Genomic DNA, 68877 nt, shown 5'->3' with positions numbered 1-68877 from the left:
CCATTCGCCTGCATCCACAGCTCTGCCGGTGTGTATATATATATATATATATATATATATATATATATGTATATATGTTTAGAGTGAATGTACTAGTCTCTGTTTGTGAGAGGGAAAAGGAGAGATGAGCCAGTATGGAAGTGAGCCAAGATTGATGGATGAAAAAAGCAGAGAGAGGGAGACAGATCAAGACCAGCAGGAGGTTTCCCTTAAAAATTCAGACATTTAATATGTTTTTTTAATATAGTGGAAGCAGCTGAAAGACCATTCCAACTATAAGACAGATGTCAGTATCAAAATACACAGTTACTACCACACTGAAATGTGAGCACAGAAACACTCCCTCTAATCACCACTAGAGGCTGGTTTCAATGAGATGAAGTGAGTGAGAAAAACCCTGACACATTCAAAAGTAGTACAGATCAACTGCAACACAGTACACTTCAGTCTTTTTGAAAGAAATTAGTGAAATATCTCTCTATTCATCTGCCTCTTTTCTTATTTAAGGATGCTGTAACCAGGGTAAGAGTCCATAATGATGTTTTCGAAACATTTTATGACTCTTGATGATTGTGTTGTTTAAAAAATTTATAATGATTCGTCTAATTTAGCAAATTATTGTTATTAATTGTGTGTGTGTGTGATTTACTTTAACTCTTATTTTTGGTATTTTTTCCCCATTTAAAGTACTATGGACTCCATGCCCGTCTAATAGATATGCAATTAAAATTAGGTTTAGTTTAGCCAGGTCAAACGGGGACTCTGTGAATAAAAAAGGCAAATTCAAAATCCTCTAGAATGGTTCTTGAACTAAATGTGTAGTGGGAACATTCCTAAAGAAGGTTCCTGGTTTGAATCCTAAATGGCCAGAGTCTTTCTGCGGCGTTTCCATATTCTCCCTGCATATGCATGGATTCTCTCCAAGTATTCAGTCTTCCTGCCACAGACAAAGACATACTCATTAGGCATGCTGTTTACTGTCTCTGAATCTGAGTGTACCCCACCTCTCACCCAGAGAGATTGAGATCAGCACCAGCATTGCTGGGACCCCAAATGGTCAGGTCAGGTGTTGGAGCATAAGCCGGTTCAGCACGTCGCTGCGTCAGCCTTGGTACTGTACTTCTCTGACCTCCTGATGGGCATCTTCCAGGCCTGCACCAAGCCCATGCCCCATCTCTCCAGGTATTCTCTCAGCCGCCCCTCTCCATGAATATCTGGACCAACCCACTGGGTCCTGGGCACCCAGGATGTGCTGGGCAGGATCAGGCCCAGGAAAGTGCACCAGGCGCCTGTAAAAATGCAGCTGCCGTTCCTGTATTGAGCAGCTGACCCTTCCAATTCCTGCTTTCCTGAGCATGTCAGCATTAGGCACACTGTCTTTCCAACAATACCCAAAGATGTGCCAAAAAGAAGTTGTCAGAAAGCGATCCTATGGACACTTCTCGCCATCAGTCAATATCCAGGCCTCACTAGAGTAGACTCTGACTTTCGGCTGCATGCTGAGATGCCAGGAAAGCCACACTGTCTTGTTCAGCGAACCCATAAACCTTGCAGGGATGGGCCTCACAGTCAGCAAATTGATAGATTACACTGCCAAGGTAGGTGATGGGCTCCACAACTTCCATGCTCTCACCATTCATAGACACAGATTCAATTGGCAGCATCCAAGGCATCCCCCAAGTGCCTGGATCTTTGTTTTGGTCCAGCATTCTAAATGCTTAAGCCTCCTAACTCAGAAAGTTAAGAGCCTCCACAAGGACATCTACAGTCTCTGCAAAGATCACAGCATCATCAGCAAAGTCCAGCCAAATGACACTCCACAATTAGCTTTCCCTATTACCCATTATTGCCCATTATTCAGTCTGTACAGATACTGGGGAGCGTAGAGGCTAGGACGCACCCCTGCATCACCCAAGAATCTGACTGCTAGAAGAAGTCAGAGGTGAGGCCACTGAACTTCTCAGCACTCTCTGTACCAGAATATGGGGCAGACGTCAACTGGTGGAGTAAATGCAGGATCCTGTAGAGCTCCAGAATCCTCCAGAGGGCATCTTTACTTACCGGATATCAACATTGCAATTGAATTTCCAAAAGTGAAATCTGAAATGGGATTAATGATATGGATTTATTCATCTCAAGGCACACTTGAAGGAAAAAAGTACATTTTAAAGAGTTAAATGTGTTTTGACAGATGCCAGGCTAATCAATAGTTGCTATGCTATTAACTGTCTGGGGGTAACAAATGAATTTAAAACAAACAAACATAACGTGCCGTCTTTACATAATGCTGACACAACTAAGCTTGATTTCTATAGCAGCTTTCAAAGTGCTTCACAAAGAAAAGACAGGTTAAGAGGACAGAAATTTGTGGAAACAGATCAAATTAGAAAAGCGAATAACAGAAAAGGGGGTCATTTAAAATAATAATAAATAAATGAAAAAAATCATAAAGTAGAAATAAGAAATCAAGATATTTCTAAAATAATAAAGGTGTGAAGAGATATCTCGCCACACAATCTTGTGAGATTTAAATGTCTTGAAATTTTTCACCAAGGTGCACACAGTCTTGATATCTGTGTATAGACCCAGAGCAGTATCCATCATGACAAAGACTGATATTTAACCAGAGATTACTGTAGAAAAGTGGTTTTCAACTGGTGGGTTGGGACCCGAAAGTGGGTCATAGGGCCCTTTCGAGTGGGTTTGCAAAAATTCGCAAGAAACACAAATTGCACCAGAAAGAACAAAACAAGTGTTCTTTACAACATGCTTGTTTTGTACTTTCCGTTTGATCCGTCACATGGTTTGAACTGTTTGAGGTCCAAAATGCTATTTTAAATTAGTAAGAATGACTGGTTGAAAAATATCTGTAATTTGGGTGGCAATTGTTATTGAGAAGTTGATAGTGGGTTGTGAGGCTATCCCAGTTGAGAAACACTGCTGCTGAAGATGCAATTGCCTCGCTTAAAAGTGTATATGCTGCAGTTAAAGATAGCTCACAACAGATCTGTGGTCCATCTGAGTCCAACCCACCCGCCCACACTGATCCGTGGATCAATAATACATGTATCTTCATAGTGTAAAATAAATCTACTGCTGTGTCCCTGTGTAGAGTCTAAGTGAATATAGTAGAGTATAATTAGTGCATGTAGGTGTCATGGAGACGTGCTGCACATAAACAACAGGTAGACAATTCAGTCTATTTAAAATACATTTCACCAGTTTCTTGTGGACTTTCTCACACGGGAGGCTTACAAAGTGTTGATTTCTGTTGCTTCCATCAGTTACAATGGTGAGGTCAGTAACATAACAGCCTGCTGTTCACAACAGCTGAATACATAGCATAACAAATAACATAACATTACAGAGTGCTGTATTTGCTCCCCAACCCAGGTGATACCCCCCCCCCGATCCTCTTTTAGTCTGACTCTGCACTCCAAGTGCAACCAATGCAACATGTTCATTACTGTCAAAGCAGGAAAAAGTTCACAGAAAATATGTTTGTAGATCACAGCAAATGTGTTATTTACACATTTTTACTCTAGTAAAAAATATAAAGCGGTGTCAGTAGTGTGTTTCTGAAGACACCAAGAGGGTTTGTCATTTTAATGTTGAGAGGCAGGGACTCCCAAAGTTTAGTGACATGAAACAACTAAACTTTTAGATTAATTCTTAAAGAAATGGGGAGCCAGTGCAGCAATTTTAAAAGGTGTGTTCTGATCATACTTTTTTTTTTTTTTTTTGTCTGTGATTGGATTATGGCCCCAGCTAGCTGTCATTTTGGGAGCTCTTTTGAGTAGTCCAGGTTAAAGAAAATTACACTAATCAATATGACTGGTGATAAAAGCATGAATACATTTTTGGCCTCTTGCTGTGATAAAAAGGTCCAATTTTAGCAGTGTTCCTCATATACTCATAGCCTTGTTAAAATGAGGATTAGAATATAAATCAGAGTATAAAGTCAAACCCAAGTGTTTGATGTGTTTAAATTGGCTTGTAAAACTTCCAAACTTAATTAGCAGTTTTTCTCTTGTACTGCTTTGACTCCAACCAAAATAATTTGGATTTTTATTATCATTTAGTTTAAAGAAAAATACTTCTAATCCAAATATGGGTGACAGAGTAGAAGATTGCAATGGGGTTATCAGGAATGACAGAAATGCATAATTTGTTATCATCTGCATAAAATGTTGGTGTCGAAAGTGGAAGCATAAACAGTAAAGTGGAAACAAAAAAGGTACAACAAATCACTTTTGAGCAATTCCATAAATAAAACCATAATACTCTGACACGTAAGCACAAAGGGTGATGTAAAACTGTCAAAATAATAAAAGCTTATCCAGGCCAAAACACAGACAGAGAAACCAATATGCAGTCAGAGGTGGGATGTAAGGGAGTACACGGCAGATTTGGTACTCTTCTGATTTGTTTTTCAAAGTAAAAGCCTGTTTGTTTCTGCGGTGAGACTAACCCCATTTTCACATGATGCTTTTAGTGATGCTTTTGTTCTGAAATTTCCGGGATAGTTCTTGCTTTAACTTGAAAAGTTGCTTTGGTTTTCCTCTGCATCCATGTTTAACATTTATTTCTACTCTATGGAAATAATTTAAAAACATCAGATTATGAGAGATATCAACTCTTTTATGTCTATGTCCATTTCTATTCACGCAACGCAGGTTCTCCTCTTGTTCTTGTCAGTTTTAGTGTAAAATAGATCATTTCTTATTTACAGTATAAAAGCTGAATGCCTAAAACTCATATAACTGAAACCTCCTCTCTATAAAGGTAAGACAAACAGCCTGTAATGTTAAACTTGAGGATTTTTTGGTATGGAGAGTGCCAAAACTGTTAAAAATATTTTTCATATAATTTTCAGAGTTATCAAAAGAGCTATAGTGTATCTTTGATGATAAAAATTCATTTTTACTTTTTAATTTAAGTATATTTCAGAGCCTGTACTTTGTTTTCTAATCTTTACCAGAAGTAAAGGAGTTGGATCAGTACTTCTACTCTTACCAGAGTATTTTCTCACACAAATATCTGTAATTCTACTTAAGTACAGAATGTGAGTGCTTTTGCCACCTCTGTATACAGCAAATAGTTTTTACTCCTAACAAATTTCGTCAGGCACATAAGGCACACCAGACAGTGGACCAGTTGTAGTTTTCTGTGCTGCACCATTTACATGTAATGTGCATCCAATAGCAAATCATATGCTCACATTTGTAGTGTATTGGCAAGGGAGCTAATCAAGTGAATTAAGGCTTAAGTCCCACTGAGATGATCTGTAACTTCATTATAGGACACTGTGGTAAAATTAACCAGCCATGGTGCAAAGCTATTGAGTTACACAACATGAAGAGGGTATGTGTCAAGATTTAACCTTGTAGAAAAAGTATGAACAATGTCACTGAAGATGGGAAGCTTCTGAATGGCATCAAAACGTTAAAGCTGAAAAACACAGATGTTGCTGTTTGTCTCAAAGTCTATGATAGTCTGTGATGGTTTCAAAGAGATGTGCTTTATATTTTTCCAAAAGGATTGCTTTTGTTCGTACATAACTGAGAGGAAAGGGAGATCCTTTGCAAGTTGTGGTTGGATATAAATAGTGGAGAGAAAAAATACATTAGAAAAGGTGCGACCTTGTGAGAATACTGTTAAGTGAAAGTCTCATTTGAAGTGAAGAGCATTTACACACATTTTTATATAGTGTATTGTATACATATATGCATGCACAGACCCACACGGTTCACACACATTCAAGGATAACAAAGTAGTCCATTGGGTTTCAATCAATGGTACGTACTTGTAGGTACAAAGATGTAGCAGCGTCCTCTGAGTCCTTTATCTGAGGTTAGCTCATTGATGTCATCTAAAAGTGAAGCTAAGCAGTGTGTTTCTTGTCCAAAGCACTCATTTGGTGTTTACAAATTATGGCAAATATCGGCAATCATGAATTCAGGGTGAAAGATCAACTGGTTGTGTATTGCAGTTTCCCCCAGAGATTTACAGGCAACCTCAAGCTTTAGATTTGAATTATCTCCTTGTAATGCACTGAATTTTGTTGTGCGCATGCATTTTTTTCTAAGTCTACCTGTGCATTTCTGCCAGTTTGTGCATAGACACAGGAATGGCATGTATACTGTAGCAAAGACAATGTATATTTGTTTACTCTTTTTAAGCAATACTATAGATAATGTGCAAATTAGATATTGGTTTACTTTAGAAATCTAGGTTTTTTTCATGCATGTATGCTGTGTGATTAAACCCTGCAATTTACACTGATATATTTTCAATTTGTAGAAGAAGTTTTTAAAGAGATGCAGAATTACTCCCATTTCTTTTCATTTTAATTTGCAGCATACTTCTCTTGGTTCCACAGTGCAGCAGTGAACCAGAGAGTTTGAAACCTTATACTTCTAAGGCTAATATTTAAATGTTGTTTGTGATATATTGAAACCCAGAGAAGCTACGGAAGGGATTATTTTATCTTTTCTTGGAGATTTTCCACTGGGCAGCAGCAGATTGTACTGTAAACAGAAAAATTCGATTTCCCAAAAGCAGTATAGCCAGAGGGCAGAGTATATCTGTGGTAAATATATCATAGATACCCCACGAAATTACATAATGCTCTCGACACAAAAACAGATAAAGCAACATAACACAAAAGGGGACAGGTTATTAAAAATAGACTTACAGTGCTGAATGTCAGTGACGTCTGTAAATGTCAGATCTCAAAACACAAACATGTTTTTCAGGTGCGGTGCTCTACTGCAATGATGAAGCTGAAGTGACTTTTCTTAAAGGGTGATAAAAAGGGCATCCTGCAGACACTCATGATCAACCTTTTACAAACATGCACTTGGAATCTGTTGTGCACTTTAAGTGATAAACAAGTCTTTTATTAGAAAAGTCAACAAAACCAAGAAGGGTCTGGCTGCAAACTTTCTGATGGCCACTCTCACAGACTGATTTGCCGGCAAGACATATTTCCAGTTTCAGATATTTTTTCTTAAATTCATCTTTATTCATAAACAAAGTCTGAAAGTTACATCACTAAATAACCAAGCATGACAGACTAAGAAACATTTCAGAGATAAAACAGAGAAAAAGATAAGAACTCTAATATGGGATTTATTTATGTATGCACCCATTTAAGAAGCAGCTACACTTACGGTGGCTGGCTTTAGTTTTGTTGTTTCTGACTAAAATCAACATAGCTTTATCATTAACTTAACTACGCAAATGTAGCTAAGTTAGCTTTAGCAATGTGAGCTTTAACAAACTAAGCTAAAGCTTACCTGGCTATGTAGACAACATACCTATGAAGGTGCTTTGTGGAGCTTAACTTTAGCTATGTTACCTTGTAGCTAAGTTATCTATGGTTAAGTTAGCTTTAGAAGCATGAGCTTTAGCAAATGTGGCTAAAGCCAACTTAACTACACATAATGTAAACTCAAAACAAAAAGTAAGGCAATTTGTGTCTGGTACATTATTTCTTTGTTGAAACAACGCTTCTTAGCAAAAGATTTTATACCGTTGGAAAGCCTGTTTATTACCCTTTAAAATTATGCCACATTTGTAAGGATCATGCATTTGTGGGATGAGCAGCAGAGCTGAGTATGTGGGTTGCGCCCATGAAAAATGTGCTAAATCTTCTCTGCCAATGCCAAACAGCTGATTCTGCCATTGACTCTTGTTTGGTGTTTGGGGGATTGGATGATTGAAGTTTGAAGAAACAAGACATATTGACAATTTAACAATTTATTCATTTAACAAACAGGAGCCTCAGTAGCATGTGGAAGAACCATACACAGCCACAACAGCCTGGCTCCTCCTCTTCATGCTGGTCACCAGCCTGGTCACACACTGCTGTGGGATGGCATCCCATTCTTCAACCAGCATTTGTCGCAAGTCAGCCAACGTGGTTGTGTTGGTCACTCTGGCATGAACAGCACATCCAAGCTGATCCCACAAGTGTTCAATGGGGTTAAGGTCAGGACTGCTGGCAGGCCATTCCATCCTCTCCACTCCCAAATTCTGGAGGTAGTCTCTGATAAACCCAGCTCTATGGGGTCGAGTGTTGTCATCTTGGAGGATAGAGTTCTTGCTGACAGGGTGAGAAAACAGTATTCTTGGGGTGTTGTCTTCTTGGGATGCAGCCTGTCTCTGACATTCCCCGTTATATGGAACTTGGCCTTCAGTTTGGAGATGGTACTAGGGTTCACTCCAAACAATGCTGCAACTTGGTTTTGCGGAACACCAGCTGGAAGTTGCCCAACTGACGGGCCCTATCCAGATCAGTCAAACGTGGCATGCCGATTCTTGAAGCAGACATCTACTGACAACTGTAGCAGGGCCCATGCTCACAGGTGCTGCCAATCAGGCACCTGATTGGCAGCACCTGTGGGTACCAGAAGCTCAAAACAAGAGTCAGTAGCAACAGCAAAATAAGCTGTTTGGCATTGGCAGAGAAGATTTGGCACATTTTTCATGGGCCCAACCCACATACTCAGCTTTGCTGTTCATCCCACAAATGCATGATCCTTACAAATGTGGCACCATTTAAAAGGGTAATAAACAGGCTTTCCAACATTATAAAATTTATTGCCAAGAAGCATTGAAGAAATAATGTACCAAACACAAATTGCCTTACTTTTTGTTTTAAGTTTAGATACTGAGCTGCTTTGTGAGCTTACCTTTGGCTATGTTAATTATGTAAGCTATGTAAGCTATGCCAGCTACATTAGCTCCATTAGCTCCATTGTCCATTACCCACATAGCTTATGCAGCTAACAGAGCTATATTAGTGTGGCTGGCTGCGTTAGAACACTTTCATGGAGGACAAGCTTTTTCTCTTTCCTTAACCCTTACTAACCCTGAATGGAAGTTTAATCTGATTTTAGTCCCAAAGTTTTAGCATGTATTTCCTTTCTGAGATATATGGCATCTAGATGATTGGTCTGTGAGAGTGGACGTCAGAGATGAATGGTCTGCAGCCAGACTGTCTTGACAAAACTCCAATCAAAGGTACTATGATTTTACAATAGATTTGATAAAACATGGCCAGAGTCCTAGTGATGTCACCCATCAGTTTCTGAAGAGGTGAAAGAGCAGAACAATAGGAGTCGCAGGATTGGAAATGCTGACTCAAGCTAACTTACAGATAACACCCTGTTCTAACTACACAAGACACTGGTGAGTGTCAGCTACAACATCAGCTTTATTACACTGATACCTAATGTAGTGTCCTGACAGTATATGAGCAATACAGCATCCTGTTCGTATTTACCTCTCATGTTGAGATGAACAAAGAATGAAAGTGATAACGAGGCATCAGGATCAAGTGGCAGAAAATTCTTTGGTCTGGTGAGACCAAAATGGTGCTTTTTGGCCACCAGACAACACAGTGTGTTTGGCCAACACACTGCACATCACCACAAATATACCATCCTCACTGTGAAGCAGGTGGTGGTAGCGTAATGCTGTGGGGATGTTTTTTGGCAGATGGATCTGGAAGTCTTGTAAAGGTAGAGGGTAAAATGATTGAGGCAAAATATAGGAAAATCATGGAGGACAATCTTATTCAGCCTGCAAGAAACTACAGCTTTGGGGAAGATTCATTTTCCAGCAAGACAATGACCTAAAGCAAACAGCGAAAGCTACACAGAAATGGTTTAATGACAACAAGGTGAATGTTCTAGAGTGGCTGAGTCAAAGCCCAGACCTCAATCCAATAGAGGTTTTGTGGTTGGATGAATGGAGTATAAGTGCATCTGCTAAATACTGACTTGAAGGGGGTGAATATTTTAACAGTCACTTATTTTACATTACATGTTTTATTTATTTAATATTAATTTGTAAAAATCAGTTTTCACTTTGACATAAGAGAGGTTTATTTTATCATAGACACCAAATTATATTGACCATGTTTGATTTATAAAATCAATTAACATCCATATTTTATAGGCTCTATAGAAAATTAAAAGCATTAGATGTCATATTATTTACAAGAAAAGAATGAAATTTTCCTGTGCAGAGAATTTTAACATTTTAAACAGATGCTGTGTGGACAGCTGTGTGATGCTTGCATGCTGTTAGGACACAGTGTAATCAGGATGAGGACTTCATGCAGGTCTTGTTTGTTAATTACCTAGAACATTTAGAAAGACAAAACAACACAAAAAATCTGAAGTTTAAGGTCAGTAACAGGATTTAGCCAGGGAAAGTGAAGCCTGGCTCCTGTGCTAACAGACGCAGTTCGACCATCTGACAGTTAGATCAGCCACACTTATTTTTCTTAATTATGCAAAACTCTAAGCCTTAATATAGTCTTAACTGATTTATTACAAAAAGAATCATTGCCCCCTTGTAGAAATAAAGCAAAAAGTACTGTGCAACAGACATCAGAACTTTTTAAATTATTATTCCTGCTATAAAAGTTGTCATTCTGATCCAGGCTCTCATGGGGTTTCCTTTGCATTTGCAGCCACCATCAAGTGGACATGCCGAGGAATCATTGATTTTAAAATAGATGTTTCTTTCCATCAGTGACTGGTTTCCAAAGGATGCTGGAAACATTTTGCATCATATAGCACTTAGTCAATGATCAGAATCAAATCCAATATAAGATATTGTCAATCTCAGATAAAGCTGAAATAAAATGCCCTTAATTCCCTTGAAGCTGTTTTGTGGGAGATGCTTTTCCGATTCTTATCCTTTTGGAGAAGAGGACAAGCCTTTCACGCTTCCTTCATGCAACACTATGCTTCAGTGGATGTTACACTTGGATCTTAATCAAGTCATGATTTCTGGTTATGCATAAAGTGTTTGGTTTGTCTTTTTGTCCTTGCTTGTGTTTTCTGATTGTCCTTCACCTATGTGATTTGCATATGAATACCTCCATCTTGCCACCTTGAAAGAATGCCTGGCTTTAGTGTGTCCGATTTTGTCAAAAGAAAATGTTTATCTACATTCAAATAAACCATCATGGTTTTTCATGCCACTGATTAAACTTCAATGTAGACCTTTTTGACAAAACTGTTAAAAATGGGAACTATTCAACAGATATATTATTGTTGCACATGTCTGTAAGGATGTCTACTGTGTAATTTACTGCCATAGACAATTATTAAGATGTTTACATGTGTAGAATATCACTGTGCATGTCTGAATATGTTAGCAAGTGTATGAATCGGAATAGGCATGAATGTGTATTATGTGTGCACAGGTCTGTGTGTGTGTGTGTGTGTCACACAGGACTTGGCCTGAAAAAGCAAGTCAGAGGCAATGCCAGTTTATGGCTGATTGCAGAGCTGCTCACAGAGGGGAAGCTCTCTTTTGTCTTCAGCAACAGTCTGATGCATTCCCAGTGATTGAGGCGAGTCACCCTTCATGTCATGCTCTGCAGAAAGAGGTCTTAGCAGGCCACAGACACAGTGAGTGTAAAACCACTAGAAAGTCCAGTATTCAGCAGTTTGGAAGCATTAAATTCTCAGAGTGCACTCGAGTCCAACCTGTGTTCCTTCTTGTTTGCTTGAGGAGCTCTACCTCTGATTTGAGTGTTTTTCAGTGTGGATAGCACCACACTGATTCACAAGCACCTGTGGAAACTCTGTCAATTAGTCTGCTCCATCCAGATGAGATGGATGGGGGATCAAAAATGAGAGCAGGATGTGGGCAGGAGAAAAATGAGACACTGTTGGGCACCAGACACTAAGCCCGGGTTCAAGAGCCAGAGCAGCGGCAGAGTTTGAACCCGCTGGCACTTTGGAAAGCGCAAGCCCGAGGGGTGGAACAGGCCGAGCACAAATCAAGCTTCACTGCAGTAATTGAACTGAAGTACTGCACTTGGGTTTATCCCTCCCTCTCTCTCTCCCTCTCTTTTCCTGCTTCAGCCTCAGTCAGAAACATCCAGATGTGAGCCCTGCCTGCTGTCGCCTACTGGACAGAGCGTAGTCTTGAGCGACCTTTTCATTGAGGAGCAGCCCTGACCGAACCAGGGATACAACTTGCTGTGGGCTAGAAGAGTCCCTGACTCACAGAGAGCTTCAGGAATCTCCAACTTAGTGACATCACACGCCAAATTAAGACATCCCTGCCTGCCTCTGTGAAGAGTGCTCCGGTCCCCTCCATAGAGAGGAAAAAAAAAAAGCTGTAAAGGCCCTCTCCACCTGTCCTCGTTTCATCCCATTTTAAAAGCTCTTCTCTGCCTACAAACAAACTGAAACAGAGACTTCATCTGATGCTGTCTGTCTGTGTTAGTGGACTGAAAAAAGAATCTGGAGGTGGGAGGATTGTGCATGTCAGAGTTATTAAAATGCAGGTGTTCACTTGCTAAAATGAGGTCAGCAAAACCCTTCAGGCTGCTCAAAGGGGGGCACCTTTACCCTGAGAGGCTTGCATCCTGCTGTTTTAAGAGAGGAATAGCCCAAAGAGAACACAAACATGGAAAACCAATTTGAAAAGATCACATTGACTAATCTAAAACGCACACATGTGAAAGGAATGTGAAACCAAAAAGGTGTTAATGTGTCAGGAATACAAGATTACCTCTGTTTGCGTGAAAGGAAACAAATGATCAGCACGTAGCGTGCACTGATGGATGTACAAACAGAGAGGGGAGGGGGGCGTAGTTCGTCAATATCCCTTCTTTTTAAATTCAAAAGCACTGTTCACAGCGAGTGATTATTCCCCCATAACCTGCACATCTCTCAGCCAAATTACCGTCATCCATCTCTCTCCGTTTAGTCCCCCTGTACACACATGCAGCCCCACACCTTCACTTCACTATCCGTTTCCATCACCTGCCCAGAGATGGAGCTGTGAGGAGGAATGCACGAGTCGCCTTCGCTCTGCTGCATTATTTGTTTGAGCGGCGTCTCTGGAAATTCGTCTTAATTGATCACGCGCGAGTCTTTTTCTTTTTTTTTTTTTTAATATTCTTCGTGGAAGCTGTCTGTTCGCCTGTGAATAAATTCTCCCCTTTTGGGAGAACGGACGGTTAGTCAAACGTGAGGAGGGGAAGAAAGAGAGAGAATGAGACAAAAAGAGAGAGACGCGACTTGTACTAACCCCCCTCTCCACCTCCCTCCTCCCATCTCCACTCCGTCTCGGCTCGGGCGTGCGCGCCAACTCGACACGCACGCGGGCACGTGTTGGTTATGCATGCTCGCACGTGCACGCGCGCGCAGAGGCAAATCGAGTCACATGCAGCGGTGGCGTCTGGCTTTGAGGGAAGGGAAGCAGCTTGAAATGATACTCCACTTGCATTACAATGGCATTAATTCCACGGAAGGAGCTCGGTGGGGTTGAGCAGGGTGTTTTTTTTCTTTTCTTCTGTTTATTATTATTATTAAAAGATGCGCGTGCACCTACAGCATCAGGTTAGGAGGACGGATTGTGAGCAGAGCGCGAGGCAGAGAAGGGAGAAGAAGTATATGTCAAATATTTTTGTTTCATTTTTGTGTTAAAAATGTCAGAAAATTGTTTCTAGACAGACAGATTTCTTGCAGAGGGAGGAACATATAAGCCCATGACGTCCTTTATAACTAATCACGCACATGTACTACTTTAACCACGCGCGAGGAGGCAACACACATACACTCACAGACGAAACGTTGCACTGCAGACCAGACTGACGTGACTACACTGCCAGCTCACTCTGCCTGCTCTGATGAAAATAAACCTCCAGTCAAAACTGAGGGCGAAAAAAAAAAAAAAACACACGAGTTGTCAAAAGCATTCCAAAATCAACAGCTGGGATAAATATGAGTCTTATGCAACCTTAAATTACAGTGATGTGGTGGGATAAAGGCTGCACATAAAATAGTCCTGCTGTATGTAGTCCTTGGTGGTGATGAAAATGTCCTCTGATTTGTAGTTTAACTTGAAATACGCAGATGACTACAAAAATATACGCTGGGTATCATCAGCCCAATTTTTTTTTTTCCTCCCCTTGCAGATGCACGCAGCTCAGCGCTCCTCGCCGTTCTCAGCTCAGTCTTGAGTGGCGCGGCTGTAGCAGCAGAATATTTGGCTGTAAACAGAGACACAGTGCTGTTGCCTCGATGCGAAACGCAGGCTTTTAGGAGACGGTGAGTGCTTCGAGGGGGATTTTATTGCAGAGAGGCTCGTGTCATCAGTGCAAGCTGGTGAGGGAACACCGTTTTCTTAACATTTTTTGGGAAGGTGTCTTTTTTTTTTTCTCTTGCTTGTGTGCGCGCGTAACCGAGACGTGTAATCCATTCGTGTTTTATTGTTTTTAATGCTTCATCGTAAGTACTCACTGTTCGTTTTTACGAGTCCTTGTCCTAAGCTGTCTTGGCTGCGAGGCTGTCTTTTGGTAAATGTCAATTTTTTTTTTATCCCCTTGGATATCATCACGTAGGAGTCAGGGAGCGAGACGGCGAGAGAAAGCGCGATTGGGGCAGAAAAAACAAGGGATCCCAGCTGAAAATGTAAGAGGATTTTTATTTTGCAGCCACTGAAAGAGATTAGGGCGACAGCAGAGGAAGTTAAATTGTGCTGCATATAAAATGGGCGGGCTGCTCTTTATATATTTGGTTGGTAGAGTCTATTCTAAAAATTGACGGTCTGCGCTTGGATAAAGTGTCCATGCGCTTTATTAACACGCACGATTATTGAACTTAAACCGTAAATCTGAGAGGTGCTTTGCCGCATTAAGCCGTATATGTTAGTTTAGGACATTGTTGGTGTTGTTGCTGACAGACTGAGAGAGTTGAACTCACTACAGCACCACCAATGAACAGTGAGAGAGACCTGCGCATATCGTCAGCAGCCGCTTCTCCAGCCTCAAGCTAAAATTCGTCAGATCTGAGATCACAGAGGATTTTTTCTCATTCAGTTCGGCTCGAAAAGATATTCTGAAAAGTTTGAGGATATAGCCAGCGGACACCGAATATAAACCCGATTCATCTGCTGTAAGTGATTTTGCTCCATGTTCTCGCCTTTTTTTTTTTTTTTTTTTCAGAAGACAGGGGGAAGAGGGGAGTAACACTCGGATTTAGAGAGCGACGGTTTGTGCTGCTGGACGCCGCTAGAATCGAAGACGAGTTTTATTGGGGAGAAAGGGGGGAGTCTGTCGTCGAAATTGGGACCGTTTAAGGTGGGTTTTTTATAGCCAAGCACGAGCCGTTTGACGCTTTTAACAGACTGCTTTCAGCACCACGGACAGCGCTCCGAATAAAACAGCATCAACGCACATTTGCTTAATTACTCCGCCACGCACGGATTGGATCGCCATGCATGTATTTAAAGCAGCCTTGCAGGGGGATGCCAGTTGCATGCTAAAATCCTCGCCAGCTGATTATATGTCCATATATCGTCGTATAGGGGAGAGAGAGGGGGTGACATTTCCTCTGAATAACTTAGAAAGTGTGCTTATGTGCGGGATTTTCTCCTCCATTCGTTAATCTGCATCATCCCCCTGCTTTGTCAAATCCTTGTCAACCAACGGATTTATTTTTATTTTTACTTCATTTCAAGAGGGCATTGTGCGTCCCCTCGACTCCCATCCGCTCACAGTGAACCTTCAAGCAAGTGTAACAGAGGTATTGTCTTCTATATGGGATGTGTTTAGCGAATTACTGCTTTAGCGCTTTTCTATGAGTGGAAAACTGGGCACATCGATTGTGCCTTCATAAAAATGGACCGTGAGTCCGAGCATTGTGTTTTGCATGCGCAATAGCGCAGGCTAATTGCTCACATACTTTATGACCTGGCTGACATCATAGCTTAATGATTGAGGAGGAAGCGAACGCTCTGATTTTTAGGGGGGATTTGGGGTTGATATTGCGGTATTGCGCGCTGCACATTGCAGGGTATTAGAGGAGGCTGTGTACAGGTGCTACAAGCTCACACGGGCTGTTATGTGGTCGATGATGTGTTGCCTTGTTATGTCTTCTTAATCACTATGCGCTAAATATGCAGCCATGCTTGTGCCTTATTGAGCGGTAGCTATGAAATAGATATTTACACTGGATCCCTTTTCTCATCATCGACACGCTGGGGAGATATTTCAATCTGGTCTCCCACATAGTTAGGGTATAGAATACGTCTCTGTCAGGGTGACAGATAATTCACAATGATGATGTAAATCTTGGAGGGGCGAGTATGTCAAGTGGCATGTGATGGCCCAGCGCATGTGGCAGGGCCATTTGGTTTGATTCATGCACTGTCAGTGAATCTGTGAGCGATGTTAAGGAGCAAAAACCTCCCATAAAGCATCTCCAGAGGGACAGGATCCCTACTTCTAACAGCTTCCACCTCCTCTACTTCTGCTGTTGTTGCTTTGGCACATCTACATGTTTGTTGACACTTGATGTGGTGACATATTGGTGGGGGTTAATGGTGCATCTCTGGCTCACATGATTTGGTGATGTTGCTCAATTCTCTCTCTCTCTCTCTCTCTTTCTTTGACCTCCAGCAGTGAAAGGTCCTCATATTGCAACTATGTATGGACGGAGCAGGACGGCCTTTCTGTGTCTGTGGGCTTGCTTGCTCGCTGCCAACAGCGTGATGGGTGGGAAAAGGTAAGAAAAAACTTTAACTGTTAATGTGAATTTTACCTGTGCTGTGGATACTTGAATATAAGGACATCTATGACAGCCACCAATTATCTGGTCATACTGTGCACACTGTTGCACATGACAAATTGAAAGAAATCCAGAGTTTGCATCGTGATTGACTTGCTCTTCCAAGATAGTCTCATTTCCTCTGTGCATTCTATTTGTTCCCCTGGTTTTGTATTCTGGAGCTGTCTGCAGAGCTTTCATTCAACCACCAGCGGAAAAATTGTCACATCTACCTTAATTCTGACCAAAATGCCGCAAGTAGGAAAGAGAAATTTGCTGAAGACTTGATCGCACTGTTAAATTATTTCCCACGATTTCATTCCAAAGAAAAATATCCTTCCATGCAAAGGGTCCACTGGGAAGTAAATAAACCAAAAGTCAGTCCATAATGGTGTGCTGCAGCGAGAATTGCCCTAGTGGGTTGATATTGTGTCTCCCTCACCTTTCCTCTGTTTTTTACTTGGTTTTTACACCATTATATAGCTCTCTCACTGTGGGTGCAACTAGGGCATCCCCACAGGACACTGCATGATTATAATTGCATCGAGGTAATAAGAAGTGCAACACAGAGCAAGGAGAGTGGGAGCAGAAAAAGCCACTATCAACTGATTTTGGACCTGCAAGCAGCTGTGCATGTATCACTCTGTGATATTTGGCACACATTTGCACACATGTGTTTGTGACAGTGACTGCAGGGACAGTAGGGTCCATGTTCAGACACTCTTCTCAATGTCAACTTGGATGTGTCGGATGTCACCTAACCAGAAGCACAGAGCAAGAGAGAGAGAGTGTGATTGGATGAGAGATGACAGCAATAAGATCCACTGTCATGTGACTTGCAACTGCATTAATTCCCACATGATTCAAATGCCGGGGCAGGCTGGCATGTGTGGCAGAGCTCAAAACATCATAATCGGGCTGCAATCATTGGATTTATGTGGGTAACTTTGGCATGGAAAAATACAAAGCAGAGTCCAATCAATCTGCTTGAGATCATTTGATTTATATGGAGGATCTTGGAGAAACTGACACTCATCTGCGTGGCTGAATTATTCAGCAGAACTGTCAACGCTGATGTCTTGAGATGGTCCATATTTCCTCTCTCTCAGTGACAAACATCCACGCACAGCACAGAGTCCAAGCTGCAGCCCGTACGCCCTGAGCGCGTGCAGAACACAGATGGGATGTGTCCTATTTTAAATCTACAATGCATCTGTGATACATCATTATTGCAGGATGATTTGACCCAGGTTTTCAGATGAACTCACTGCAGCACGAGACTGATTCACCAGGTTTGAGAGAAGGTAAAATGTACTTCACTGAGAAACTGTCACTGCAAAACAGCAAGGCAATTATCACCCCAAGATTTACTGTATAATCCAGTTCCCCCCACCCTTTTTGAAGTCGGAATCACACACTTAAACAGTCAAACACACACCTTGGGGGATTTCAACGAGACACCGTAATCAGGAAGACCTAGGACTCTTCTACAGTATGTTGCCATCGAGAGAAATTGCCTTATAATTAGATACCCAAGTGACAGGAGAGGAGGTGAAAGAGAGAGAGAGAGGGGAGAAGATAGAGAGAGACATTAGCAGAGTGAGTGTGAACAGCACTGTTGCTGTTCAGATGACCTGTAGATGGGGATGGTGTACAATGTTTTATGAGGAAGTGGCCCCCTGGCTGATAAACATGTGTATTCTTCCACAGCACCTTTTCCTCTCTATTATTCCTTCTTTTCCTTGACATATAACCCCAAACCCCCTTGTGAATGGTTCCCTTAGCACTGTAGAGAATGCCTATCCAAAATGAGCATATGTGCTGAATTAATCCGTCCATTCTTATGGAGAGAAAGGTTGATTTTCCACTGGGTTTAGGCAACCACTTTGGCTTGGAGTGAAGGGAAAATAGGAGAATAATCAAGACAGCCAAGGTGGAATAGGGTTTCCTTTATTTTCAGTGTGTATTTAAGCATTAAGTCATATGATTTTCAGGGATCTTTAAGGATGGATTTTTCTGTATTTAGAGTATTTTAATTGATGCTAAACCTTAAAAAGTCAAGGCACACCAGCTGAAACAAGTGGACTTTAACCCTCAGGGCAGACTGAAATTTGTTGTCAGTGCCATGTTGCAATTTGGCAAATTAGAAATGTGTGAAAAAATGCAGAAAGTATGAAGGTAGCGAAAAGGAGGCTGTTGTAATTATTCCTCTCCTGATTTTCTTCTTCTGTTTATTCATAACTGCTTTCCCAGACCTGAAAAGGACAGATTAATTATTGTTTTGAATCCGAGTATTTCAAAGCTGTTGACTCTGAAAATTACGCTGACCAAAATTGCTTATCACAGTTTGTACTGTTTTAAAACTGACTCTGGTTTTCACACAGTGATTTTTTTTTTGGCTAGCAGGAAGGCTGCGTGTGATTTAAGTGAAATTGGTAGCAGCAAGAGGCGCATTAACCCTTTTATACAAATCCATGTGTGACGTTGTTGGCGCTTTCCTATTTTTGAAAGCAAACTGTTTTGCTGCTCCAACTCAAAGCTGCACAATCTGCTTCAATCCCACAGCTTTGACTGGGAGGCGCGTCTCTTTCCAAAACACCACTCCCCAGTTTCACTTAACAGAATCCTCACCTTATCCCATCCTCAGCTTTTATCTCTCCCTCTACAATCTACAATCTTTTTTTCTTTTCTTTCTTCTTCTAGCTTTCCCTCACATACGCCACTCACCCTACTACTTTGCCTTCCCTCTCGTCGCAGGTCCCCGCTAACTAATCTCGATGACCTCTCCCTCTCCTTGGAGCCTTTGTAGCATAGCTTGTTTCCAAACATTGTTTATTTAGCATGCAATCAAACCTTACAGTATTGGCAGAAAAAAAGAGGGTGGGGATAATGGCTAAGCAGCCACAATACAGGAGACTTTCCTCTGATTATTATCAGCACATGCAAACATATGCAGGGATGAGTACACAAGCATGCATATATGCACACACCCAGAGCATATTATAGTATATGCATGCATCAAATCAGGTATGCAAACACACATATGCCTAAACACCATCTCTAAACATTCCTGTGGCAACCGGAATATATGATGCACAATTAGGGATTGTACTCCTGATTATGTGTGTGTTGAAATATTAATGCTCAGAGATGCTGCAAACTGGGCTCTCACAATCACCAATCGTGACTGGTTTCGGCGTTGCTCTAAGCATTTTGTTTCATGTTCAAAGAGCACATGCGGCAAGGCCTGTGTGGTCCATAAAAGACCAGATTAGGGTATAAATAATGTAGGGGGATTCTTCTATTCGTTCATTCACGGAGATTTGTGATGTTTGCACATGCATGTTTGCCCTGCTTGCCTGGCTTTACATCCGGCTTATGTAGATAACTTTAGCATTTGCGTCTTTTGTAAATTAATATACAGATTCTCCAAAGGGATAGATGAACTTGACTTGAGCTTGTATAGCGCTTTTGTAGTCAGCTGATTACTCAAAGCACATTTTATCGCAAACCTACATGTTTGAGCTCATCGTAGCATGACAGCTACTTTACCTGGTGCTTTGCAGCAGATCCTGTCGGTATTCTGAGAATCACTGACACATGTACTGAAAAATCAGGGATGAGCTTTGACATGCAGCATGTTAGCTATGTTTTTCCACTGGTTCAATAGCAGCTGTCTTAGCAACAACAATGATTGACATATGTATTGAAAACTACAGAGAAATTGTTGCAGGCATATTTCAATGTTTTGGTATGCCCCTATTTCCACTGGCTAAAATCGGGACAGGGGTTGTTTTCTTGTTGGGACATAAGACACAAAGCCTGAAAACAAGGACTGTCCTGGGTAAATTGGGGGGTATGGTCACCCTACACTTATGGCAAGGACTGCTATCTAAAGTTCAGTCAGGAACACTCTCGTCATAGATTTGAACCATTTATTGCCAAATGGAATGCAGTTAGAGTTGGCGTTATAGCTCTGCTTTTCAGAGTACTCCCTGGGTTAGCCAAGCAGCCTGCTTAGGCTTTCCAGGGAGTGCATGCAAAATCCCCACATGGGTAAATACATACATAGAGACTTCATAGGATACGACATGGAGATTTAAAAGGAGGAGGCTGGGGTGGAGGAGGCAATATTTCTGACAGCAGCGACAGGGTAGCATAGGTGTAGCAGGGATAAGTGAGAGTGGAGACGTGATTTAAATACCCCGCCTTATTACTAAACACGTGCTGTGATTGGTTGAGTGGGGTTGGGAATAGTGATTCGAACATCAGCCTGCCAGCTGATAACAGCTGGGCGTATGACTTCCGTGTCCTGCATGAACTTAAGTAAACTTCATTAGCCATCGATACTAGCTTGTCTAACTTAGTCAGTTGCATCCATACCAGGGCTGTCAAAAGATTACAATTTTTGAACTGTGATTAATCTCAGAAATTCTGTAGTTAATGAGGATTAGTCACATCCTGTTTTTGCATTTTAAGATTCAACTTTTTTTGCACTGAAAACTTTTTGTTCCAATTTTGGATTTTTCTACTGTCTTAAACTAAGGGTGACTGACTCCCTGTGTGGACACAAACCTACTTTTATGACCACAGAATCCATAAAAAAGGAACTTGTTATGGAACTTGTTTTTTTTTTCAAGTTCCATTTTCCTTGAAAATATTTGGTTGTGATTGAGAATTTTAAGAAATAAGAGTCATGGCTTGCTGTTTTGGAGGTGGTGGGGGATCCTGTTGTTAGACCAGTAGAGATCCACTGATCTAGATCACTTCACAGCGGTGGTTATACTGACAAATAAACAAGAAATGATGGCAACATTCATCACTGTTACAGAAGAATAAACAAAACTTTCTTGTCCATTTTTACACAAAATGACTGATCTTTTATTCTGTGCTTCCCATGTTGGTAAACAGAGCCATCTTGCCGACTTCAGAGCAGTGATCCTCTGTTTTTCTGTCTTTGATATATGATTCATATACAGACTTTCTTTAGACTCCTTTGGCAGTTTGGATCGTGGTTTTGGGCTCTAGCTGTGACGACTTTAAATCTTCTTCTTTTGCTTCTTTGCCAGCTCTGGGCAGAACGGCATGACAGATGAACAGAAAGATAACACTACAGTGTTCACCAAGATCTTAGACAGCCTTCTGGATGGCTATGACAATCGCCTCAGGCCAGGACTGGGAGGTCAGTAAACCCGAGTCATTGCATGTACTTTGTCCCTCGTGGTGACTGGTTGATTCATTGTTTCTTCAAATATGGAAATATCATCTCAAAAGACTCCTACAAATAGCATACTTTCCACACAACTGCATTTAGTAACATCTACATGACTAAATATCATGGCAGCAGGATGCTTTCAGTGTCAGATTGTGTGTGTGATTATGAAAAAAAGGATCGGACACTTCTTCTTCACCTGCTGCTTTTGTGAAACGCAGAATTGTCACAAAGCCAGCTCTTGTAATAGAACACACTGAACGTCATTTCATTGCGTGGGCTCCTCTTCACTCTATTGTCAACTATCCATTGTCAGAGAAGGAGAAACAAAATGGCAGATAGTCTGAGAGGCGATCCAGAAACAGAAAATGCTAGGAAGAGAGAAAAAGGAAGAAAACAGAGTTTCATATGAAAAGAAACAGAGAGAGAGGAGGGAGAGATAATGTGAGAATTGGTGTGTGAAGGACACTGAGGATCACACAGCGTGATACAGCAGGCATCAAACAGACAGGCGAATAGGAAACCACGGCTTGCTAGAACTTCAACTGCAGAGGGGAAGAAATTATGGATTATGATGGGTATCATTCATAAATCATACTGTCATATTTCACTTTCAGAGTCACAGGGAAAAATCTCTCCTACCCACACACATCACCTCTGCCACTTCTTCCGATTGAATCGTCAGCTTAGCTGTTTTTTCTGTCAGTATTATGGAACCAGAGTGACACATTTTTACTAATACAGCAATACACATATTTATTAACAGATCGAGCCAGTGTCCAGGTAATGGAGCCGACACTGAAGCCAATACCTGCGGAAATGGTTATCGACATCCAAAATGGGCATTTTTATGGTTTATTTTCCTCCAATATGTGTGTGTGTTTAAAAATAATGTCGAATGGATGCGGAGCTATAGCCAGGTGGGCTTGTGTTAACAGGTAGTTAGGGGCTAATGAATACCACTGATAGTCACTCACTCTGGCAATTTCCTGCTTCAACAGAGCGTGTAACTGAAGTCAAGACTGACATTTTCGTGACTAGTATTGGGCCAGTTTCGGACCACGACATGGTAAGACTCTTTTTGCCTCTTTAAATGTCACCAGTTTCCCCCACTGTATCCCTCCACTGCCCACCATCCAGCCCCTCTGTGGACACAACTGTCTCTAAGCTGTGAGATAATTATTAATTTGATGCTTCATTCCATTAACTCCTGATGTGTTAATAAACCTGTCACATGTGGGAAACGTATTTCCCGCCGCACAGGTCATAATCTGGCTCCACATAAATGCCGCTGCTGACTCGTAAACATGACTGCATGTGACTTTTATGTGCATGTGGAAGAAATGCTGTGAGCCCTGGTTCTGTTTATTGGATTTGGAAACAATAATCTTAGCTTCAAATGTGCTGTTTGTTTAGCCTCTAGAAGGAGCATGTATACTTCGAGACATCCCTATGCTAATCCGTGTTTGTTGAGAAATCGGGAGCTAAAGCACATGGATATTGATGTTTGAGGATTGCAAAAGGACTACTAAATCCATTAAATAGAACATCTGGAAGCTACTGGCGGGTAAAGGTGCTAATTCCAATTATAAAGTGTGATCAAACTATAGCTCTTTCATTTGTTTTTTTGCATATTCAGAGGGTCAAGTAAATTCTAAAAATTACACTGCAATGACAAAATGAGGTATGACTATCAGATAATGAAACTGCGCTTATGAGGATAAAACCATGTGGTTCACAGGAGTGTTATATATTAAAGGCTTGGTTTCCCTGCACAACTGCTGCAAGTTTCAAATAAGTGACGTCTTTAGTTCACTGCTACTGATTAAAGTGCACGTTTTTGCTAAGGCGTCAGGAAATGATTAGCTTTAAAGTTGAGCAACGCATTAACTTGAACTTTTCTGTGAAATAGAACAAGACAGCAGCCAGATCTTTTTGTACATTAACCGATATCACGTGCACGTGTTTGACTGGCACAAAAGATTTTGTGAAGACAGAGAGGATGTCCATGTGCCCTTGCACATCAAAAAACCTCTGAAAACACTCAACAAATTGAAAAAAATCGTTCCAAATGATTGGCAACTCAGTATAAGAATGGTAGCAGAAATGGTCTCCATTGATAAAGAGACAGTTCTGCTAATTTTGCATGAAAATTCAGTCACCACAAAAATGTGTGCAAAAGTTGGCCCAAAACCTTCGACTCCTGATCAACAGGAAAACCACGAGCAAACTTATGGAGATGTTTTGGAACAAACTGAAGGAAAACCACATTTTTGATTACATGTGATAAAACTTGGATCTTCTGATATGATCCTGAGACAAAACGGCTGTCAGTGCATTGGAAAACACCATCGTCACCAAGGATGAAGAAGCATGACAACGCCAGTCCAAATTCAAAGCCATGTTGTTCGTTTACTTTGACATTAAGGATATCAACACCAACACTACCAACACCATTACAAACAGGTTCTAGAATAACTGAAAGAAAAAGTCAGAAGAATGAGCTCAAGGAGGAAAAAGTCCAAGTGTATTGTACTCAAGTTAAAGTACAGTTTCTCTGCTTAGAATTTACTTAAGGAAAAGTAAAAGCACAGGTCAAAAAATCTACTTGAATTTAATTCAGTAAATAATAAAAAATATGTTAAATGTAATACTTTGAAAGTGTCTTTTTGGCCCACACTACAAATAGTTAAACTACACTTTTAAGTGTTAAATATTTTACACAGAGCAGAGATGTAGCTATTTTTGAAAATCTGTGGCAAGGTGGATCTGCCCTGGCGAGAACAAAACAGAGTCAACTCTAACTCCAACTCAGTCGATAACTCCAGTTTTTACTGTACTACAGCCTTTTTTGGATGTGCCAGGAATCATTCTCTGGCTTAGTGCTACTCTGTAATCAACAGAGATGGAAAAAGTACAAGAGTATTGAACTCAAGTAAAAGTACAGTTAATCTGGTTAAAACTTACTTAAGTAGAATTAAAAGTAAAAGTAATGATTTCAAAACCATTCCAAAAATACTCAAAACACAAAACTACTCTGTTACAGTAATTTGAGTAAATGTAATTAGTTACTTTCCTACCCTGAAAGAAACCACAGTTGTGGACAAATGGTTTCATTCTCCATTGAGACTATGTAAAGCAATTTCCCTTTACCTAAGATTAAATCCGTGCTCAAAGGAGTGTGTTTGAGGTCTGTGTCAGAAGTTAAGAAAAAGAAACTGCACTGCTTTGACCAGTGAGAGACATGAATGCAGCAGTGTGTTGATGCAGAAGGAGAAAGACACTGAAAAATGTTTATGTTCAATGAAATCATATTACAGCATTAGTCTTATTTCTTTATAGCCATACCTTGTAAAGTGTGATCAGGTTGCAGCTCTTTGCCGTTTCTTTTTTTTTTTTTTGCATATTCAGACGGTCAAGCAGATTCCAAACATTACAGCACAATGACAATATCTGACAGATTTAGTGATGAAAATAAAACCCTTCCAACTTGCACTTTCTTCAAAATGCAAATATCCAAATATGAATCATCACCTTTATGATCCCCCCCTTCCATATGCTACCCTTCAAAAAAGGGCTGCAGGCTGTTCAAACATGAGCATCTGATCTTTACCCCGTGCCCCGGAAACCAATTAATCTCCTCCAAATGTCTCACTGCCTCTCCTTTTCCACTTGGAGAAAAAAAGAGACACACTTCTGTTTTATACATGTGAAGTATGTGTGCGTTTGTGAGTGTGTGTGTACTCTATTTGACATAATCTCAGTTAATTGCATGGGCTGACATGCAGCCCAGGACTATTTTGCTACTGTGTTGAGGCCAGAAGGAAGGAGCTGAAGAATGTTTTCTCCATCTCCAGTCTGTCCCCTTTTTTTCCTCCTCTTTTACCTTGAAGCTTTGTTTCAGTTCATACTAATTATCCTACGCGACTGAGTGGGGGGAAATAAGAGGGGGGAGGGGGGACAAAAAACAGGCTGAACTGTAATTTTTACAGCCTCCCTTTACTCTATCGGCCAGTCATGTGGAACCATTAAACTCTGCTCTGAGCTACAGTCATTAGCTGCTGCCAAAATGAAATGTCCTCCTAATTTTGGTGTCCGATGCTTTACTTATTTTGTGTCCAGGGTCTTTTTGATTACAAAGAAAAGAAGCGCCTCTAAAAATGAATGTGAACAATAATTTTTTGGAGCCCTTACCTAACAATTTAAGACCAAATGACCAATACTTGACTGTTTCCCCCCATTTGCACATTACATATTACACTGGCATGATTATGTTTAAGCACATTAAATAAGGTGGAAGAAAGCAATCGTGCAATACCACAGTGAAGCAAATTTTAAAGGGTACCAGCTAGAAAACCATCTACAATGTAAGCCAAAGCCTTTAACTAGAAGAGACAGTCACCAGCCGGAAAACTAGGCCAACACAACCATAAGAAAGCCAAAGTGACACAATGAAGAGAGAAAGGTAAAAGTGGAAGGAAAGATAAGGCTGGATTACACAGCACCTAGGAAAACAACCATGACATGGAAGTCTGACTTCTGCTATTCCACCTGCAGGAGTACACCATCGATGTCTTCTTCAGACAGAGCTGGAAGGATGAAAGGTTAAAGTTCAAAGGCCCGATGGCTGTGCTGCGTCTCAACAACCTCATGGCCAGCAAGATCTGGACCCCCGATACGTTCTTCCACAATGGGAAGAAGTCAGTGGCTCACAACATGACCATGCCAAACAAGCTGCTGCGAATCACAGAAGAAGGCACCCTGCTGTACACCATGAGGTAGGCTGACACGTTCCTTCATTACACCGCTGAAAGAACCACAGACCATAGTATGGAGTAGACAATTAGATAAGTATGCACCATTTCAAACCTGAACATTTTAATTTTTAGGGAGAATAGAGGGTTTAAAAAGTATATTTTCTGAATTGAAAAGTGACATCTGATGGAATTTTGTGAGCAATGCAAAAACATCATAAAAATATGACAGGCGCCAGATTGAAGCAATTTTCTGCATCATCTGACCAGTCAGTCCTTCATAAATTCACTAAAACAGCTCTGCACTGACTTTTTACCTAAACTGACATGATAAATGCATTTTGGGGGCAGAATTTTCACCAGATTTAGTGCATTAGTAGTTTCTGTGTCACCAAAACAGTGATTGTTTTTAACAGCCTAGTAGTTTCCATTGGTTAAAGAGGAACCAGTCTGCTTCCCTGATGTAGTTATCACACTTTTGGGAAATGTTGGATCTCTGTGGCAATATCAGGCATTTAGATTCTCAAACATATTGGTTGGTTTTTGTACATGTATCTGGTGTAGCTTAAATAACCAAAACTAGCCAGAAATGTCCTTTATTGGATATCTGAAACCTTCCACTGTTGAACAACTTTTCTTTGTTGCATTGCTTATGGTATGTGTTTCTATGTTATTCTAAAATGTTTGGGACAAGGATGGTTTGTAGCTTTCTGTGCAACTCCTGCCCTGTCAAAGTTAGTCAGAGTTAATAGTGGTTGTGTTTAATGTGATGAGATCTTTTGTTTGGCAAGTAACTATGCCAATATTTTTAAAGCTCTTAAAACTAAAAGTTTTACAACAACTTCCATTTTATGCCCTGCCAATCCTGCACTTCATTCGATTGGTTTAAATGATTTTGGAATATAATTTGGATTTGTCACTATATTAGGCTTTAGCTATAAAACCTATATGTCTTACATAAAATAATTGTTGTTTTTGGTTTGTTGTTTTGTAGGCCAGAAGTGTTAAATATCTTAGCAAAAACACAAGATGGTCTGAAAACAGTGGTGGTCTGCACCCTTAAATATTTTGCAGTGTGAGGCTGTTTAATGCACTGCTTCTAGGCCATTTAAAGCAGTGGTTCCCAGCATTGGTATTGGGACCTTCTTGGGGGTCACTAGATGCTCAAAAACAAAGATTTTTTTCAAATTCCCATTTTTACAGAATAAAATAACTAAACTAAACTAACTAACTAACTAAAATTAACTAAATGTAAAATAAAAACATGGCAATTTGGTGAGATTTTTGCTGAAATCAAAGTTATATTTTAGAAAATCTTTAAAATGTAAGTCTTCACACTATTTTTGAATTTGCAAGGCTATTTCATATGCTTCAACAACCTCTTGGTATGGTGGGGGTCCCAGGTCTCCGGTACCTTTATTTTTGGCGTTTGCTCAAGTTTGAAAATTCCAGATTTAAAGTACCAGGTTAGATTTCAAATGCTAACAAACCTATTCATCATTTTGGTCAAAAGAATAATGTTTCACCCAAAAGGTTCTTTGGAGCCAGCATCATTTTATTTGTTCTTGAGGTGTTCTTATCATTTTGAAACCATAATACAACATGTTGAGGCTCAAAGTTTTCCCTTAACTTCAACTTTCAATGCTAAGCTTTAATTTTATTGTCCCCTGAGGGAAATTTGCTTTAAATCCAGATAAAACCCTGACCCATGTGAAACACAAACACATGACTCAACCCTGAAATGCATAATTGCAAAATACATTGAACTTTGCGATTGAAGGCAAGACTGTAATGTCTCATGTTTATTCTGAAATTACATGACAAAGTTAGTGTTAGTGATTTAGTGTAAAAATCAATAATTAGGGGACTCTGATGGTTCATGTAAGGAAGCTAGTCTTCCAATCAGGCAGTGCAGGTGAGAACCCTACTCTCCTGTGTGTCGTTCCCCTCTCACTCCTTCTTATTCCTACACTTCTGTTCTGTCTTCTTCAAATGTCGGCATAAAGCCCCAGAAATAAATTCATAAATAATGTCAAGAATAATATTTGGTACTATTAAGCACATCAAAAGCTAAAAATGCTTCTAGTTATCGATTGATTTATGAAAATACAGAAACCATTAATATTTAGTAATATTATTGTTAATATTTAATATTTAGTGTGTATTGTATATTTTGTACTGCAGTGTGTTTACAGAGGCATTGACATTAAATAAAATGCTTCTATTTTGTCAGTTAAGCTACAGAATGAAATTCCCATGTTGTGATCAGAAGGATTTATTATCTATTTCTATCCTATCCATCATAAAACTCTGCAGCAGGATTATTATTTTATTTCTTTATTTATTTATTTTATTTTTTTTCCAACCAGATATGGGCCTTTTGAGGAAACCTTCAGGGCTTAAGCCCTGTGATCTAACCCTTGGCTCTGCCTTTGGTAATGTAATTTAATTTGCCAAAGTGTGCTTTTTTTTAACCAGTTTTATTCTCTGACCAGAGACTCTTGTCATGCAAATTGTAACAATGAATATGTGGGCCTAATGTAAGATAGTTAAATAAGCTTTTTGAGTTGAAGGGCACAGCTTAATACCTAAGGTTGCCATTTAGTTTGCATAGCTTGCTCATAGTCTAAAATTTCAAGTTGGCAGAACATTTTTCCAACAGAAATACATATTTCAGTTGGCTCAACTAAAATAGTTGTGCCAATTATTCAAGCTGAGCCCCAAGAAAATGTTTGCTCAACTGTTCACTTGGTCTTTATCTTACATAATTTAAGAAACTCAATATAACGTGTTTTATCAACTATCAACATGCATGGTTCTTTTTCACTAAATCACCAAATTTCTGTTTATTTCCATATTTTATTGTTCATTAGAGACTATAGTGAGCCATTTTTAATCTTTGTATCAAATATTTTTTCATTGCTATTCGTCATGTTTCCATTCTAGTGTTCGGCAGTAAAAATAAAACAGTTTTATCCCGACATGATTGATCACTTCAGGGATTCTCCCTGACAGTTACAGCAAGAAGATAAGGTGTACGACCAGCTGAGCTGAGCTTAAAACCACTCATGGCCCCACAGTAGCCTTCCCTAGCAGAGGGCGGGTAAATAAAAGCCTTAAAAAAGACGGTACAAGCCGTGATGCACACCAACAGAGGGATTCTAATGTGAGCTGTCTGGGGTGAGGATCGTAAAACATTTGTTTTAGCATGTTTACTAGCAGGAGGAGGAGGGGGGGTTTAGAGGCGGAGCCCTGTATTGCTGTCACAGATGAGCGAGATGAGGGATGGATGGGAGATTAGTGTGTCACGGGTGGCCTGACATGCTGTTTTTCACCAAGCTGTCAGGAAATGGAAACCCACAGCTCAGGCAACTGGAGCATTTTCTGTTGGTTTGGATAAGAAGAAGCAGCAGTTTGAATGTGCTTGGTACAAAAAAAAAAAAGCAGCTGTACATGGTCCTGGTGCCTTACTGTGCTGAAATATTATCTTGTGCCTTAAATCCTCTTCCTCTTTCCTCCATAAGCACTGCCACACTGTTATTATTCCGCCTGGCTCTGCACATGCTCTGTTTTCCTAAATTGATGTGCCACTTTTCCTTCTCTAGGCTCACAGTACGAGCAGAATGTCCCATGCATCTGGAAGACTTCCCTATGGACGCCCATGCCTGTCCGCTGAAGTTCGGCAGCTGTAAGTAGCCTCTCTTCTCACACACAACCTTACATACATGCTTGAAAACACACATGAAAGCACATACAAAAGCACACACATGACCCACTGTCACGTTCTCATTCAACTGGAAGCCTGACCCCTGCACAGGTCCCTGATAGGGGATGACAGTGTGGTAACAGCTGTCGTCCCAGAGGATCTGTCCTCACCAAGGCCCCTCTGGTGCACTCTATTCATCCCTGCAAGACCCTGGAAGACCCCTTGCTCAGACCTGTGTTTATCCACAGCAGTGGTGACTGTAATACTTCCAGAACATCACACCAGCTGCTCACCGCTGACAGCTACCCCCTTCCGATCATCACGGAAAAGAAGTAACAAGCGACGAACTGTAGGGGGGAGGGGAAGAGAAAGCAAGCAAAAATACAGGAAAAGGCAGACTGAGAGCGTCTAAATGCCTCTCTGCCATCCAGCTGCACAGCATGAGTGAGAGGACTGAGCCTCAACCCCCTCCTTCAAATTGAACTCACTCCCTAAATATTTCAGTGATGAGCTCCCTTCCTTATGCTGCAGTCTGCAGAGGAGCCATCCTTTTCCTCTGCAGTGGCCGAGCCCCGCTACAGCTTTGACAGGTCGGGTGGCCAGAGGGAAGGGAAGACTGACTTGGCTCTTTTAAGGTCATGTTGTCCTTTTGGGATGTTGTTTGTTTGCTTTCTTCTAAGTCCAGGGATAACATGAAGTGACACGACATCGCTATGCATCACGTGTTGAGATGTCGGAGAGTAGAGGAACAAAATAAGAGGCAGGGTGAGCTTGGATGATGAAAAAGAGATGAGATAAAAAACACTTGAACAAGGTGAAAGAAGAGGATAATATGCTTAAATAGCAAATGAGACAAGACAGGCAGGTTTGGGATGAGAGCAGCAAGATGAGATGCAAGAGGACAGGATGAGACAAGGTAAAGATTTAAGTGGAAGACCTCGTTTCAGATTTGTTTTTTCTTTTCCCTGTCCTGCCGGCATCCCCTGCAGCGCCAAAAATACAGCCTGAAAAAGGAGCACGTGACAACCGGACCAGACAACCAGCAGCAAAATAATTTAGAACTTTTCACTCTGTTTGTCCTTGTCAGATGCCTACACTCGAGCAGAGGTGGTGTACGTGTGGACCAGAGGGGCCGCTCAGTCCGTGGTGGTGGCAGAGGATGGCTCCAGATTAAACCAGTATGATCTCATGGGGCAGAGCGTAGACTCTGGTGTTGTGCAGTCCAGCACAGGTAGGTTTAAGTAAGGTCACAATGTGCTCTTTTTAAGGCTTTTTACTGTGAGATGCATATGTATTTTGGAGGAAAGTATTGCGTTTGAATCCATTGATCACAATGTAAGCTTAATTTAACCTTTTTGGTAACACTTCATTTTAGTGGGCCCTCATGACCTTGTAGTTTTATGGTAATAAGCTGTAATTATCATGTAAATTCTCAAGAATGAGGTGGTAATTACAATGCATCAAGTTGGCATTTAACAAGTAATAACTTGGAAATATGGTATATTGAGGAAGTGTTTACCTAGAAGTAATGAATTAATAATGAAGTAATTCTTAGTAATATTGTGGCAGTTCTGTAGTAATTAGGCGGTACCATTCCCTTAGACCAGGGGTGTCCAAACTTTCACCACTGAGGGCCACATACAGATATATATAAGGATGCTGGGGCCACTTTCATATTCCTCTCCTTTGGGATGTTTAAAACCAATCTAATGTAGGTTAGGATAAGTCACTAAGTAGGCCTAAATGGCTAGTTAACCACTGACAAGGCAAATAGACTATTATTTTTAGGATTATGGAGAGGCCAATCAGATTTCAGAGGGCACTGTTCAGCCTTGGCTTCTACTGGTTCCACCCCTGAAGCGTTACTGGTCCTGCTATTTGTTGCCATAATCCATCGTTATAAATAAAGATATTGTTATTATTTTGGTTGCAAATGTGCACCATTTACAATGTTGTCACAATTTCAAATCAAATCAAATCAAACTTTATTTATATAGCACTTTTCATACAATAAAATGTAGCACAAAGTGCTTTACAAACAGACAGTTGAATTAAAAGAAGATAATAGGAAGTATGACCCAAACCCACTCCGCCCAGCCCCCTGACCCACCAACCCCGCAATCCATACACAGTACTGGCAAAATGCATCATAAGATTTAGTCATAAAAAATGCATAAATACATTTTGTCAAAATGTTTGTTTACCAGATTGACATTGTACAATGTAAATGTTCAACCTGGGCCATATTCAATGTTATGTCAAGAATTTGCTAAGGGCCAATCAGAAATTGACTAAGGGCCACATTTGGACCCTGGGCCATAGTTTGGACATTCCTGCCTCAGACTTTACCCTCTAACCCTTGCTCTTACCTTGACCATTAACCCCAACCCTACCCTACCCCCAAAAATTACTTGAAAATTATTCAAGAAGGACTCATTTCAATTTAATGGGCCAAAATAAAGAAATTACCTGGGAATGATCAATCAACTTATATAGAAAATTACCATCTTATTTCTAATAAATTGCCTGTAAATATCACCTAATTACCAGAGAGGTTATGGGTGAGGGTAAGGGTTAGAGTAAGGGCAATATATCACCTAATTATCAGGGAATTCCCACAGTATTACAAGGTTTAGGACTGGAATTACAGGGTTAGGGTTAGAGGGTTATGGGTAGAGTAAAATTCCACCTAACTGCCAGAGACTTGCCACGGTATTGCAAGGTTTGGGGTTAGGGTTAGGGTTAGAGGGTTAGGTTAAAATGCCACCTAATTGCCAGGGATATGCCTTAATATTATAAGGTTTAAGATTGGAATTAGAGGGTTAGGGATAGGGGGTTATGGGTAGGGTAAAATACCACCTAATTGCTTGAGACTTGCCACAATATTACGAGGTTAAGGGTGAGGGTAAGGGTACAATATCACCTACAGTAACTGCCAGTGAATTGCCACAATATTACAAGGAATTACTTGATCATTAATACAACATTGTAAGGTCAATACTTCCTTAATATTAATGGGTGATTTCTTGGTAATTTCCCAACTTATTACTAGGTAATTACTTGGAAATTAAAGCCCACTAAAGTAAAGTGTTTCCAACTTTTCTCATGAAATACAAAAAAATGTTTAAAAGGGAAGTTGTGCATTCTGAATTCAAATCTAAGCTATACCACATGTAATCAGAATTAATTCTATTTCTATGTGTAAAATCAATTATGCTTTGGCAGGTAGGTAACAGTAAGATCCCAATATGCTCTCACATCAAGCTTCACTATGAAATTATCATATTTTGAAGGGAAGTTTTGCACTCAAACTACCTTATTTTGTCATTTTTAATCTTAATATTGCATCATTCATTTAAAGCAGATGACAACAATGAAGTGTAAACCCATACATAGTGTTCATTATTCCCACTTGAGCAAACTAACGCTCTGAAACAGCAAATTTTTCGCCCTACGTATGACAGCCCATGTCCCAGATTTCATAATTTCCCTACTGGCCATTACGTCCTTTTCCCACCTCCTCCTCCTCTTCTCTCATCATTGATACTGGCACAAATTAGTGACAGCGTAAAATGGGTGACCTGTTTGCAATGACGATGGCCGCAGGCAGAAAGTAACACTGTAGACAGCTCTATCCCCCGAGCAACGCTTAGCTTTACTTGCAACGAGCCCCCAAGTGACTGTATCTACCAAGCTTTATTGAATAAACACAGTTGAAACATAAATGGGTTTTATTATTTGTTTCGTTCGTTGACGTCTCTGGAAATACTTGAATCAACATGTTATTACAGCTGGATTAACTGCAAGTGCAGTTTCTGTTGTCGCGTATTCTCTCTGCACTTAGGTATGAATGCACTGATGAAATGGATCATGCCTCGGTACAGAGTTTGCTGACAAATTGCACCTATAACTCTGCCAATAAATCTCAACTGCAATAAAAGTGAAGGCCAGAACCACAACAAAGCATTTAGAAATAAACACTCCAGACTATAGGGAGAGGTACAATAGATCTTGTGAATAAAGTATCAAGTTTATCCCTGCAGATTTTTCTCAATTCTTTGTATCTTTTTGATTGCAGGAGAGTATGTTGTGATGACAACCCACTTCCACCTGAAGCGGAAAATTGGTTACTTTGTGATCCAGACATATCTCCCCTGCATCATGACAGTCATCCTCTCCCAAGTGTCTTTCTGGCTCAACAGAGAGTCCGTCCCTGCCAGGACTGTGTTTGGTGAGTTGTCTGCTCCGCTCCTTTCTAAACATCTGTGGTTAGAGAAATGAGCCCAGAAAACAGAAGGTTCCAAATCTGTTCTTGGAAAAATATGTTTGGCAGATAAGATGACAGGACACCCGGCTCTCACTCAAAACTAAAGTGCTGATAAGCAAGACTGTGAACTAACTCGGGGGCAAAAAGTCTCTCAAGGAACAAACAAAATACAGCCTCTAAGTGTGATGTAAGTGTCATATATGAAGCTCCTTGTAGACATAAAAGTTTGAGTTATGTTGCCGACGGAGCAAAACATGGTTTGAAAAATATAATGTTCAGTGATGATGCATCACCGCTTACTGGTTTAGAGCCAAATGTTTTTTGTTATTAGTGATTTTTGACCATGACTGCAAATGCTCTAACACCACCCGCTTTTATTTGGAAATTAAAAAAACAACGGACATTTTGGACTAATTAGAACAGCCAAGACACTCACAGCTTTAAAACACACTGCTGTCACTGACCCTTCAATTCCTTACACCAAGATGAGAAAATGTTTTTGCTGTCAGTGTATCTGACAGTATAAATAACACAACTTAAGTGATAAGACAACCCTCAGTGTGAGGGAGTAAGCTTCAAAGGAACAGGAAAGAGTCCTATTAGGTTTGATTGACTTTGAGGACTGATGGCTTATTAACAGTCTAACTAAAGAAAAAGGTGGAAAAGATTCACTGATATAGGCAAAAGTTATGTATTCAAAGAGACAGGTTAATATTTTTGGAAGATTTATTGTCTTAAAGAAGAGATTGGAGTTTGTGTAGTGTAGCTTAAAGCATTGGGGCAACAGGAAGAGACATATCTGGCTCTGGATTATGTTAAGAACACCTCAAAGGCTTCCAATTGCTCTTACAGAAGGGTTAGGATTAGGCGCATCCTTAAAGTCCACTGCATATTTGTGTGCTATGTTTTGTCTTCACTGTGGTTTTGTTCCATTTGGTAGCATGCACCCAACCACACTGGATTTGTTTCAGAAATTGAAGTAGAGAGCAGCTGAATTTGTGAGTTCACAATAGCACACAGGAATAAAATGAGCATTCAAGTAACATGTTGCGTTGCCTTTTCATAGGTAATTTGCTGTTCATTTGTTACTTGTTTTGAGAAAATGTTGATACAGTGAATGGAAATAAGATCAGGGTGTTTTAATTTGGAATTTGACTGGATACTCTTTGCTTTGTGTCTGACTTCCTGTATGGGCTGATGTGCATGGCCGAGCTTGCTGGCGGCAGGTTCTGTCGTAAATAAACTTTGCAGGTGTCTCAAGCAAAGCAGAGGGGAGTGGTGCCTCTGGCATGCGCTGGAGATGCAACGGAGCATTTGCAGTACTACAAGAGCATTTGTTAGAGAGGGCATGGAATCCAAACAGATTCAGTGTAACCTGCTATCTAGGGTTTGGAAGGTCAATGGAAAGGGTTAATAATGACTGCCCCTGAAGCCTGTGATACACTAAAAGATTTCAAAATCTGAACCATTTTTTTTATTTCAGAGAATTGTCACATAGCAACATATTATGAAAGATTTAACCATTTTGTTCGTATAGTGTGTGGTGTGAAAAAAGATGATCAATACAACACATCACGCACGAAGAAATTCTGGTCCCAGATTATCAGTCTCAATTCTCAAAACTCCAAATGTCACGTGGTCAAACGTGACTTTTGATTTATCGAGCTAATGTGGCTAGCTGTTCGCTACTGGCCACTGTGGTAGCATTTTTGGTCCACTTCTCTCCTTTGCTACTTCATTTGTGTTATGTTTCACAGTACATGTTAAACACTCACGTTGTTGCCACTAATCAATAAGCTGCTCCTCCATTTCTGATATCCATCTAACTTTATGCTCCAAATTTTTTATTGATGCCATGGCTGTGTTTGTTGTACTTCCTCCTTCTGTCAGGTTGCTTCCTGATTGGCTATTGCTCCATTTCATGTAACATTTCTGCACATGCCTTCTCTGTTGTCCTCTTTGTTCTCCCTACACAACAGGATCTTATAAGGTAAACTTTATTGACCCTGAAGGAAATCTGTTTTGGGCTAAAAGTGCCAAATAAAGCTGAACACAAAAGACAAACACATGTTACACAGTGACAAATATTGCACACAACTTGTGAGGTACATAATTAAAGGGAAATGCAACAAAAAATAAAACATTATAAAGACGCAAATTAAACTCTGAGTAAAATTAATCTTTAAAAGTTTAAAATGTGAGCTAAGGGCAATATTTGCTGTTCAGTAAAGGGATGTTATGACTGTGACTGTTTAGAAGCGTTATGGATGAGGGCTTTTCCTGATAGTAGGAGTTTATATTCTTCATGGAGGATGTGTGTGTGGTCATTGAGGATCTTGTGCACCTGTTTTATTACTTTCGATCATGGATGGACCAAAGAGTCAAATTACCCTAAGTCTAATGATTTTAATTTCTGATCCAAAACACTGAACATGTTTGCTATGTACGATCTTGTGTTGAAGGAAAATCACTCTTAACAAACCTCACAGCAGAGGAAAATCTGTCTGGATAATTGTTGAAACCACCCACTAATCAGGCCTTTGCTGACTTTGGTCAGAAGGGCTTCAACAGGCCAGCTATTGGCACATATCTTGTAACGTGTGCCTAGCCTGACTTGCATGGTCATTAGTTGCCAGCTACTAAAGGTGGGGAAAACTCTATTAAAAGGTGTGTATAAGTTGCAGAAAAATCAATAAAAGGAATAAAAAGTTTCAGAAAAAAAAATTTGCCAAATGAAGTGCCAATAGGTTTTGTGTTGGCACATGCATTCTATGAGGACTGTTTGTCACATGCATCAGTGTGTAGCCATACAAAGCAGATGGATTGACCAGATTTCAAGTTTGTCTTCTGGCAAATACAACTTGCAAAGCTCCAGTATGAAACAATTGTGCCCAGTCTGGTAACAAACCTGACCAACGGCATTTAAGGAGAATGAGGCGGTAGCTGGCTTGGTTGAGTTGTTGCGGGAAGCTGTGATAATTAGATGAAGTTTGGATGTAGCTATAATATAGCAACAGTTTTAACAGTACTCATTCACATCTCTTGATTTAAAGATAGTTAAGAACTGCACTAAATGTTTTTCATGGTGGAAAAGAGGTTTTCACTTTTCTCCCAACCTATTTCATCATGAGTTTGGGATAGTTATGGTGGGGTTTAGCTTTACTGCAGTTTTTTAGCTTAGATGTAGCTTAAGCAACGCTTTTTATCAGATCTGAGCAGCATTTCAGCAAGAACCACAATGAAGGCTTGGCTTAATGGTGAAGATGTTTTACCGCTTTCCTTTCTGTTTATAAACTACAATAAAACTGCCTCATTTTGTCTTGTCACTCTGATTGGCCCATATAGACAGAACGTTTATCTAATCCCCTTCTGAACATTTTCTGAAAAGTCCTTCCCTTCGCAGACATTTTGCATGGGAGGTTTCCTAGATGAATGTATCCCATGGTGTGGATATATGAAACAGTCTATCTGGCGTGTCTATCGATGCGTGCTCCAACATGATTGGCCAGCCTATGCCTGCCAACAAATACTCTTCTATTGGACACCACAGCGATTCTGATATTAAAATCTTTGCCCTCACTGACAGATTATCTCTTTGAATGCATTTATCTGTTTATGGAGATTGGTTTAATCTGCACTCAGTCAAGAATAAAGGACAAATTATGCAAGAAATACTTTGTGAACAGTGGGGTGACTTCCTGCTTCTCTGCTGGTTGCCTGGCAACCTCACAGTCCTGACAGAATGATATCAAAGTCCCCATCAAATCCTCGACAGGAAAGCTAATAAACCTGTTTTCCAGATGTCAAAGTAATCCTTTGAAGAATATTAAATGTTAAACCGAGTGGTTGAACAGTTGCACATTCAGTCCAAAGTGTTCTCCTCTCTTCTTTTCTGCTCTGTCTCTGCACCAATGAGGTGAACAGGAGCTTTAATCAGTCGTGGCTGGCTGCAGCAGAATTTCAGGCACACAGCTCAGTGTGAATTCAGATTTACGTGCTCTGAATGTGCTCCTACAAGTTTGTGTGTTTGTGCCCGTCTGCGTGTGATGAAAAGTGTTCATTAGCGTGCGTTTGGGCGTGCGCAGATTGGCCTGTGTGTGCCGTGTGCATGTGTCTCGGCATGTGTACGTGAGTCTTTGTGTGTGTGTTTGTGTGTATCTGGTGAGTATCTGTCTGTCTGTCACACTAATGTCTTACATAATAGCGCCCAAAAGGAAAGCTCTTGCTAGTCTGCAGCATGCTCGGTAGCAGCAAAGCACAGCAGCAGGCAGAATGTCCTTGAGTTACCTCAGCCCTCTACTCTTTCCTCTTCTCTCTCTGTCTCTTTCTCTTCTTCTCATGGATGCCACTGTCTCCCCTTGCCCACCACTTAACAAGCTTTTACAAAAACATTAAACATGCACCAGCTCTTAAAGCTTTGCTGCAGATTTCTCTACCATTCTGGCAGTGTTTTGGTGCCTTCATATGCATATGCATGTGCGTATTTGTGTGCCACAGCTTGTTAGCTACCTGCGGTGCTTGTCACGTGTCCAGGGGAAATGAGGATGGCCTAGATTGGATTCAAACAAACTATCTAGGGCATGTGTGTGTCCCTCATGCTATCACCATTGCCGGTTCTGCTTCATGAGATTACATGAATGCACACATGCGCAAACACACAGTTGAATAAACACATGTGCATGCTTTTAATGGAGACACAGAGCAGCAGAGTATCCAAATATACTTGGTGGGTCATCTTCACGATTAATATGCATCATATGAGACAGGAGATGAATGAGCCTGTTCTTCAGAGAGGTTACAAAGTCAATAAGGCTGTAAATGAATCATTAAAAAGACATAGCAGACAATCAAGATCATTCAGTGCCATCTTAATCCTTTGGCTATCATCTAAGTCAAGGATTTATGCTGTATATCAAACCATTGAACATGTGTCGAGTGCTGTTAGGATGAAAGAGTACCATGAACTGTCTTCTCAGAGAGGTCTTCTAATGCCTGATGTGTCCGTATTGTAATAAATAAGGTGCAAATATGTCAAAAGTACCAGCATATATTCAGGAATAACATGCTGCATGTTCCTGTTACAGAGGTTAATGTTGACTGTGCTGTAATGTTAGCTGTGTACAGGAGGAGCGGAGGGTGTCTCAACACCTCTGGTTCCATTTGTCTTGTTCCAGCATTACATTCTTGTATAAACTTGATTATTTTGAAAGCCGATGTTGTAAATGGTGCTGTAAATGTTCAGTGAATGTGATGGGATGCAGACAGATGTCAGACTTTTTTTTTAAGCAGGCAGCCAAGGGCTTGACGGGAACAGTATCAGAGCGGCTGAAAAACACAAATAAGACTTCATGTGCTGTAATTCAGAGCCCCTTTTAGAAATACACCTGACATGTTACTTTTTCTAACAGGCAGGGTGGTTATTTAACTGTTTTTAATGTATTTAATGCCTTACTTTGAGCTGAGGTTAACACAAGACAAGGTTGAAAAGACAGCATGTTTAAAGCACATGCTGTTCTGCCTAAGTACCAAAACAAATAAGCAGTTTCCTCTTCTACACATCAAGATAATGAAAAAATAAATAGAATTGATCAGACATTGCTATGCAGGAACATTTAATGCTTGTGCAGAACCCCATATCATGAAGTAGTGAGCACAATCTTGTAAAAAATGATGAAAGATTTTTATGAATATTTATTGTGACTTTAAGGAACTTGTGCCCACAACGATCAAATCTTCACAGGCAGAATAAATTTGAATTTTGATCAGTTTTGAACTCTGAGAAAACACACAACCCTTTTTATTCCCCTCATTCTACTTCATTCTAGTTGTGCTGAAGCTAATCAGGCCAGATATGTATATGATCGAGGTGGACCGATTATCGGCCTGTTCCAATTATTGATACAGATATTTGGCATTTAGCCGATAATTGGTATCTGTGTTTTATTTTACTAATAATCGGCCAAAATCAATTCAAAGGTTTGCTACTTTGGCTACACTGAAAGGTGTGTCTTCCTTCTGGTTTTGTTTTCACTCTCTACAGTTGCACTAAATGTCCTGCCCACAGCACTATCTGACTGGCTTGATGTCCCACAACAACCAGCCAATCAGCACTGAGGCCTGGGTGGCACTGACACAGGAAGTGTGTGGAATCACTTCCTGTTTCCTGCTACTTTAGTGTTTCTCTGTGCTGTTTCTCATGTTGACAGAGCTGGTGCTCTTTCTTATTTATCTCAATTTCTGACATGCATTTTATTTTTTCCACATTAAGAAGATTTTGCTGTCATAATTAATGCATCTCAGGTCCAAATATTTGTTATCTGTCACATACACTACTAATAGTTGGTGTCAATATCAGCCCTAAAAAAACAATATCGATCGACCCTTTGAAAATAATTTGACTGGAGGAAGAAATGCATACACATTTGCAATATAGTATCAAGGTTAAAAAATGGCAGTGCACTGAAATTTCTTGCATCTGAAGCCTTCTTCAGACCAGGTACAAAGATCAGTTTAGGCTGACTACACACTATAAGATTTTCAGATCTTAACTGACTTAAGCAATGTGGGAAACAACTGACATAAGGACAGTTTCGACTGATTTTAATCCTCCAGATACACAGACTGGATGATTTCATAGGACCGTGAGTGTTTGTAATGATATCCCAGTGGAGATTCCACAGACTTGAGATAGTACTGAAACGATGATATTTACTAGAGATATCTATACACTGGCATTGTTTTCTTATTTCCTTTCCATTTTCTTCAATTCATTTGTGTAGACATTTAACTATTATGAAATCTCTCTGCACAGTGGAAGTGGAAGGACTGGTGTAGATATTAGGGCTGACTCAGTCAGCATGAAATTAGCCAGATTTTGGGCAGATTATAACATCACAGTGAATCGTCGAACAGTGAACCTGATTATGAGCATTTGGAATGACAAATGGTCTTGTAGAGTGACATAATTAACAACCCATCCAAGGTGCCCCTTGACCAAAACCCCACTAGATTACCATGTCAGATTTTTTCTTGCACTGTCATCAAGTTTGACCACGGTCAGCAACGTTATTAGTAATTGCTAGCATTAGCATAAGCACATGCAGTGCTTTTGTTGCAAATGAGACATTGCTATGGAAAGTGCTGTTTGATAGGCCATAAAATGATGTGCAGGTATCTAAAACTGGCTTTTCAAGTTTTCTTAACTTTCCATGTACAAAATGTGCACTACACAGATTACTGTTTGGAATTTGTGGACAGGAGTATCTATTTAGCACTACCATTCAGTCAGTAGTATGCACCTTTTCTTTTTCAGTCTGCTACTACCCGGTCTGCTGACTCTCATTGATTATTGTGGATATTCATTTTGAGGCAGCTCAACCCGGAATTGTAAACAACAAGCATGCTTGATATCTGAAATTCCTCGGGGAGGCTACAACTGAGTCCAGGGGAGTCAATTAATCATATTCGCACTGCACACTTGAGGATCTTTTGGGCAAATAATGAGTTGCAACAAGTCTCAAATCATGCCCAACCCCAATTATTGGACCAGGGGGCAAACCTGGCTAAAATCAGGGTTAAAGTCATGTAGCATGTAGCTAGCCTCAACTGAGATATCTGCAGCTGAGCATGAGCCAAAGGTAGACAGTTTCACAAACTGTATCATCCCTTCAGAATCCACAAAATGTCATTGAAAGAGGCATTTAGAATCATTTTTAACATGTGAAGTATCACTTATATTTTGACTGTCACATTTCAAATTGAATTAATACAGTTTTATAAATTTCGTTGAGAAAAATGTGTACCCACAATGGTCCTTGTGCATTAATGCAGATTTAATCATGAACCTGTCATGAGTTTTATGCATGTGGCCCTTGGTATGAAACAATCCACAAACTTTATGGCTCTCCATAATGTTCCTGCCATGCCTGAATTAAGCTGTAAGGAACAATTACCGAAAATAAAGAAATGGCAGAGAGAAAAAGCCATTATTTTAACACATGATCGGCACTACCACATTTTCTCTGAACAGAAACAGATCTTGGAGTACAAAAGAACCTAAAAGCAATTTTATTCAGTGAGGGAGGAATCAGTACACCACACAAACACACTTGAGTCATTCCTCCTGCAGACACCTATTCACAGTTTGGCTTCTCTTTGTTTTCATTTCAGAGCATAGACACCATGTATCAAATGATGCATGAGGAATAAACAAACAACCACTGTAGTGCTATACGTGCTCCTTTATTACTCCAGATGTGATCAGGTTTACGTTTCCAACACCAATGTCCAAATGTGACAGAAAAATCCCATTATCATGAACAAATGCTGCCGTGGAAACACGGTTTAAATCACACTTTGTCTATGAAGCACAGCTCAGGCTCTAAATCTTTTTCCTAAAGCCTGCCCTGTAGATGAATAGGCAATTTGAAAACACAGCAGTGGGTAGAGTTATCTTATTCATCATTGTGCCGATTAAGAGGCTGATTAGTTTACAGCCAGTTTGGTGTGGTGGAAAACTGTTGGCGATTTATTTATTTGCAGTCCAAATGAAAAACCAAAAGGAAGAAAGTATAAATGATGGTGCTGATATGGTTCTCTCTCTCTCAGTCTCTCTCCCTCTAAGCTGTCAGGGACAGCAGTGCTCAGAAGATTAGCTCGCCTCTCCTCCTCTTTAAGAGTGATTGGCTGCGTATTTATTGGTTCTCCCATGATGGTGTTTGATGTTTCTGCTCATTAAGGGATAACCTCTTGTGTTTGTGAGGGCACTGGCGTTTTTTGTGCACAAAAGCAATCATATGTACATGTTTCTGCTCTACTTACTGCTTGTGAACTATTTGGGAGCTCATAAATTTATGATAGCAAATCGATAACACTGTTGGCAGTTTTACTACTATGAAGTGGATATTTGTGCGTGTGTTTGTGGCTCAGTTCCCACAGCTTTGGTGCCAGCACAGTCATTTAACGGACCTGTCAATCAGCATGTCAATTTATGCCTCTGTTTATGTAGATGTGAGGTGACGTAGTGCTGCTGACGGCGATGTGTTTTGAGTCAGGCCCCCCTGAGGCTTCAGTTATTGATAAGGTATGAATAAATGAGGAGCTGCTGCACGGTGGAGATGGTGATAGACAGCCAACAAAGACAGCTGCACTCCTGGGACTGGTGGAGGGGATATAGAAAGTTGTTTGACAAGTCCCTACACAACAGTCATGTTCATTCATCAGCAAGCTTTACGTGTTGTACAACAGTTGCACTCTCTATAATTCATTAAAGTATAATCTGGCTCATTTGCATTTCCCTATAAGTAAAAATACTCAGCTGTGGCTTAAATTATATATTTTATGCAAGTAGGCATTAATATTTCATTTACTCCTATAATATTAATTAATATTTTTAAGAACAAATCTTATTGAGCCATCTTTTAAAGGTTATGTTTAGGCATCTTAAAGATGTGTAGTTGTCAAAGATAAATATGGGAAACAACAAAGTTATATTAAAGCTAAAAATAGGACTCTTCTTACTATTATTATTGTATTGTTTGGAACATTATCCTTAATTTGTTTCCACCCTTCCACCCTTCAGACAGCCTTTACTCTAGAATTCTCCATATAAAGTAAAACCATTAAAGTATGCCAAATATCCTCAATTAGCAAAAAATGCTAATCTGACAGGCTGTTTCAAATATCCATTTGTGGGATTCTGCTCCTATCAAAAGTGTTCACACCCTTAAATCAATCATGGGCAATATAATTTGGCTTTTTGCACTTTGGTCAACCGTGGTTGTTTTAAATGTGCTATATAAATAAAGTTGAATTGAATTGAATTGAATTTTTGGGCAAAATAAATCACATAAAAATCTTATTTAATGTCAAAGTGAAAACATATTTTTAAAAGAGTAATGTCAATTAAATAAAAATATTTAAGGTAATAAAGAGACCTCATATTTACTCCCTTTAAAGTGACCTTATTTAACAAAGGTCCAACTCATATTAAATCACTGCTAGAGCTTGCCAGAAAAAGTGTGTAAGACTCTATGGTCAAGTAGAAGAAAGTTCTTTGGTCTGATGGGACCAAATTTGGGCTTTTTGGACATCAGACAAGACACTATATTTGGCAGACACCAAAAACTGCACATCACCAAAAACACACTATCACTACTGTGTACCACAGTGGTGGCAGTCATGCTGTGGGGATGCTTCTCAGCAGCTGCCCCTGGAAGGCATGTTAAAGTAGAGGGTAGAATAAATGCGGACAAAAACAGGACAATCCCTGTGGATAGTCTTATTCAGTGTGCGACAGAACTACTGCTTAGGAGAAGATTTATTTTCCAGCAAGACAATGACCTGAAGCATTCAGGGGAAGCTACACAGTAATGGTTTATAGACAACAACGTGAATGTTCTGGATTGGCCCAGTCAAAGTCCAGACCTCAACTGCAACTTGTGGTTGGACTTGAGAAGGGCTGTTCACACCTGATCTCCATGCAACCTGACACAGCTTGAGCAGTTGTGGCGTAAAATTGCAGTGCCCAGATGTGCAAGCCTGATTGTGACCTATCTACAGACTCAGTGCTGTGATTGCAGCCAAAGGTGCATCTACTAAATACTGACTTGGAGGGGGGTGAATATTTATGCAGTCACTTATTTTTCATTACATAACTTTGTAGAAATCAGTTTTCCTTTAGACACTAAAGAGCTATCTTTATTTTATTTTTTATAGTCAAAAAAATATATTTTTTGACCATGATTGATTTATATAATCAATAAGAGGGTCAAACATCCAAAGGGGTAAAATTTTTTTATAGGCACTGTATATGTCATATCTATAAGGGCAACAGCCCATACATAGCATTTGGGAAGAGCAGAACCTTATTAAAAAATTTTGGAGGGTTATTGGATGATGGATCTGCCTGTCATATTCATCATAGGTCATTCAAAGCAACAAAAAATAGTAGGTTTGCATCTCCCCTGCAAATAAACATGACACCAGCCTGACTGGCAGCCGTTACCGTTGTTAACAGTGGAGCGAGTTAATAAACAGAATTCCTGACAAAGCAAGTTGGAGGAAGAGCAAACACACCTTTTCCACCAAGAAAAGCTTTCAGTATGGGTCTTTACTCTTCTTTAACTCAGAAATGTTGCCAAATTCTAATAAATCTCCTGCTATAGTTTCATCCATGTTAATCTCTTCATGGGCCACCATATTTACTGGCTTTGTAGTACAACTAAACCATGCCCATGTCATTCTTTTCAAATGATGCTGATTGGTCCATGTGTTCTCTGACTGGATGCAGGCGCTTCAGCTTTGAAAGTTGGCTCTGCCTGATGAAGGACAGAATCTGGCCAATCCATTGGCTTTGCAAGGTTAAGAAATATATCGTCAATACAGTCCAGCAACACAATGCTTCCTATGAAAAATTTAGTGAAACCAAAAGCAACTTTTACAGGAGGTGTTTTTAGATAAACAAGCTATAAAACAATGGTTTCATCTTTGAAAATTCAGATGGACAGTTTGCAAACCAGTCACAGCCCCTTTATTGAAATTACTGCATAACAAAATTCATAGAAAAAATGCTTTTAATGGAATTCAGTTATAAATACTCATTGTAAAATTCTCACTCAGTTGTGGTTAAGAAATCCTGACCAACCACTTTCACAGAGGGCTGGTTAGAGGTTTTTCAAACTTAAGAAAATCCTTATGGTGGCTATGGATCAGCAGGAGAGTCACTTGTCTCTCAGCCACAAGGGTTGGGTGTTTGATCCTCGGCTCCTGCAGCCACATGTCAAAGTGTTCTTGGGCATGAGACACTGACAAAGTGTGAATGGGTAACTGTTAACTGCAGTTTAAAGAATGCTTTGTGTAGACAAACCACTGAAAAAGAGCCATCCAAACCCAAGGCCAGTAACCACTTAACATTAAACAGTGTTTGCATCTTTGTGAATACCAATAAAAAGTTTATATCAGTTCATTTACTGCAGCTTTACTGCAAGCATATCAAACTTTATGAAAAAGTGGTAATTTAGTGCAGCCCAGTTACACAAGTTTTATTTTGAAATTCTCAATTAAATGTGAATAATACAGAATAAAGAACCCAACTATTCACTTATGGTGTTTTAAGAGGTTTTACAAAGTCTTTTAAAGCAATCCAAAAGCCTTGAGCACAGACACAGTTTGCATCTTTGTGAATGCCAATGAACACTTTGTCACAGAGTTCATTAGCACACACTTTATGACACAGCTCTTTTCAGCAGCCGGCCCAGATACAGCTAGTCTAAAACAATCCTGCAGTCCTTCAGTGTGACTGTGTCCCACTGCAATGTCCTTTTGACCTCGTCCCACATTTTGATTGTCATGTTTGATTGGTTGCCTACTCAGTCAAAACACTGTCAGAGGCAAATTTGAGGAAGAGAGTGAAAGAGAGAGAGAAGCAGTTTTCCTGAGGGCTCGCTCTCCCCCCATGGAAATCTGAGATCTGTGTCTTGGCTATGCTCCAATGGCTGAGCAGCACGTATTACTCGCTGGCTTGTGATTGGTCAGATTAGCTGGCGCCTGTCATTCATGGGGCTGTCAATCAAGTGCCAAAGTTGGAATGAACAGAGCAATCAATGAATTGTCAGGAAAATCAACCACAATAATAAGGTATGACTTTGCACCTTCTACTGTTTGACCTTAAGGGACAAACAAAGTTGAACTCAAAGAGAATATGAAATTATTTTCAGCCATTCCTAAAGCAATTTATTCTCTCTCTGGCGTCTCGGTTCTTTAAGTCTTGCAATAAAATTCCATCGGACTGATTGCCTTGATAGATAGTAAATCAAATTTCAATAAGCTTTGCCTTGCTGTGTCAGAAACCGATTAACCAAGGTGATGTTATCTACCCACATATTCTCCAAAAAGGCACATCCACACTGTTTGTCCTCATGCATGCTCATATCAACTCCAGCTTGCCTGAGGGAGCAGTGATAGCTTCCCTACCTTGAAATAATCTTCCTCACTTTCAGACTTTTTGACTGGGGCAGCCATACAGCAGAGATGAGTTACCTTTTTCTATCATAGTTATTTTAACTTAAAAAGTATCTTAAAGAGCTTACATTCTTCTATAAGAAACCGTTAATATTATAAAGTAACACATCTAAACTTAAATCTATTAAAGCTCCAAAGGATTGTGTACAATTCTGACAACAGTTGAGAGAACTAACAAAAGGAAATCATGCTAAATGCAAAGAAAGCTACACCCACCGTGACACAGCGCTTTTAGTTCATTTTAACTATTAATCTTGTCAGAGGAAAAGTTTACCATCATTTAAGTCTATACAAAGCAAAACTGAAACTGCTCTCTATCATGAGAGATGTGTTGGAAAAAAAAAGTCCCTGTCAAGTCTGTTTGACTAAATTATGTATTTAGATCAACAAAAAGATTTTCTTTTTTTTGTCAGGCTCAAGAATATCTATTTTTTTGTTAAAACCCAGTGGTAGGTTACCTTCCACAGCAGATGGATTTGCCAGTCCATCTTGAACAGATCCAATCCACAATGCTGGTTAGGAACCACAAAACTGTTCAGACCAATCAGCTTCATTTGAGGAGAACGGGGCGGTATATACGGGTGGAGTTTAGTTATACTGAAGGCTGATAGCAATGGCTGCCACCAGTGGCTTGGATGTTGTCATGGTATAGCAACAGTTTAATCTAGAAACCATGTTTCTGTATGAAATAAAGCACAAAACAGCACTGAAAGCTATTCATGATGAAAGATGTTTTCGCTCTTCCTCCGCCCTTCTTTGACATGAGTTTGATGAACGTTATGGGTGGAGTTTAGCCGGTGTACACAATGGCTACTACAGTGGTAGCTGTTAGAATAGATGTAGTTGTAATATAGTGGCGGTTTGATTGAACTGGACAAAATTTCTTCATCAGACAAGAGCAAAGAGCCACACTGATAGCTTCTCTTGGCAGAAAAAATGTTTTTGCACTTCTCCCGATTGGCTTAGGCAAGAATTATCTTTCTCCGAGTTTCACAGAGAAACAAGAAACATCCTGCCCTTCCCAAAATGCTTTGTATGAGAGGTTTCTCATGTGAATGTGAAAAATAGTACAATGGCTATTGAAAAAATTCTATCTGACATGTCAGGTAAAGTGGAAGGTCAGACAATCCAAATAGGGTCCTTTGCATAGTCCTATCCCACTAGTACTACAAGGATATTAAAATGCAGAGCCCTTTAGCATCTTTGGTTCTTCATGAGCAGGTTACAACAAGTTTTAACATTGCATTCTGCGGTTTTGCTAGCTAACTAAACCATCCAACTTCTGAATGCACGCATTTGTCACAGGTTGGCTGTTGAGAGAGGTGTGTGTTTCCTTCAAGGTTCTGGCACTTTCACCAGGCAGGCCAAAAACATTTCAGGGCAGAAATAGTGCTAAATTTTTCATGATTTTGCAACAGATTTTCATGTGCTTAACATTTTTATAACTGAAATTTGGCTGTTGATTAAAAAGACTGTTTTCCGTTGCATAAAAATAACTTACTCTACATATTTTTGTATTTCTTTATAAGGATTTTTGGCAGGCCTTTCTATAGAAATTACAGGTCCCAACATAGGCTAAATTGAAGGGCCCTCTCAGATCTGATCTAACGATATCAATGCATGTACATTGGGGCTAGCCTCCTGGCTACCATTTACCAGACTGACATAAACATTAAAGCTACCTGGAAAAAAGTTGCTGAAAGTCATGATTGGGATCCTTTTCTTCTTCTTTTGTTTCCAGTATCCAAGTATCTTGTTTAAAATCAGAGTACTAATAGTTGACTATTTGACTATTAGTCAAATTACCCAAAAGTTAAGTTGGGCTGGCCCATGATGTTAATATTACAAAAGATTGATTTTTTTTGTTTGTTTGTTTGTTTGTTTTTTTGTTGTTTGAAGTGCTTATAGATTTTGAAATAGTCTACATTTTCTGGAGCAACAAAAAGTTAAAATGTCTATTTTTGTTTCTATGATCCATCTATCCATCCATTTTCTGTACCGCTAATCCTGTTCGGGGTGACCGGGGGGCTGGAGCCTATCCCAGCTGTTAATGGGCGAGAGGCGGGGCACACCCTGGACTGGCCGCCAGTCAATCGCAGTGTTTCTATGATAAGTGAAGTAATATTTTTGTTTAAAAATTAAATTTCATTGTCTTAATCCCACTTGTGGACAGCCTTGGACTACGGGGTCGACCACTGCATTCCCAGGCCACCACCTGGATCTGCCTCTGCTCACTCTGTTTTTCATCACCTTAATAACTCTGCCTAAATTTGCTTCCTCCATCATCTTTCTCGGTATCTCAATATTTTCTTCTCCCTGAATCTGTTTGTGTGTTTTCAAACAGAGGCAAAAAGCCTGTTAGCAGATATACATCATATAAATCAAGTGTCACTGCATTGCACACTGGGCTAAATTGAGTGGAAGGAAGACCACAGAATTGAGTTACACCACTATTAATCCAGTTAGAACTTTCCAGATCAGTGACTTTGTTCATTAAGAGCCTTCAAAGCCTTAAGTCTATTAGTTACAACATGTCAAATAGAGTCATTTAAAAGCAGCTCTGGAGCCATGTTTTAATGAATCAACTAACTAGTGTTCTAAATGACTGCTAAGTAGGACTTTCACTAAACAGACACGAGGGGGATCTTTCTTCCTGAGTTGGAAGAAAACAATAATTACAAACACACACCTGCAGATTATTATAAAGACACAGGCTTAGTAACCGAGAGGGCAAGCAACAAAGCCAACCAACACTTCATGATAGTCTAATTCATGCACCCTTCCAAGTTTTATCACCAAATGTTTTTCTCTGTTCATTTTTCTCTGGTGGTTTTGAGACGTTGGAGGAGTTGGAAGACCTGTTTCCATGGCAACAGAGCTTGTCAAACACAGTAAAAGTATATATGATTCCAAGCATTTGGGCGTTTTTTTTTTTTTTTTTGTGAGGACTTGTGTAATACCCAGTGGTGCTGCCTTTGCCCGCCCTCACAAAATTAACTGAATTACTGGCAAATAAAATGTTAAACAGACTGACACCACTCTGTCCGTCCACCTTTACTACACCAGCCTTTATCCCTGCTACACACTATACACCACATACCTCTAAATATGCATTCTCCTCCCACACATGGATATGTGCGTTATCTAGTTCTTCCTCATAACAGATATCCCTCTGAACGCTTATTCATCCTTCATTTACTTTATCTAACATCCATCGCTCTCAGTACAGAAGCAATAGATGTGAGGTGCTGTGCCTTTTTCTGCTCTAGCACCTGCTGAGGCCATAAGAACACATGATTGCTGGCAAAGCCACTTTGCACTGGCTCTTCTCCAATGCACAATGTGCATAAGTAGTGACACCTTAATGTTATGGCGTCATACTCCACTGGAAGTCTTCAGACACTGTAAGCTTAAATATGACTTTGACTGTGATACCAAACTGCTGCAATTACAAGGGATTCTACAGATGACATTTTAATGCAACTCAAAATGCTTTGTATTTAAGTGAATTATTGCAAAGAGGAAGTCGAACATAACTTTGGAATTTAATATTGGTGTCAACAACTCATGCCATTCTGCAAATATATTATTCGTTTCAATCTCACATTTACCCTTTGATCCATAGTTAAATTAACAAAAACAATCACTTTCATCATCTTTAAAGCCTGTGTAAGGGGTATTTAACTGGTTTTGAAATGGAATAAAAATATGCTTATATATGACCTTCAAAAGTAAATGAGACCATCAGTAACAAAATTTACTATACTTTAGAATTACAATTTCTAATACCTGTAACCACTGCCATGGGATAGGTGTCATTTGAGACAATTTACACAAAGCTGAAGACACAGCCTTAGTTTAGTCTACATTTTTCGTTGCAAATTTTCAAAGTGAATGATATGATTGGATGTTAAAAAAATACTTATTTACAGGACAAAATCAGAAGATGAAAAGATATTCTATTCTGTCCAAATGGCTTTAACGCTGGTTCTGGATGAATACCTTATTCAGATAGACTGCATGATCCTGGCAAGGTTGTCAGATGAAAGAGGAAAATTACAACAATTCAAAAGGGGCCTTAGATATTTTAAAACAATCTTTTTTTTCCTATATTAAATCATCTATCTTTTTATTTTAGCGTTTTTGTGAGCAGATCCCAAAACACTGTCCAAAACATCGTGCCCATTCTAAAAAATGGACTGTTGTTTGCAGTCCATAATTAAATGAAATATCTAAAAGCAGAGACACAGTCAAAGCATTCTCTGTTTCAATATGAGTCAGACCCTGTTATTACCAGAATAAGACAAAATGTATTTTGGTAAAGTTTAAAGTTTTAGGTCTTCATTGTTCTTAATTTAGGTAACAGACATTATTCAATCTAATGTGACTTAATCCATATCTATATTTGTACTTTATTTTTTTAGTTTATGATAGGGTAGTGTTAAATGTGGTGCATTTTGTCGCCATGGTGACTCACGGTTATGGCTGGCAGAGTGATACTTTTTAGTCCAGTCCCGTTGTTCAGTTTTTGCAGTGCTATAAGATGCACATAAATGTGTATGAGACACAGCCAAAGTTGCTCCTTGTTCTGCTTACCAACATCCTGAATATATATATATTTGGGTCAGTGACATGGCGTGCATATTTTTATGTCTGAATATGTTTCTTTCTTTGAAAAAAAAAAAAAAAAAAAAAAATGTTCATGACATATATCAATTCGTGCTACAAAACTTATTTTGTTGGAATACATTTTCAGTTTATTTGAAAAACATAATTAATTTCAAATTTTGCATTTCAAACCCTACTATCTATATATCTATCTGCCCTACTATCAAAAAACTTTTGTGCCTGAATTTACAAGTTCTAAAATGTCATAGTGTCACAACCATAATCATAGGACTTTTAGTTTTAAATGAAGTGATAAAAACAGATTGTAGCAACATTTATCATCCATTTAACTCTAGCTGACACTTACTGTCAAGTGAAATGGATTTTAGATCATTTCCAGGAAAAGACAGATGGGCAGTTGCACTTTCTGTCTCGGGGGTACAACCAATGTAAAACTGCTGAAAATTTATTTTACCAATAAAGTCTCTATTTCATTTAAAAATATACATTTTCCTTTGTTCCACATGCTGTTTGTCAAAATGGCACATAGTTGACAGTATGTCAACTTTACTGCTATTCCACTCCCAGTTTACTGCCCATAATCTGTAACTATGAGGCCTAATAAGAGAATGTCAGATCTGATAACCTCTATAACCCATTGATATTCTTGCCACTTGACAACTAACTAGACAGTGGCAAAATGTATTACGCACAGGCTGTGCATGGAACCTGTTAAGCACATGTCTCATGAGACATGTCCCATGTCTCTTTTGTCCAAAATTCATTATAATTGGGATGTTTCCTGAGTTTAATGCTGTCCTCTCTGCCATCTTCCTGGCTCAAACAACAAGATTTGCACTGACACAGCAGTGTGTACTCTGCACTGGCACCCAGCTAAGTGTCAACGTGCCAAGAGGAGGAAGGAGAGAAACAGTGCAGAAACTTTAAAGCTTTTTCTTTTTCTTCTTTTTTTCTTCTTTTTGATAACAAAAGGCAAAGGGAAATAGGGCAGTTTTTATTTTATTTTTATTTATTTATTTATTTATTTATTTTATTTTATTTTTTTCAGAAAAACCTTGCATTACACATGCCGGTTGTCAAAATGGCTCACAGTTGACAGTGCATCTTACTGTAAACTACAGTCAACTCCACCATCTTTCTATTGCTTATATAATTGCCCATAATCTGTAACTGTGAAGCCTAATAAGATAATATCAAACCTGAAAACCTGTTTAGCCCTTTGATATTCTAGCAATCTGACAACAAACCTTGGCGAAGGTATACCGCATTACGCACAGGCTGTGCATGACATCTGCGAGGCACAGCCGTTCTTGTCCCTTTTGTCTAAAAATCATCATAATTGGGATGTTTCCTGAGTTTAATGCTGTCCTCTCTGCCATCTCCCTGGCTCAATTATCTAGCTTTGTACGTGAACCCACACAACAGTGTTTAGTCATTACTGGTACCCAGCTACACGCCAATGTGCCAAGAGGAAAAAGAGAAACAGTGCAGAAACTTCAGGGATTTTCTTTTCTTCTTTTTGATTACAAAAGGCAAGGGGAAAAAGGGCAACCTTCAGTAACAGATTACTGTTGTGAATAATAATGGACTACCTGAGATGCAAAACTGACATTACATTACTTGCTACAAAAGAAAAATACTCTGAGTCTGCATATTATTATGCAGAACATTACTCTTAACACTTGTGTATGAATTATACAGATAGCAGCAAGATGACCAAAAATTGAGCTGTAATAAACATCATCTGGTGCTAGTGGGTTTTTAACAGCTACCTTTTGCAGATGTCATCTTATGTAAATCTTAATATTTTGGTTGCAGTGTACATAAAGACATTAATCTATGGTCGCTTTTCTTTTCTTTATAAATAAAAGTAATAATGGCATAAACAGTAAAATGCACTTCAAGGTGTCCATTCTGATGATTAAATGGACTTGAATAAAGCTAATGTTCTCCAAGCTTCTCTGTAATCAATCCCTAAAGTCCTAATAAAGGAGATCTTGTCCAACATCCTTTCTTATCAAATTTGGCTCAATATCATTTAAAATAGAGCAGATTGTGAACACTTTTTGTTGACAGCCCAGTATCTGATTTAGTTTATGTGTGGGTGTTTGTTTTACTCCTTGAGGGAACAAAAATGACAAATGTTTTCAGCGAACATTTGCAGCTAAGTTTAACGTGAATGCCTTGTGACATGTTTCTAAAAATGTGCTGTGTGTTCCTCCTCTCCAAAAATGTTATTTAGCTAATAGAAATTAGCTGAGTGGAGATGAAAAGGCTAGGGAAATCTGGTGTGAATATGTGACTAAGCATCACTTGATATTTTCATATCTCCTGCTGCCATGCATTCCTATAACAATATATCAACAAACCATTCAATGCCCTACTTAGCAGAAGGTGCAGAGCTGAACATGGTTATGTGTCGGTTTTATAGCTTTAAATATACACTGACTGTAGCTTAAAAATACATCACATTCCAGTGTATCAGAAATAAAGCTGCATTTTCTATTCGTTTGATCTTGTATTTATCTTTAATTAGAATTGATAATTGCCACTTTAATGTGAAGTTATCTCTTTTTTTTTGTTCTTTTAAGGTTTGCTCCTGCTAATAACAATTACACTTTATGTCAGAATGAGACAGGTTATTTGTTTTTATTATTTCTTCATGTCTTTTGTAATTATATCATACAAATGATCAATCTGAAACAGTTTATTAACGGACAAGCCATGAAAAGCTCAGAAAAAAAGAGAAGTTAAATGATAAATAATACAGAATAAATAACGTTGACCTACTTATTTGTTGTTCCCTTTGCGGTGATAATGAACATGAGAAATGTATGATCACACAGCTTGTGTACCTACTGCCCAGATCTAATAAATCCATCAGAGGTGTCCTGTTCAGTTATGGATAATGATCATTTATTTGGCTCTGACTAATGAGAGCATAATAATCATCCTTTATGCTTCATGTCACAGCACCCAGTCAGCTATGCCAAAAGCATGTGAAAAGGAGAGTGGGAGGATGAGGAATCAGTGATTCATCATTTAGCACTTCATCAGGAGTGAGGAGGAAGAGTAAGAAGAATTTGTAACTCTGAGGGGAGACTGTAACATTTCAGTACATGTGTGCTTGGAGTATTCCAGGAAGCAGATTACAAGATAAAATGTCATTTATTAATGTTTTGGCTGATAATCTTAAGGTCAGTATTATAGAATCATGCTAGGTAAGTGTCGTCGAAATATGTCATTATCAGACTTTACAACTCTCTGATATATTTGAAGTGTCTTTCTTGTAGATATGCACCACAAAACTGAAATGATACCAAGTGTATTTGTTTAATTTCTAGACATATTTTATTAAACTAAACATGTACCACATTTACCATACAAGTCAAGATACACATGTCAAGATATTAAATTCAAAAAAGCCTGAATTTTCTTGTCAGCCTAAAACCCTTGGTTGACCAGTAACCTGATACACCAAAGAGACTGCTTCATACATCTACTGTAGGGGATACATTTCATCAGTCTCTACAAGGTGTTTGGGAAAGGCAGAAACTTTGGTTGGTTGGTTTTCTGTCCTTCACATTCATAACTGGCCAATCAGAGTGACAAAACACATGACGTAGTAGGCATGTGCTGCCCTAGGGAGTAAACTACATAACTTGAGCTCGACAGACAGTCACTATCATTGTTCACTATCAGTGGAGCTAGTTAGTAAATTCAACTCTCGCCAAATCCCCAGTTGACTCTGGGAACAGGCAGGAGTGCATCTTAGCCCCTACACTGTTCAGTACCTGTAAGGACTGGATAATGAATGGCTTGTGTAACTGGGGCAGTGAAATGTGGGGTGTCATTTTGCAATGTCGAGCTCACCGATCTGGACTTTGCTGATAATACTATGGTTTTTTTCAGACTGTAGATGTCCTTGTGGGGGCACTTGATGAGTGAGGAGGCTGAGGTGTTGGGAATGCACGTGTCCAGGGCCAAAACAAAGATTCACGCATTTGTGTCTGTGAATGGGGGAGAGTGTGGAAGTTGCAGTGCAGTTCTGCTACCCCGGCAGCGGGATCCATCAATCCGCTGACTGCTAGGCTGAGATCAACTGCAGAATTGGGGTCCAGATGCTGGGGGGTGACCGTGTGTGTCACGGAGGGGGCAGCTGGGAGGATACCTGGAGAGATGGGGCGTGGGCCTGGTGCGGGCCTTGAGGAAAGCCATCAGGAGGCCAGAACAGTACAGGACCAAGGCTGATGTGGCAAAGTGCCAAACCAGCATATACTCCCATACTTGACCTGTAGAACTAAACCACACCTGTAGCTATCGCCTCTCTTCTCAAAAAACAGTTTCAAAATAAGATATGATTCAAGCTTTTGCAGCATGAAAATTCTACTATTAAAGACAATACACTGTAACTCACAAAAGTGGTGATGTAACCAGTCACAAAAAGATACATTTATTTCTGCATTTTGAAGGTTACATGATTTAACTACCACAAAGAGGCAAGATACTTTGCCTGTGACTCTGTGGTACATTTGTCAAAAATGCTGCAAATCTGGACGACTTTAAAGACAAAAGAGACCTTAATATTGACCGAATATGTACCAAACATAATAAAATTACACTGGTAAAGAGGACAGTACCAAATAAATCCTCAGCAGCACTGACTGAAAGAGGCTTAGCTGTCAAATTTCATTGGAGGACAAACTGTGACTACTTTATCCTCTCATAGGGTTAAATCCAAATTTTCTTCTACTTTGATCAGAGAGTAATTTTCATGGCTTGTTTTATATTATCTATCTTTAATCATGTGCTGGCTGTCCATTTTAGAATATACCACAAACGTTTCATGCTAAGCAAATTCCTCACATTAATGCAATGTGATAAAACAATTTCAAAAAGACTTTACAAATAAGATTATCTTTATTTAAGCATTAAAAAATGCTGAGGATATTGACTTGATGCATGTATGGATGCTTTGAGGATCCTTTAAACATCAAAGTGTGTCTGTTGGTGCATCAAGTACATGTGTGTCTTTTACATAAACATGTGTGGGAGGGTCACCTCTGCATATTTTATCATTCCTGCACAAGCCAGCTGTTCATCAGCTCCCTTCATGAAAGCTCAGGCTGAATTTGTGGATTGTTTGCTGCTTGGGCTGATGTTATTTGGTGTGTAAACATCTGCAGTAGCCTGTTCTGTGATGAGCACCGCATCGTTAGATATGCTCTGACCCAGTTCTTCTCCCTCTCTGCACAGTGTGTCTCATTTCAGCTCCCAGCAGCTGCAGTTCAGAGATTTGGTTTTCCAGGCTTGACATACACTTTTCAAAATGAAACTCTTCAGTTAAAGACGCGCATGGAGTGGACTCATTGATGCCTTATTTATTGTTCATTTTATCATAACTGCTTGTGTATTGCTGTGGTAGACACAAAACAGGAGATGTAGTTCATCAGTTCCGTATCAGTATGGGTCCTCTGGGGCCAAATGCTTTTCAAGCTGCATTTGTGAGAAATCCATCAGTTTTTAGTATATGAAAACGCTGCATCATCTGCATATATTGTTAGCTTTGATTGAGCTGATTTCTGGTTTGATTTGAGGAAGAAAATTCCCAATGTCCTTATACAATGGTACAGGCTAGTGCTCATCACATCAAATTAATTAAAGTGGTGACCTTTGATGTTCACAAATGAAGCCAGTGAAGAAGTGCAAAAAACTGCAGTTCCCCTAATGACCACAAGAGGCTTGATGCAAAAGCCCAGCTCAAACACCATTATTAACCATGGAAAAAAGCTTGCTTTAGAGTACAACTAACATGTTGACAGTTTAAAAAAGTGTTCTAAAAATCTCATTTATTCATGATATTCACTGATAATGGGATGAAACTCATTTGTTGTAGTTCTAATTATGCATGATCATTAGTCAAAGTTATATGCATGGCTAAACTGACAGACAAGTGTGCTAATTGTGGCGGTCAAAGCTAAATATCTCTTCCAGTCATTGCTGACTGAGGAAATAAAAGAGAGTTGAAATGTAAAGAGAATATGATTTTTGGCCAAGTATGTTTACACAAACAGGGAATTTAACTCTGGTTAGCTTTACTCTCAATGTACAGGAATTAAACATTGAATGAACAGATAAATAAATAAAATAAAAAAAACAACACATAAATCTAAGTTTTATTTTCAAACATGTGCAAGCCCTAATTGAATATTTTAACTACAAAATGCCCGTCAATGTGCATCAATATTTGCAAGGAAATAAATTATTAAGGCAAACTAGGGCCACTCTAAAAAAAAATTATAAATAATGAATAATAAAAAATTGATCAGTTCATTTTTGAGAAAAAAAAAAGGAGTTCACAAATTTAATAGAAACCAAACTGATTTTTTTTTACATATAAAGCTGAAAATTTCCATGAATAAAAAAAAAAAAAACATTTTTAAAGTTTTGAAAACCACTTTAAAAACTCAAAAATGTAAGGTGTATAAAGTCTTACATTCAAGACAAAAAGTCACAAATTTATGAAAAACAAAACCTAAAATACTGGATCACACTAAGCTGTCAGTGTATGCATATGGTCTGAAAAGCCATGCGACAATGCATATTCAGTGTCTGAATGCTGAAGTCATTATGATGATTCTGGGCTGAAATCCCATGATTTCATATAAGTCTGTCCCGGAATAATTTGCTCTCAACTGCAGTACTTGGTCAAGGCAAACAGCTGTCTTGTATTCCATTATAAAGCTATATTCAACTTAATAATCTAAAAAATATATGTTTTGGTTCACGGACATTTATGACTCTTAAACTCAAAAATGTTGATATTTGTCTTGTAAATTTACAACTTAAACTCAGAAATTCAGAGTTTGGTTTGAATGTTCAGGTCCTCTTAATTTTTTTTAGAGTGGCACTGATGCGCCATGGTACTGAATAAACATGATCAATACGGATAAAATATGTAACGGTGTGGCAAATTTACATGAGAAAAATGTTTTTTTTTTTTTTTTCCATTTAAACAGTGCAAAGATGTATTTGAGTGGAGGGGTAGTGATTTTCTCTTACAGTATCTAAATTAAAAGCAAGCTAAATAGTGTTCTTCTATTTTAAATTCTTTACAGCGTCCTATTTTCCATTTTTCTCTGCAGACTTCATGGTACATTAATGATAGCAGCTACTGTATATAATCCACCATCCGATCAGATTTCACATCCCCCTCTCATCTCTCTCTCCCTGCAGGAGTGACCACTGTCCTGACCATGACCACACTCAGTATCAGCGCTAGGAACTCCCTCCCCAAAGTGGCCTACGCCACAGCTATGGACTGGTTCATCGCTGTCTGCTATGCCTTTGTCTTCTCAGCCCTCATTGAGTTTGCTACAGTCAACTACTTTACCAAGAGGGGTTACGCCTGGGACGGGAAAAGTGTGGTACCAGAGAAGGTAATCAGAGCTTTGGTTTACATTATTTAGAGTCCTAGAAGACACTATGAACAGCAGGCTATGAAAATATGGCTTCTTTGAAGAATAAATGGCAAAAGTTGCCTGTTTTTCAGTTATAATGCTGGACTTGCTTCAAAAAAAGGACATCCTGGAAAAAAGGGTGAAGGAAAGGGCAGGAGAAGACTGGACAAAAGTGACTAAAAATACATCTCTACAACTATATATCTAGATGAACGGTTCAAAGAGTCATTCAAGAGGACAGTCAGCACTTAACTGCTAAGAGAGTGGGGCCAAGCAGGGAATATTTTTGTTGTTGTCGCTAGCTCATCTCATAGAAAATGCAATTTGAGTAACATGACTTGAACATTAATAGTTTAGTGTTCATCTTGTGCTTTCTGCTCCACTTGTCTCTCTTTGCTGCAGTTAGCAGAAACTCACTCTGTTTTAGCTCAGCTGTTTATGGTGAAAAAGAAAAATAGTCTCTGAAATTAATGTCTAGATTATGGAGTGTTATGCTTGTTAATGAAAATATTTAATAAGGGCATTTTCTGAACTGTATCTTCACCTAGAATCTAAACAGCATTTGAGATCTAACAGTTGCTGATAGTTACGTAAAACTTGTGGCCATGATCAAGGCGGACCATAAGGGGGGATAGAGGGGAACTGTACTGTAGTACAATACAGCATCTAAAAAAATGTGAATGCCTTAATTCTTAAAACAAAATTACCTTTTTATTTGTGTTATGTGAACAATGTGGATGGGCACATTGACTAAACCATTTTGAAATTAATGTTAGACATAATAGCCCAGCCATGATGTGCAAAAACATTAGGATACCAAAGAATAAAGGTAAAGAAATTGAAATGTCTTCAATGGAGAAAAAATAAAATTGTTGCAAAATAATGTTGAAATTGGCAGGTTAAAGAGTGGCAAAATAGTTTTAGAGGCAATAAACATGATAGAAGCGGCAAATAAGGGTTAAAAGGAAAATAAAATGGTTGGAAAATGGTGATAAAAAGGTTAAAAAGTGGCAAAACAGGTGGCTAAAGTAGTGAAAGAGGATAAAATGTGTCAAGAGATAAAAGAGATAAAACAGGTGTACACAAAGTAGAATTAATCAGTAATTTGAACTTCAGTAATAGCTTGACACTCTTTTCATCTCCAAAAATGAAGTAGCCATTTTCCAGGATGCTAGCACCAGTTATACCTACTGATCCAACACACAAGCACCGATATTATCAATAAATCACAATTGGGGAGACCCATTCACTGAGTTTTTCAGACCCAGCCAACTCTGTGGGCAGGCCTTAGTATAATTAAAGACATGCTATGCCTTAGAGGTCTGTATTTGAGTGTGTTTTTTTGTATGATTCCTCTATTTAATGTGATATTTAAATGTAATATCTCTGTTTTTAGTGAGCATTATTATAAAACCAGACAAAATAAGCTACTATTGATACAACAATCAAACTCTTGTATCAATTATCTAGCTAGTGTAACAGAAATCTTCTCTAAAAACTAATCTTTTTCATTTTTTACTCCCCCCCCCACCAACAAACTAAACCAGCAAAAGAAGAAGAAGGAGTCCCTCATAAAGAAGAATAACACCACAGCCTACCCAGCTGCCACTGCTACAGCCTTCGCCCCCAATATTGCCAGGGACCCTGGATTGGCCACAATTGCCAAAAGCGCCCCGCCACCTCCGACTGAGCCCAAGGAGGAGCCAAAGCCCAAACCTCCAGAGGCCAAGAAGACCTTTAACAGTGTGAGCAAGATAGACAGGATCGCCAGAATAGCCTTCCCTCTGCTCTTTGGAACCTTTAACTTGGTCTACTGGGCGACCTACTTGAATAAGAAGCCCAAATTGCAGGGGATGAATCCACACTAATCCATGTTTCATTCCTTTTATGAAATTATAACTGTAATTTCTCTCTCTTTTTTTTTTCATATTTTTTTCTTATTCCTCTTGAAAACAGGTGTTTATTTTCAGACAAACATGGTGTCCATGCTGGTTTGAATTCCCAGTTGTTGCATTGCTTCTATGTTTACCTAAAGTTTGACTTTCAAAAAAACTAAATAGAGAAAAAAACAGAGAACGATAACAATACAGACTTTTGAAAGGGTGTTGTTCAGGTCTCGGATGATGCTATTAAGAAAATGCTACTATAAATATATAGCCAAGAGAATGCTATTCTACAACTGCACATGGCCCAAACTTGTTTAGGGGCTTTCGTTTCTATGGGTTTCTTTTCTTTCATTTTTGTTTATTTCATCATGGATTCACAGACACGGTAAAAGGCACTTGTGTATATGCATGGTCAGGGCATCTTATTATTTATGTTCATTTATTCCAAATATAGAATAACATCGACAGATAGCTTAGTTTATTTGATATCAGCAGTGAGACGCAACGCTCAGTCTCTGTCAAAATGTCTTCAATTCTCTGTAGAAGTTTTATGAGATTAATTATGTCATCCTTCTAAATATTTTAGGGGTTTCTGCAATAGCAATAAAACATGTCTCAGTGGACACACCATTTATTTAGGGATTAAAAAAAGACAAAAATCCAATCATCTCTGTGCTGAAAATATTCTTAAGTTCCTTTCACAGCGTTGTAAATATTACCAAGTGTTAGAGATGTCAATATTATGTTTAAGCTTTGCAGAGTGTAACTAAAGGGTATGTTTATTAAATACATGGAGAGTAAACTTTATTTATTTTTGTTTATGTTTATGATAATTTCTACAAAAAAAAAAAGATTATAAACTGGTCTTATTCATGCTTAATTGACTGTTTCTCACCATGTTAGCATTCCATTCAAAAGCTGCTTTCATACTGAAGTTATTCAAATGTGTGTTTGCAACACACTGACAGAAACAACAGCAACAAAAACAACAGTGTAAACTGAGATTGGCTTGTAAGAATGTAAAAAAAAAAAACATCTCAAATCCTGGAGTGCATTTTAAAATAGTATTAAAGCTTTCATTATTTACATTTTATGTTGTTTTTTATTCATGGTGGGGCCTCATTCGCCAAAGCGCCATTCATAGCAAAGTACCGTTAGCTTCGCTTAAAAAGGGGCGGGGCACAATAAGAAGGAGGAGAAGTGCCTTTTCCAGTTTCAGAGTCGAAGCTTCAATTGGTTGCTACTTTGTTGATTGATGGCGCGTCTGTGTTTTCCATCCCACTGTGTTCCCTCGGTTCTCCATAGTCCCCGTTCATTTTTTCGGTCAAAAAAATTGAGACGTAACACTCAGAAAGTACCAGCTACACTGCCTTCAGTATCACATGCCCGTTTGGACTCATTTGTTGCTGCTTGTCGGTGAGCAACAGCGAGAGGCAAGGACAGAGACGGATAGAGAGAGAAAGAGAGAGAAAGAGAGTGGCACTGTAATCTTGCTTTAGCCGGCACTGTGTTTCGCACAGAAGACTCGTCTTGTAGTTCTATGATAGTGATGAAGATTAATATATTTTTGTAGCATGATGTCAATCCCTCTTCCGAGAAAATTAAAAAAAACAAACAGAACCTAACGCAAATGTGAAAAGAATGCTTTTGTTTGTTTTGTGTTGAACATAGCTTGCTCTGTTTTCTTTTGACTTACTGAAATGCTTCTTCTCTGACGTGGCACGTTGAGGTTTCTGAACAGTCCATTTTAGATTATGTTAATGTAGCAATATTACTTAGCAAGGGCTTATCTTAGGACCTGAACCTGACACTCAGTTTGGGGGAAAATATCCATTGTAGCTTTACATGACCCCTCTCTTACTTGTAGTTTTATCTGTGTAATTTACATGGAAACATAGGAGCTATTTAGTCACCACATTGTGTGTCCATCTTGGGTTCTGAAACCTTGGGCTCCTGTTCTTGACATTTCTGGCCAGGGAGTGGGAGTGCATTGTATTGCATTATGGGTTGTGGGCGTGCATCTTTTGAATTTGTTTTACAGGGCACTGAACAGGCCAAAAGGCATGCAGGAACCCTGCAGAGTTCTCTGTGTGTTTGTGCGCTGGGGTGAAGAGATCAAGCTAATGCCAGAGGGAAAACGAAAGAGAGGGATCGGTGGTTGTTGCTATTGTTATTATTTGCATTATCATTATGAACCTTTCCCATAATGGTGGATGTCTTTGCAAACAAGCAGTCCACCGTTAACAGCCACTTAACCAAGCAGAGGGTAAAGGAGCAGCGAAGTTCAGGGTGAAGAGTTGTATAAAGATATTTGAATTCTAAACTATTGTATGTATGTTTATTATCATGAAGAAAAAATCTATATACATATGTAAAATACATAATGCATACAGTATTTGATTCTATTAATGAAGATATTAGCTAAGATGATGATGAATATTGTTTGTATTATCAACCTATTGTTATGCATTTTGCACATTTAGAAGAACAATAACATTACATTTATGTAGTCAGCTTCGTGCTATGCAAGGACAGCTTTGAACCACATCACTGACCTTCTCTCCCTGCCCATTGTGTTGCAGATTTACAAGCTATTACATTAAAAAAACAAAGAAAAAAGAAAAATGCTTAGCTTTTATATCAGCTTCGAACACATTAGCGCTTTTTTTTCTTTCCACCATGGCTATACAGGGTGTCATCAAAGAAAAAACAGCGGATTATCACTTTTGTTTGCGCTATGGATTTGCAGATGGTTGAAGGGAAAATGGCTTTCATTGTTGATTGCACTTTTTCTCCAGAGACATGCAATAAAGTGATGGAACTGGAAAAATCACAGGAGCAAAAAGACTGTAACAAGATCACCTTGTTGACAACATTTCTGTTCATTTCTTGAGCTTGTTTGTCATTTCAGAAATGAAGGCCGGTGAACAAAAAATGTTCGTTTTGCTAAATGGATCATTTTGTTTGCTTTCTGAAGCTATCTTACAGGGAGCACCAGAGAGTGTTGACTTTGAGACAAAAAAAAAGTGAATTTTGTACATGTTTCTGTTGGGAATATCTTTGCTAAGCCCCTATCTTGTACTCCAAGCAGGACTGAAGAAATGCTGTAGACCATTTGCAAATATTTTTAAGACCAGGTCTGGTTTTGCTACATTTACTGCTCCAGAGAGAGAATGTGAAATATGAGGCACAGTGCAATCATGAGCTTCCAACTTTTACCTTCACAGTCATGCAGAGCGATCATGTAAATATCACATTTGTAGGCACATCACTCATTTATTTCCTCATGTTTGATGCAAGGTCCATTGCAGTTCTCAGCAGCACTTGCTTTTAAACATCGAGTCTTTGGTTATTCCTAGATACCTACTGGAGTTTTTCTTGTATTTTTATCAAGCAAAATATGTTCTGATTTTCACTGAAATGTAAAAAAAAAACTAATTTTCTAAAGCACAAATGTTGATTAGACTAAGAGAAATAGAGTGAGACTGCTGTATACATATGGACATACACACTTTCAGAATGCACACAGGCACACATACCCACACACAGTACACAGGAATGTGTTGGTAGTTCAATGATACTGACGAAGGGTTTTGATGGATGTAGATGAACTGGTGAACCTTCTGTAAATGTTTTCTTTTGTTTTTTTTTGGTTATGATATGGCCCTGTAGAATCTGATTCTCTGCATTAGTCTTTAAATAAAAAGAAAACAAATGAATATTGTGGCTACACCTCTGTCCTTCTGCTGTGGATTAATAAAAAATGTCAAGCAGAGAGAGCTGAATATGTAGTATAAAGCTCTAGTAAGAAGAGAATAAAGGTTTCAGTGATTTATATTCAAAATGTGTGTCAATGCAGTGTAAATGCAAGGGCTGCCGATATCAGAATGATCTTCGCTCAAAATATTTCACAGATGGGATGAAGGTATTAAATAAAGGCTTTATCTAAAGGCAGCATGTGTTTTGAAGACAACATATAATATTTCTTTGAAAAAAAAAGAAGTCCTGCAGTTTGTGCAGAATCATTGACATCATAATGTCATTATAATAATACCTGCCCTCACCTGGTATCTCTACCCACAGCCTCAGAAGTGCACAGCTGCACTCGTAGCAGCACACCCTATAAAGAGAGGGGTGGATTGAGAGGGAGTTTATTTATATTTAAAGAGACACACCAAAACTGAGCATTCTGGGGGGTGGTTAGAGTTAGTTTATACAGGGTCTAAAAACCTCCTCCGTTGCTCGATACATATACTTTTTAAAAATTGTATTTAAAACAGTATATTGTCATTTTTAAAAAGAAATTACAATATGCTGAAATTATGAAAATATACCAGTCCCAGTCCTGTACAGCATGGTCCACTGTCCCCTATGTGTAATATACACATCAAATCAAAATGGTCATATTTCCTGCTTTGGCCTATTGACAACAAACAAAAACTGAAAGAAAGCTTAAAGATTATGCTTTCCACATGAAGTGATTGCAATGCAAAATGAGGCTTTGTTGTCATGCTGTTATGTGACAAAGTAGCGCATGATGAAATCCCGCCGGAGTGATCATGGACCTCTAAAGCTACTTTATTTCCGGTGAAAATGAGTTTCTATGGTCAAATGTTGGCCCTGTTGGGTGTTCAGGTTAGACTTAAATTCAGACTCCAGCCCCTGCTGTGATTGAGTTCAACACCCCTGCTATGTAGTGTCATCCCAGAAACATTTTTTTTTTTTAATTAAAACCTGAGTACAGCTTAAGTAAAGAGTAAAATAAGGAGCAAACTGTTATAATGTAGATCAAGGTCAGTATTTTAAAAAAGATGAGATAAGAACAAAGCAGTCAGATGAAACTGCAGCCCTCTGTGCTTATAGACAGCCTACATGTGAAAATATTTTTCACAATTTAACCAAAATGTAGAGATATAGTGTAATTCTTCATACAGAACATATAAAAAGACATTTATGTCACTCCAAGAAAGCCAGTATGTCTTAATATAGTATGTAGGGAGCAAGGTTATTATACTTAACTAAAACTGACTGAATAAATAAAACTAAAATTCAAAAATCATGTTAGTTAACTGAAACTAAATAAAAACTAAGCTTTACCAAAATCTGAAAACTAACTAAAACTGTAGACTGTGCTAACAAAACTAACTAAAATAAAATAAAAATAGAGACGAAGTACCCTTAGTTTTAGTCTCTGACACAACCAGATTGACTGGCACCTAAACCCAAGTCTGAGGAGTGTAAAATTGCCTGAAGTGGTTGATTAAGACTTCCTACAGTGTTAGTTTTATTTCTGGAGTTGTATTCAAACATAATCTTTAAATGAACAAAATGACAAATGAGGAGTAGCCTGTTTAAATATGTTTTTAAACATGTACGATGTTCACTCAGCCCTGACATGTATCTGAAAAACTAAAACTAACACTAAAACCAATAAAACTAAACTAAAACGAAGCATTTTTGCTAAATAAAAACTAAACTAAACTAACAGAGGAACAGTAAAAACTAATTAAAACTAAGCTAAAATTGAACAAAGAAATTGAAGACGAAATAAAATACAAAACTAATGAAAAATTCAAAACTATTTTAACCTTGGTAGGGAGCCCTTCAAAAGATCATTTCAGAAGGTCTGAAATGTTACCTTCGACTTCACAATGAATATTAAATCCACATACAAACTGCTTTTGTCCAAATTTCAACTCCATTTCCAGAGAAGTTATAAATGTTTCAGTCTTAATCTAATTCCTGTTTTATAAAATTGTTTGTTTGTCTGGCTAGGAATGACAACCCCAGTCTGTCAGCCACTTTGGTCCCAACATAAATATCACACTGGCTATTACATGGACTGAATTGAATCATGAAAAGACGTTTTACAGCCTGAGGATGAATCTGTCTGACTTTAGTGATCTGCTGACACTACTCTAGAATCACTTGTCCTGTAAAATATTAATAGTTGTCTGGTTGCTGATGTAGCTTCGACTGAAGTGTGCGGAAGCAATAGACAGATGTTGAGACCTTGTAGCACCATGACTCCCACTCTCAGCCCCTTGTCATCCTCTACTCTCTCTTTCCTTATTATCCCTGTTTTTGTCCCCTTTCCTGCCAAGAAAAGGCAAAGGTCAACAACCATACTTGGTTGCAAATAACTACAGCAGACTTCGCAATACCTTGTGCTGTCCTCCTGCACCACAATTATGGAAAACTTCCCACACATAGTCAGGGAATTTCATGAATCAAAACTTTAGTTTTCATCAATACTGTAGTTTATACTCGCAGACACATGAAATTACCATAAGCCTCTGCTGTAATATGTAGTCTTAATGAAGATTAAATGTTGGCATCCTTGCATGTCAAACTTCAATAGTAAATGTGAAAATCAACCTGGTTGATAGCAGTGTCTTTTAAAGTAGACCATTGCTGTGATCATTCATACAGAGCAGAAAGCAAAGCTGGAATGCTGCCTTAGCTTCTCTTTTAATATTTATGATTAAAGAGACAAATCTAAGGACTTTTTCCTGACACCATTCTCACAAGCCTTACAACATTTCCTCTAAAATCCTTACCTAACTCTAAATCCTTCACATTAGTTGTTTCTATATTTAAATTAAGGTAGCTCTCTCTACACACCTTACAGCAATTATTGTTGCAAGGCCTTTGATGTGCTAATCATGACTTTAGAGGTCAGTGTTCAGTATTTATTTGGAACACAATGATATTGTGGCTCTACTGTTGCAGGAACAACAATGACTAGTTAACATATGGAGGTAAACATAGCAAATTTCTGAGCCAGAGTGGAAAATCTAGACCTTTTCCACATTGATTATGCAATTCTTCTGGCCCGATGTAACTAAATAAAGGCACTTTGTTGTGCTTTCCTACGTCATACCCAGACCGCAAATATCTCAGACCACTGGAAAAGCCCCAAAGCTTAGATAGCTAAAATGGACAATAAATAAAGGATACCGAAGTGGCCTAGTTTTCTGAATAGACCTATTTTTGTTGATCCTACCGTACCTTATCCCTATTATATTAGGCTAAAAAAAAGATGATAACACCCTTAAACTATTCATACCAGTCAGAGGGCATTTGTATAGTCTAAGAGTGATCTGGTCAGTCTGTGTATGAGTTATTGTAACTGGCTTTAATTTACACCAAAAAAAAAGGCTATTCAGACATCTCCTGTGACATATGGATTTTGTTCCTTATTGCTCTCCCTCCACTCCTCTTGCTGCCTCTGCTCCCAAACTCCCAAACCTCCACCTCATGAATCCCCAGCTTCTCCCACCCTGCCATGAGATTTCAGGTGCAGAGGAACGTGTGCTCCTTCCTTAAAAGCATGTGAGCTGCCAAG

General features: G+C 39.1%; 1 protein-coding gene across 7 annotated transcripts; it reads left to right on the top strand.

Annotated features, from left to right (window-relative positions):
* The first annotated feature begins 13958 nt into the window (after nt 1–13958).
* Nucleotides 13959–65190, top strand: gabra1 (gamma-aminobutyric acid type A receptor subunit alpha1). 7 transcript variants are annotated; one of them, XM_041801156.1, is made up of 11 exons: nt 13981–14153; nt 15508–15572; nt 16448–16553; nt 21665–21777; nt 22809–22876; nt 26365–26585; nt 30167–30249; nt 31355–31498; nt 34346–34498; nt 59420–59622; nt 61191–65190. In XM_041801156.1, the coding sequence occupies exons 3-11, from the start codon at nt 16474–16476 to the stop codon at nt 61509–61511; spliced, it is 1386 nt and encodes a 461-aa protein (XP_041657090.1). In that variant the 5' UTR covers nt 13981–14153; nt 15508–15572; nt 16448–16473; the 3' UTR covers nt 61512–65190. The 7 variants fall into 7 exon arrangements, with proteins under 7 accessions (XP_041657087.1, XP_041657090.1, XP_041657088.1 ...); XM_041801157.1 differs by having other exon boundaries at nt 14068–14096; XM_041801153.1 differs by lacking the exon at nt 15508–15572 and having other exon boundaries at nt 13959–14096.
* The last annotated feature ends 3687 nt before the right edge of the window (nt 65191–68877 follow it).

This window comes from Cheilinus undulatus, linkage group 12 (assembly GCF_018320785.1).
Source record: "Cheilinus undulatus linkage group 12, ASM1832078v1, whole genome shotgun sequence".
Lineage (NCBI taxonomy): Eukaryota > Metazoa > Chordata > Actinopteri > Labriformes > Labridae > Cheilinus > Cheilinus undulatus.
The sequence above is the reverse complement of the archived record's forward strand: the minus strand, read 5'-3'. Positions and strand labels throughout refer to the sequence as shown.

What these genes read in the sequence shown, in the direction of transcription:
- gabra1 (XM_041801153.1), top strand. Translation starts at nt 16,474, where the DNA reads ATGTATGGACGGAGCAGGACGGCCTTTCTGTGTCTGTGGGCTTGCTTG. An exon ending in ACCCTGCTGTACACCATGAG is followed by an intron (nt 26,586 to 30,166) that starts GTAGGCTGACAC and finishes TTCCTTCTCTAG; the next exon opens with GCTCACAGTACGAGCAGAAT. An exon ending in TGTTGTGCAGTCCAGCACAG is followed by an intron (nt 31,499 to 34,345) that starts GTAGGTTTAAGT and finishes TTTTGATTGCAG; the next exon opens with GAGAGTATGTTGTGATGACA.